The 66,780-nt window shown below is 49.8% G+C and overlaps 6 protein-coding genes across 11 annotated transcripts in view; 4 read left to right on the forward strand and 2 right to left on the reverse strand.

Moving 5' to 3' along the window:
* The first annotated feature begins 2,842 nt into the window (after window positions 1–2,842).
* Window positions 2,843–9,219, forward strand: LOC130610472 (adhesion G-protein coupled receptor G1-like). The gene is made up of 13 exons (XM_057430410.1): window positions 2,843–2,979; window positions 3,433–3,858; window positions 4,349–4,472; window positions 4,553–4,700; window positions 4,785–4,913; window positions 5,554–5,670; window positions 6,201–6,246; window positions 6,591–6,691; window positions 6,773–6,888; window positions 7,475–7,749; window positions 8,335–8,446; window positions 8,710–8,978; window positions 9,104–9,219. The coding sequence occupies exons 1-13, from the start codon at window positions 2,844–2,846 to the stop codon at window positions 9,166–9,168; spliced, it is 2,064 nt and encodes a 687-aa protein (XP_057286393.1). The 5' UTR covers window position 2,843; the 3' UTR covers window positions 9,169–9,219.
* Window positions 9,220–11,182: 1,963 nt separating this feature from the next.
* On the forward strand, window positions 11,183–16,782 carry ADGRG3 (adhesion G protein-coupled receptor G3). The gene is given in 14 exon segments (XM_057430473.1): window positions 11,183–11,228; window positions 11,653–11,682; window positions 11,760–11,919; window positions 11,999–12,116; window positions 12,653–12,793; window positions 12,872–12,994; window positions 13,078–13,117; window positions 13,202–13,302; window positions 13,787–13,899; window positions 14,043–14,069; window positions 14,071–14,324; window positions 14,765–14,858; window positions 15,297–15,583; window positions 16,010–16,782. Coding segments are annotated over 14 exon segments (1,650 nt in total). The 3' UTR covers window positions 16,126–16,782.
* Window positions 16,783–19,152: 2,370 nt separating this feature from the next.
* LOC130610506 (uromodulin-like) lies at window positions 19,153–23,775 on the reverse strand. The gene is made up of 7 exons (XM_057430474.1): window positions 23,643–23,775; window positions 22,950–23,108; window positions 22,017–22,222; window positions 21,356–21,516; window positions 20,577–20,819; window positions 19,779–19,938; window positions 19,153–19,381 (listed from the first exon to the last, which is right to left on the reverse strand). Exons 1-7 carry the CDS (start codon window positions 23,773–23,775, stop codon window positions 19,175–19,177), a joined length of 1,269 nt encoding a protein of 422 aa, XP_057286457.1. The 3' UTR covers window positions 19,153–19,174.
* Window positions 23,776–26,620: 2,845 nt separating this feature from the next.
* DRC7 (dynein regulatory complex subunit 7) lies at window positions 26,621–42,521 on the forward strand. Of its 5 annotated transcripts, XM_057430468.1 has the most exons (17): window positions 26,621–26,788; window positions 27,221–27,380; window positions 28,438–28,563; window positions 30,189–30,383; window positions 30,708–30,851; window positions 31,174–31,392; window positions 32,072–32,182; window positions 33,087–33,156; window positions 33,654–33,782; window positions 34,627–34,755; window positions 35,693–35,907; window positions 36,437–36,652; window positions 37,785–37,895; window positions 39,300–39,410; window positions 40,417–40,611; window positions 41,115–41,254; window positions 42,270–42,521. In XM_057430468.1, exons 1-17 carry the CDS (start codon window positions 26,658–26,660, stop codon window positions 42,358–42,360), a joined length of 2,493 nt encoding a protein of 830 aa, XP_057286451.1. In that variant the 5' UTR covers window positions 26,621–26,657; the 3' UTR covers window positions 42,361–42,521. The 5 variants fall into 5 exon arrangements, with proteins under 5 accessions (XP_057286451.1, XP_057286452.1, XP_057286453.1 ...); XM_057430469.1 differs by lacking the exon at window positions 33,654–33,782; XM_057430470.1 differs by lacking the exon at window positions 30,708–30,851.
* A 2,524-nt stretch (window positions 42,522–45,045) lies between these two features.
* Window positions 45,046–62,809, forward strand: KATNB1 (katanin regulatory subunit B1). Of its 2 annotated transcripts, XM_057430408.1 has the most exons (19): window positions 45,046–45,110; window positions 47,694–47,824; window positions 50,076–50,193; window positions 51,881–51,981; window positions 52,502–52,543; window positions 53,201–53,284; window positions 54,655–54,770; window positions 55,277–55,348; window positions 55,620–55,770; window positions 56,190–56,377; window positions 56,494–56,624; window positions 57,582–57,632; window positions 57,807–57,892; window positions 58,465–58,578; window positions 59,546–59,695; window positions 60,389–60,465; window positions 60,866–60,940; window positions 61,640–61,756; window positions 62,365–62,809. In XM_057430408.1, exons 1-19 carry the CDS (start codon window positions 45,071–45,073, stop codon window positions 62,495–62,497), a joined length of 1,977 nt encoding a protein of 658 aa, XP_057286391.1. In that variant the 5' UTR covers window positions 45,046–45,070; the 3' UTR covers window positions 62,498–62,809. The 2 variants fall into 2 exon arrangements, with proteins under 2 accessions (XP_057286391.1, XP_057286389.1); XM_057430406.1 differs by lacking the exons at window positions 60,389–60,465; window positions 60,866–60,940; window positions 61,640–61,756; window positions 62,365–62,809 and having other exon boundaries at window positions 56,491–56,624; window positions 59,546–59,743.
* A 3,253-nt stretch (window positions 62,810–66,062) lies between these two features.
* KIFC3 (kinesin family member C3) overlaps window positions 66,063–66,780 on the reverse strand; it is a 14,498-nt gene continuing 13,780 nt past the window's right edge. The window contains 1 exon segment of the mRNA XM_057430409.1: window positions 66,063–66,349. Within this exon segment, the coding sequence (XP_057286392.1) occupies window positions 66,324–66,349 (26 nt within the window). The 3' untranslated portion in view covers window positions 66,063–66,323.

Raw genomic sequence — 66,780 nt, forward strand, 5'->3', positions numbered from 1 at the left:
TTCTGTTTTGTGGGGGTTTTAGTTTTTTTTTTCCATTTACATGTAAGTTTGGAGGCCACCATGTTATTCCTTGACTTTTCTTTCCAAGACCGAAATGTTCTTTGAATGGCAAAGCAAGGGTACAGTGTGATACCTGAGGAGAGCCTCCCTCCCATCCAGTGGTGAGGAAGCCTGCTCCAGCCTGGCCACCTCTTTTTAAGTCATCTGGCTGGTTTGGGGGCTAAACTAGGAGTTTTTCTGTGCATTACTCTTCTTGGAGGAGCTCAGCCCCCCAGGGGCAGCAGGTAAAACCATCCTGCCCTGGGTGAAGGGGAGGTAGGGTTGGGTGCTAAAAGGTTTGGTCACTGTGATAGCACAGGGCTTTTGTAAATGGGTGACACTGGGGTGGCAATGCCAAGCATCCCCACTGTTACCCAGGGATGATGTCCCTCCAGTCCCACTGTGAGCTTGGCACTTTCTCCTCCCTCCAGTGCTGCACGCACCGATGGGAACTTTGTTTTCTCACTGAGAAACCATTTCTGGGGGACTTTCTCTTGCTATTGTTCAGATCAGGAAACAGCCATTGCCGTTGAGACAAGTGGGACCATACAGGGCTTGGAGGGGAAATACCAGCTCCCCCACCCACATCCCCACAGGGATTTCTTGTCCCGGTTGAGTAACAGGTAAAAGGGGATGATCCTCTCCTCCGAGCACCCCAAGTAACATCCTAAAGATGCCAGCACAGTGGGATAGGCTGAAGCTTTGTTGGGATGCAGCATTCCCCATCCTGAGGGAATGCTTTCTTGGTGTGCTGGCTCTGTGCTATCACTATACTGTTGGTGTTTGTATGCAACTTGGTTGCTTTTAAGCTGTCCGGGTGGTTCCCATCACAACCGGCGTTTTGTCACCCCAGATCCGTGCTTTTTGGATCCACATGCATGATTCTCAAGTGTGCAGCAAGGCACTGGGATGACAGCCCACATGCTGTCAAGTCCTGCCTGTGCCAAACCCTTCCAGCCCACACCAGGAAACCTCGTTAGCGCCACACTCAATTATGGCAGCAGGTTAATTAATAACCCGAAGCCCCATCTTCCAGTGATCAACTGCTGCAAGAAGCAGACAGGGAGGGGCACAAGTGGCTGTGCCCATGGTGCTGTGCTGCACCAGTGCAGGATGTGCCCTGGATCCCTGCTGACCAGGAATGCTCCCAGGAGAAACCCATGCTCGTGGGGAGATCTGCCAGCAAGGATGCCAAGTTCTCAATCTAGTGATATTCCCACAGCCTCCCCATCTGACAGCCCCTAGGTGACTGTGAAAGCTCAGGAGCCTCTTCAGGTGATGCTGGTGGGTACCCCATATCTGCTTGCAGGAAACAGAACAGAATTCAGCCACTTGCTGGATTTTGAAAAGGATGCTGTGGGAGTGGCACGGGATTCAGCAATCGCAAAATAGGTGCTGGCTTGTATTTGGGCATTGGCAAGTGTTTGGCTCTGCTGGCTGGTCCGGTAGCTCCCATCGATGCTGTCCTGCCCTGGGGAGGGGCTCCCAGGGATTGCTGGATCACCAAATGACTGAGTGGTTTGGGTTGAAAGGGACTTTAAAGCTCATCCAGTTCCAACCCCCTACCACAGGCAGGGACACCTTCCACTAGAGCAGTTAAAACAAAGCCAAACCAAAGACGCTGCAGCATCCTTCACTGTCAGTGGTGGGCTGAGCCACGGTGTTTGAGAGATGATGGTGACACTACCGGAGATCCGAGGACACCTTTAGTTTTGCAGCTCACCACGAAGCCTCCCTAGCTCTAAAAGTACCCAAAACCACATCTCCTTCAGAGCACTGCCTGTCTGAAGCACCTCTGGGATGTGAGTACACAAGGTCCTTGTGCAGCTGAGAAAGCACACGAGGATTTATCCTTCCTTGCAGAAGCAGCCCTGACACTTACCTCACCCACCTGCTGAAACAGGATCCCAGGCATCAACCTGCAGGCAGCTTTTCTTGGCAAGTTCAAGAACCATCCCTCAGGAACATAGAATGGTTTGAACTGGAAGGGACCTTAAAGCTCACCCACTTCCAACCCCCTGCCACAGGCAGGGACACATTCCACTAGACCAGCCTCCACCCATCACTGGGGCGATGCAGGGTGAGCAGGTGGCGAAGCTCAGTGTTCCCAGCAGCACCAGAGATGCAGTTTGTGGTGTGGGGAAGGTGTAAAGCATGATGGGAAGGGCTGTGGGTGTGAAGGCTATGGCTTTGTGGAGCACATGGGTGCAGCAGCACCCGAGGGTAGTTATCACTGGCTTGGGTGCAGCAGGTCACAGCAGCCCTGACTGCATATAAAGAAAAAGAAAACTCTGGGGGAGCAGAGCGTAAGGTGAAGGGGTGGGGAAGGGGCTGCAGAGAACATTGCCTGCCTGGTCATGAGGGGCAGAAGGGGTTTTGGCAGCCACAGTTGCTCCAGGATGAGCCTGGGAGAGTCTGTTTCTGCCAGGCTGCAGTGACAGAGCAGTTTGCATTGTGCATGGCTCCTCAGCTAATCTGCAGGAGCTGAGAGCACCCGAGACAATTTCAGGGCTGGTGAACTAGGAAACCACCGTTTCCTTCTGTTCCTATCTGTGGTAAGAAGACAAGGCCTGAACAGAGAGATCTGAGGTTGGGAGTGGAAGAGGCGACCCTCCTTCCCGCTCTGAGTCACTGGTGGTTGGTGCCAGTGCTGGGGCACCCCTCACTGCCCAGACCCCAGGGACTCGCTGACGGCTGCCCTGTCCTTCCAGCCCCGGTGCTCGTGGCTCCTCCTTGCAGCAGGGGCACCAGGGAGCTGTTTACCACCACCACAGCCTTTGCTTTCCATCCCCGGACCCCATGGTATGGGTGGTATCCAAATACTCACGTGGCCCCTTTCCTTTGTACCCTTCCAGGCCCTGCTTTTTCCTCAGAGGTCAAGCCAAAGCAGAGAGCTTCCCGGGATGAAGGTCCTTCTGCTCCTTCTCTTCCTGCTCCAAGGTAGACTGCCCCAACCACATCCTAATGAGACAGGTTTGGGCTGCTGGAAATAATTGGCAGCGCCCAAAACTTGCCTGGGGAGTACAGAGGGGTGCTTGCTGCTGTGATTTCCACAGAGGTGAAATGTCTCATGGGCTGATGTGCCTCTGATGGGGTTTCTTGGGCAGGATGAATTCTTTCCAGGGAAAGAAGATGATCCCTGTCCATTACTTCTGGGGATGGAGAGGTCCTCTCTCTGCTGAGGTGGCTAATAGCACCTGGGAGAGGGTGGCTCCGCAAGGCTGTGGCTCCTGCTGCCTCAGGAGCCCTGACAAACCCCCCCAGCATGGCCATGGGGACATCAGGGAGGTGGGCCAGTGTCACTGACATCATGCAGCCCATCCAGGACAGGATTTGGCTTACAGCGGCAGAAAGCCCGGCTGAACCACCGTCTCCAAACACTTGTGTATGCAGGGGCGGGAGCATGTGGCCATAAGGAGGAGGACTTCCGCTTCTGTGGTGACCGAAACCAGACCCAGAACAGCTCCATCATCTACGAGCATGGCCCTGCTGCCATTTCCATCGAGAACACAGCCCAGGCACTGATCATAAGAAGGCCTTTTTTGCCAAGCAGGAGAAACTCCTCGTACAATTACAGTTTGCCCCCCATGCTGGGCAGGTACCGCTTCTGCATCTGCTGGTTCAGGGCCAACAGCACCCTGCGGCTGGTGTACGGGAAGCAGAGCTTTCTCCTGGGCCGAGATCCAGTCAGCAGCAATGCCCGGGGGAAGCAGGGTCAGGAGACTGCAGGAGCCAGCACGTCCATCTTCAATGTGTCCTACATCTCGAAGGGCGGGAAGAACACCTCCCTTGGCAGTACCTCTGAGTACTTCTTCCCCGGTAAAGGCAGTTCAACATTATTTCAATGAAATGCAGGGTTCCTTTCATCCCCAGCCCATTCTTATGCCATCAACAGTTGGTGTCCCAGGATTTGGTATGGTGCTGATGTGAAGACACAGCTGAATGGTGATGGAAGGGGACGTAGGTTTGCTTCCAGCAGCCCAGAGGCAGGCCTGGATACCCACGCTCCTAGAAGATGGAGATTTTCAAGTGTATTGCCCCCTAAAATCATGGGTTTTGCAGAGGTTCCAAGGGTCCTGTCTGCACTGCTAGGCACCTAGCCAACGTGGGCCTGGTAGCCACAGTGGGAGCCACTGTGCAGCAGGAGAGGCCCTCTAGGTTGAGGTGTCCATCAGGTCCCTGGGCTTGGGGCTACCTTGAAGCCCTCTGCTTTCTGCTCCCACCAGTGCTGTGCCCAGTTGGTTGGGGGGCATGAGAAAGCCAGCTCTGACTGTGTATTTCATGGCATTCCCTTCTGTGTGTCCTCCAGCCTCACCAGAGGACATGCCCATCTGGGAGCAGGACGTGGAGAAGCAAGTTACTGCCTTGGACAGGCTCATTGCACAGCCTGCGGAGCCAGGCGCAGGAGCCGTGGAGCAGTGGGTGCTTCGTTGGTGAGTTCCTCACTCCTGCCGTTCCTGCTGCTGCTGATGTGGTGCCAGCTGCATCCCTCACTGTGCACCCTCCCTGACAGCAAACTCAGGGAGTTGGAGAAGATGCTGACCAAGGTGGAGCTTGAAGGGCAGAACCAGACCTTTGGAAAGGCCACAGTGCATGCAACTGTCCTGATTGTCCAGCCCGCTCAGGCTGCGCAGAACCTGGTTTTTGCTTCCCAAAGAGAGGTGGGTCCTTGGCAGCCAGCCCTGCTGGTCTCTGCTCACCAGTGTGCTCTCCTAGCCTCCATCCTCATGAGTCTCTCCTTGCAGGAGGACAGAGAGGTCCATGGGATCGTGGTGGACCTGCCGAGTAGCCTGTTCTTGATGGCAAAGGAGAGGGAGGAGGTGGTAGAGCACAGAGTGCTCCTGATGGACATCAGCAGCCAGACCATGTTCCAGGTGATGGCCATATGGGTAACATAGAATCATAGAATAGTTTGGATTGGAAAGGACCTTAAAGGTCATCCAGTTCCAACCCCCTGCCACAGACAGGGACACCTTCCACTAGACCAGGTTGCTCCAAGCCCCGTCCAGCCTGGCCTTGAACACTGCCAGGGATGGGGCAGCCACAGCTTCTCTGGGCAACCTGTGCCAGGGCCTCAGCACCCTTACAGGAAAGAACTTCTGCCTTATACATAACATAAATCTCACCTGTTCAAGTTTGAACCGATTGCCCCTTGTTATATTGCTACAGTCCCTGATGAAGAATCCCTCTCCTGCACCCTTGTAGGCCCCTTCTCATGCTGGAAGGCTGCTATGAGGTTTCCACGCAGCCTTCTCTTCTCCAGGCTGAACAGCCCCAGTTTTTCTCAGCCTGTCTTCATATGGTGGGGTGTCCCCACTGTGCCAGGGACTCCAGTGGTACAGGGCAGCAGAGATGCTGTCCAGACCAGGATGCTGGTGCTTCCTTGCAGAAGATGCTTCAAAGATGAGCTAGAAGCTTGACAGGGAAGAGGTGGAGACCTTCATGGGGATTCTCCCCCACTTCTAGCAGCTCTCCCTTCCCACCCTGCCATCGCCTCCTCTTCTTTTCCAACAGGATGAAAACAGCAGCCACGTCCTGGGTGACAAGGTGGTCGGCATCTCTCTGGTGGACACAGTGGTGGCCAACCTCTCTGTCCCAGTGGTCCTCACTTTCTTCCATGGCCAGCTGCCAGTAGGTGGGGAAATAGCCTCATCAAACCTGATCCCACCAGGAATGGAGGGGCAGGGAGGGCTCAGGCCCTACCTGCTTAGAGATTTGTCACAATCCAGCAGGTCCATGCCATTGCCCAGCCTGTACAGGGTCTGCTACATCTTCTGGGGCTGTATTATGATCATGGCTTCACCGTGTGCACTGGTGATGTTGCTGCCTGTGCCTGTCCAGGAGATGCTGCTTTGCAGATGTGTCGCCTCCAGCACAGTCGTCAGGGATGGGGGATGCTTTGAGTTAACAGTCCCACAGCTCATTCATGGTCCTGTTGGGCGCCTGCTCAACACTGAACCCCTTGCTTGAAAAAGGGGACCTAGGAGGAGGAATCTGCTCCACAAGCTGCCAAGAGAGTGGTCTCTGCCTGTCCCCACAGGACAGTTTGTCTCCTGAGACTGTCTCTCCTCCTGCCCCATGTTGTCCCCTGTCAAATGTGGTGGCCTGACAGCAAACCCACCACTGCATCCTGCTCAGGGCCTGTGCTTTTGTCATTGCAGAGGAACGTGACCCCACTGTGTGTCTTCTGGCGGGAGGACACCACTGGTGAGTGCTTCTGTGCTTGGTGTGAAGCCAGGCTCTGCCTTTGCTGCTTTTGCAGGGTACCACAGATCCACTGACACGAGTAGAAGTTCCTCTGCACTTCCCTTCCTCACTACAGCTTTATAAATCTTTTCCACGGGTTGATTTCAGGTTTTCCCTAGCCTGAGAGCTTTCTCTGTCCCTAGGGATGCCAGGGGTGCTATCTGAGTGTGTGTACTTGGCCTGGGACAAGCTGGAACCCCCACTTTGGTTCTCCTCCCTGCCATAGACACCTTGACCTGAGGATCCCCAAACCTGGAGCAGATGTTCCTGCTGCTCACCAGATGCTGTCCCTTTCTCTTAAACAGCCAACTCTGGAAGCTGGGACAGCTTCGGTTGTACAACAGAGACAGGGGGCAGCTGGACAGAGTGCAGATGTAACCACCTCACCTACTTTGCTGTGCTGATGGTGGGTAGCACCCTCCCATAGCTCTCCACATTGTTCCCACTGGCTGTTTTTCCTCACCATCTCATTCCTCCCTCTCCTCAGGTTTCCTCCCTGGAGATCACCTACATGCACAGGGATTATCTGAGTGTCATAACCTATGTCGGCTGCCTGATCTCAGCTTTGGCATCTGTTTGCACCATCTTATTCCTCTACTTCAGGTACAGTGTGACAGTTTGCCCCATGCTCCCTGTCTTTGTCCTGTCCATTGCCACTGCACCTGGGTGGATGCAAGCTTTCCAAATGCAGTGGGGGTGGCCTGTCTGGGAGCATGATGATGGAGACATGCCTGAAGAAAGCAGAGTTTTCCTGTCCAGAAACCACCCCTTGGTCAGATCTCCTTCAGGGCACTCAAAACCACTGGCTGTTTTCAATGACTTTTGGTTGTTGATGCGAATTCACAAGCAGAAGCCTGCAAAGATCTTTTGAGGGCTCAGTGGAGAAAATGAGTGTCTTCTCCTGTGTCATGTCACTGATCCTGCATGGATGATTCAGAGCTGAAATGATGTTGCTCCCTACCCCACTTGGCCCAGACCTGAAATGAGGGCTCAGCTGCAGGGCTCGATTTGCACATGTAATGATGGTCCCAGCTGTGGGGCCAGGCTCTCAGGCCCTGACACCACCAGAGGGTCTCTGTGCTTTTATGGTAGGGACGAGTTGCCCAATGGAGAGCTATGTTGTGGGGCACCAAGGGTGCAGGCCGCACCACAGGTGTGGTGGTGAGGTGTCCCCACCTTGACCCTCCAGGAGCAAGCAGCGAGACCAGATCACAAGCATGCACATCCACATGAACCTGCTGGGTGCCATCTTCCTCCTGGATGTCACCTTCCTCATCTCTGAGCAGTTGGCTTCCAGCAGCAGCGAGGCTGTCTGCAGAGCTGGTGGGCTCTTCCTGCACTTCTCCCTCCTGAGCTGCCTCACCTGGATGGGCATCGAGGGCTACAACCTCTACCGGCTTGTGATCGAAGTCTTCAGCACCTACCATGACCACTTCCTCCTCAAGATCTGCCTGGTGGGCTGGGGTGAGCATGGGGGAGGCAGAGAGGCCCCAAAGGCACAGGCCATGGGGTGGAGGGCACCTGGGTAGGTCTTCCCCACCGTAGATGGTTCCTGGATGGGGATGTAGACATGGCTGTGGGGAAGCAGAGGGGTCTGAGAGCAGAGGGGTCTCTGCTGGGAGACTCAATGGAGAAGGAGACTCCATGGCTGAGAGTAGAAGCTGGTGGTAGAGCAAAGGTCGTGACATAGCAATGGGGTGCTCTTTCTGAAAGGAATACCCAGGGCAGCCCAGAGATGGGCTTGATGCAGGAAGCACCCGCACGTCTCTGCTGCGCTTCAGGCAGGGGGATGTGGTAGAAAGATCTCATGATCTTTCCTGACCTAAAATTCCACAGCCCAGTTTGATCCTCTGGCTGGGGTTGACGCCGCGCAGTCAGTCCTGCATCAGGGCTTACAGTAGGTGTCGTTGTGTGCTCCGTTCTTAGTTCCTCTTGGTGGGGAGGATGTTGGTTTGTACTCTGTACAGGAAGAAAGGGGCAACGAGTCCTTCCAGGAACTCCAAGACCTGGGGACGAGGGCGGCCACTTCACTCTGTTCTTGCCACCCAGGACTCCCCTTTTTCTGTGTGATGCTGATCTTCCTGGCCAGTTGGAGAAACTATGGCCCCTTCTCCATTCCCATCTATGAATCCATTGTTGGCAAATCCACCAACGCAACCATGTGAGTCATCGGAACTGGGTTGCCTGGTCCTTGGTCTTAGAGGAAGTCAACTGGCTAGACCTCCACTGTGTCCTACAGGATCTCCTCAGCTGTCCTGTGGCTTTCCTGTTGCTCTGTGCAGGGTGGTGGTGGGATCCCCCCTCCCTGTTTCACTAAGCTGGGTTCTGGGCTTGCACCACACCTTCGTGTTCCTCCCAATCCCTCAAACTCATGTCCCCATGGGGTGATACAGCGTAACCCTCTGCCCACTCTCTTCCCTCCAGATGCTGGATTACGAGCCCCCTGATCCATAACGTTGTGAACCTGGGTTTCTTCAGCCTGGTATTTCTCTTTAACTCGGTCATGCTGGGGGCCATGGTCCGGGAGATCCTCCGGCAGAACAACAAAGGCCACAAGCTCAAGCATGTTCTTGCCCTCTTTGGGCTGAGCATCCTGCTGGGCATTCCCTGGGCACTGGTCTTCTTCTCCTTCACCTCTGGTGTCTTCAGCCTCATTTCGCTCTACCTCTTCACCATTATCAACTCCCTCCAAGGTGAGCTAGGGAAACACCTGTGAAGGGGTGTTGGTGGGGTGGTGACAGGTATGGGAGGAGTTGTCTCTGGCAGGCTGCTGCCTCACTCAAGAGGATTTGCCCACCCTTCCTCTCTCATCTCCCAGGCTTCCTTATCTTTCTCTGGTACTGGACCATGGTGCTGCAGGCAAGGAAGTCCTCTGATTTGTAGAGCAGCTCCGACAGCATCAAACTGCAGCCCAAGAGCAGGCAGAGCCAAGGACAGGAAGGACCAACGCCATTTGCTTTGCTACAGCATCCACCTCAGGGGCTGCTGGAGTCCAGGGTCCCCTCATCTCTGCCAGCCCCCTCACCAGCTTTCCCTTGGTATCCCTTGGCTTGGCATCCTTGGGGCAAGACAGAGGGATGCTTGCCCAGGCAGTGGGAGTTGTAGGAGGTGGAAGGGGCAGAGACAGGGTCCCTGGTGCCTCTGGATGTCCCTTCCCATGCCCTGAGGCCAGGGTTGGGCCTTTTCCCCAGTGGAAAAGGCCCCATCTTCAGCCCTTGCTGGTGGTTACCAAGAAGGTCCATTCCCGGTGAAGACAGAGTAGCTCTGCCCCCAGCCCCTTCCAGCAGCTGAAATGGTCTATTTTTGTTAATTTGCTGAATGCCTATTTTTTGGATGGTGCAGAAGTTCAGTGGGTGCACCCACGTACCAGACTTGTGCCCATTAAAGTTGTTCCTGCTTGGAGCATGGCTCGCTGGGGTCTCTCTGCTGGGCATGTTGGCAAATTGGTGGGCTCTCCAATGGGTCCATCTCTCAGCCAGGGTTGTTCCATCCTGGGCAGGACCAGATGTGCATCCCTAATGATTCTGCTGAGCTGGGCCAGTGGTGGAGCTCCTGGCAGAGCACTGGTAGCCCAAGGCCATAGGGATCAGGGTGACAGTGGGAGATGCCATGGCTCGGGAAGCTACTGTGGTCTCCAAAGACCCTTGTACTCAGCACTTGTGAGGCAGCACATCAAATCCTGTGTTCGGTTCTGGGCCCCTCACTACAAGAGAGACATTGAGGTGCTGGAGCAGGTCCAGAGAAGGCAAATGGAGCTGGTGAAGGGCCTGGAGCACAGGTGTGATGGGGAATGCCTGAGGGAACTGGGGGGGGGGGGGGGGGTGGGGGGTGGGTTAATCTGGAATCTGGAGAAGAGAAGGTTCAGGGATACCCTTATCGCTCTCTGCAACTGCCTGACAGGAGGATGGAGCCAGGATGTGGCTGGTCTCTGCTCCCAAGGAACAAGGAATAGGACAAAAGGAAACAGCCCCAAGCTGCACCAGGGGTGGTTTAGACTGTACGTTAGGGCCAATTTCTTCCCCAAATGATCAGGCATTGGAACAGGCTGCCCAGGGCCATGGTGGAGTCACTGTCCCTGGAAGTGTTCACAAACTGTGTAGATGGGGCCCTCAGTGACATGGTTTAGTGGTGGCCTTGGCAGTGCTGGGGAACGGTTGGACTTGATGATCTTAAAGGTCTTTTCCAACCTGGTTGATTCTGTGATTCTATGACCATCACTGCCCAGCGAAGAGGAAGGCTGTTGAAGGATGGGAATCCAAAGAGGGAGTTTTTTGCAGGACAGGAATCTCCTGAGTGCTTGCAGGGCAGAATGCAGCAATCCTGGCTGTGCTGTTTGCAAACCCAGCACTGTGTCTCTCATCCCACCAGTTCATCTTCTGGACAATGCTGCACTTGTGGCCTATCCCCCTCTGCAGGGATTCTGGCTGGGGTAGGGGGAACCTTCCCACAAAGGGGATATTTCATTCCCATCAGCTCACAGCAAAGCCCAGTGGCATGCCCCGTTTCCTAGAGTAACACAATCATAGAGTGGTTGGGTTGGAAGGGACCTTAAAGATCAGCTACAAAGGGCTGGGATAGGGATGCTCTAACATGTCACTCTGGTGGGGACTGTCAACCAAGGATTTGCAGGATGCGAGTGAAAGGGGAAAGACAAAAGCCCCACGTCAGATGGAAGTGGCCAAGGAGGAAAGTACGTGACTCTGACAGTTACTGTGAGCTGGGGCAGGAGGTCACAGGAAGGCGTGAGAGGGTCTCAGAAGGGAAATGAGGAGATGGCCGTTGCCTCAGGAGCAGTCACAAGCCTCAGGGGAGCCCAGGGAGGAGCAGAGCTGTTGGTACGTGAGGAGCAGAGCACTGTGGGATGGCTGGGAGCAGCCCGGACACCACACAATGCAGTATGAACCTGCTCCTGGGCACAGCCCTGCTGCTCCCGGTGCTGCCCGGTGAGTGACGGGTCAGAGGGATGTGGGCAAGTGCAGGCTTGGTGGTGAGTTTTCCCGTGGAAAGCACTGACTCAAAGACCACAGCAGGGTTTCACCATGATACGTGGCTGGGCCAGGAGGGAGCGTTTCTGCTGGGATGTGTGGAGAGCTGGCAGTCAGGTGGGTTTGCTTCTGGGGCTGTTTCAAAACCTGAGACCAGCAGCCCAGGGTCTCATCTTCAGCCACCAAGGGGCTGGATGTGGTGGCTTTGACTTCTCCAGCGCTGATGCTGTCCATGTTTTTGAAGCCCACGTAACTGAAGGGCTGCTCCTGTTGAGCCTGGCAGCTGCCAGATTCTGCTGCCTCCCCTCCTGTCGGGGCAGAGGGAGGGCTGACCTGAGATGTTGGGGTTTTCCCCCCATTTCCCTACATGCTTTTCCTCCAGACGCTGCCAGGGGACAGGAGATCTGTGCTGGTGAGTGCTCCCCCCATCCCTGCCCATGCCCCCAGTGCCACACTGCCCAGCGGTCACCTTGTTTCCCTCCTGGGCAGCCTTGAAGCAGGGTGATGGGCAACACCAGTGCTGCAACATGACGGTGGAGCAGGAGGAGCGAGGGGACAGGACACTCAGCCCTGACCTGCCCCAGCGCTGCCAGGAGCTGGGGCGCTCAGGCAACCCCACATGTGCCTGCCTGCGGGAGCGCTGGCTCAGGTGAGGGCAGGCTGGGCTGGGCAGGGCTTGGAGGCTCAGCCCCCCATGCCACAGGTCCCACACCCCTCCTGCCCTGCAGGCTGCTGCAGGTGGTGGGGCCAGTGCTGCACAGTCACCTGGCTGGGGTGAAGGTGTTGCTCCTGAACGTCAGCAGGGCTGTCACCCAGGACGTCCTCATCGCTTTTTCCCCCACGGAGGTGAGACGTGCCCCTCTCCCTTGCTCAGAGGGCCTGTACCTTCCGAGCATACCTCAGTCACTGCCCCGGGACTCGGTGCACCATGGTGTGCTCTTCCTCAACCTTGTTCTGCGGTTGCATCATGGACCAACATCAGCTTTAGATTCCCTTGGCAAGAAGTCATGTGAAATAGTGTTAGGGAGGTAAGAGCCTCCCTGAAGAGCTGGTGATCAAGGTGAGGGGGAGGTAGAAGGAAACGTGTAGGACCTTGTGCCTCGTGCCCACATGCCAGCTTTCCCACTATCTGGATGTCGCAGGGAACCACATCCGATGGGATGATGGTGGGCTGGAGCTCTCCTGGGACCTACTCCCAGCTCTGCCCCTTTCCTGCTGGGTGCTAGGGATGAAGTTCTCCCCTTCTGCCCTGGGGATCCTGCTGATGTTGCTGAGCAAAACCCATCCAGCCAGGGCTGAATTTATGCCTGGAGCAAAGCTGGTGGATCCTGAACAAAGAGGTGATGCTGCCAGCCAGCACCTACCACCCTTCTCTCCCACAGCACCCCAGGATCCTGAATGTGACGGGGAAGGGGAAGGCAGGAAAAATCTATCTCCCTCGGGGGATATTCTGGTCCCTGAGCAGCCAGACAGTGCATGTGGTGGTGACGGTCCTCAACATCCCACAGCTGGGCATGTTCCAGGTATGAGCCAGTGTTGCTGGCATCCATCTGGTTGCCGCTACCTGCTGGCTTGGCTCAGGCAGCGCTGCCCCCACACAGGAGGTCAACCAGACAGGGCAGGTCCTGGACGACACCATGGTGGGCATCACACTGGGAGAGATGAGCATTTCCGGTCTGCGGGACCCTGTGCAGCTCACCTTTGCCCATGGGCGGCTGCCCCATGTCAGTCAGCCGTGCCCTCCTTCTCTCCCTCCCCTGCTGCCTCTCACTGAGGTGTTGGCTGATACTGATCTCCCCCCTTGCAGGGAAGCACCCCACAATGTGTCTTCTGGGATCCCAGCAAAGGTCTGATCCTCGCTGGGGCCTCTTTGGGGCCGGGTGTGGGTGCTGTTCCTGGCACTTGGGGTCATCACCCTGTGCCTGTTTCAGGGCAGGCAGGAGGCTGGAGCAGTAGCAGATGTGACACACAGACCTGGGACAAGGGGACACACTGCTCCTGTGACCATCTCACCTTCTTCACCCTCCTCCTGGTGACAACCCTACTCCCCACAGCTCCTGTCTGTGCTATATGCCCCACCATGGTGGCCCCTTGGGTACCACCAGTAGCTGCACAGGGACAGTTACAGCTGCTCCTGGGAAAACTGAGGTCCCAAAATCAAGCCCAGCTCAGGAGGGCAGCAGCAACTCGGTGGAGCGGGTACCTGGAGAAAACAGCCCCCAGCCTAGTGCAGGCTCTGGAGCAGCAAGGCTTGGGGTCCTGTCTGCTGCTGGAGGTGCTCACAGTGATCCACCATGGTCACCTTCACTCATCCCTTACCCCACCCCAGGGAGGATGTCCTCTGAGCCACCACTGCCCCACTGCCCCCAGAGACCTTCTGGGGTAACAGACCAGGGGCTTGCCTGGAGTCTTTGCAGCAGCCACCAAAGTCAGCAGCCCTGTGGCTTTGGTAGCTGCAGTCAAGTTGTCTAGGTTGGTCCAGGGTCTGTCTAACCCAAAGTGCATGTGTTTGACAGAACCCAGCTCTGGATAGGTCCACAGCACAAGCCCTGATGGCTGTTGCCACTGCTGATTGCGGGGTAGCTGTGGCTTTCTCCATCTTCACCATTGCCTTCTGCATCTTCTTCAGGTAGGATGTGCCAGCATCGCCCTAGGGACTCATCAGGCTGGGAGGGGTGTAGGGCAGTTCTGGTGCTCCTGCATGAACCTGCTGTGACACAGGGCACTGCTCGGCTGTGACCCTGCCTTTCCTCCTCCCCCGGGGACACTCAGGTGCAAGTTCAGGTCCGAGGAGACCCTGCATCAAGCTGGGGCTGCATGTAAACCTGGTGGGCCCCCTGCTCCTCCTCAACCTGGCCTTCCTGCTCAACAGCGGGCTCTCTGCTGGAACCCTGCCAGGGCCCTGCAAGGTCGTGGGCAGGTTCACCCACTACTGCCTGCTCTGCTGCTTCACCGGGATGGCACTGGAGGGCTGTCACCTCTACCTTCTCTTTGTCAAGGTTCTTGGCTCCTACATCCATAACTACCTGGTGAAGCTGTGCCTGGTGGGCTGGGGTGAGCACCATCAGCCTCAGTGAGAGATGGGGGAGAGGCAGGCAACAGGTTACAAACAGAGGGGAAACTGGGTGATGGAAGAGTGAGCAGAGAATGAGCAAGCCCCTGTCCTGCCCACAGCTCTTTCAAATGCTGTGGTCACGGCTAAGAAGTGTCCTATACGGGCTTGGGGCATCCACACCTTCCACCCTGCTGCGGACCGTCCTCCACAGCACCATGGGAGGCACATTGAGCCTTGGTACTCAGCACTGTACTTCCTTCTCCGCATCACATCCCAGCAGCAACCATTGTGCCCCCAGCACTTACACAACCTCTGCGGGTCCCTAAGCTCCATCTTCCTGGAGGCCAGCACACCCGGGGCCATGCAGAGTCCCCAGGGGATGACCTTGCTTCCTTCTTGCCTTCCTGTCCTCCCCCAAGTGTCTCCCTTTTTCTTCCAGGCTTCCCCGCTCTTGTGGTGGGGGTGGCAGGAGCCATCAGCAACTATGGAGAATACAGCATCCAGACCATGGACCACCAGGTCATAGCCCGCCTGTACGTGCCCCAGCACCCACAGGGATTAGGGGGCCCTTTGGCAGGGGTAGCAGTAACCTGGTCCTGCTGGGAGGGTTGGGGTGGTCGGTTGCACCCATCCTGCTCGGCTTTACGCTGCACTTCTGCTTCCCAATTGTGATTGCAACACAGCAGCCAGAGCTGTGGTAACCACGACCTCTTGTGCTAAGCCTGCAGCCCCCAGGCCATGGAGAGACATCCAAGGGTCACATGGAGCTTCCCCAGGCTCCCTCCTCGCAGCTGAGCAACAGGAGGGCAGCAGATACACACCACTGTCCCCCCTGCTTCACTCCCGCCTTGGAAAACCCCACCAGCACAAGGTTGTCCCTGCATCCCCCAACATGTGCCCCTGGGGAGGCTCTCATGGGTGCTGCTGGGGCTAGCAGAACCACTGGAGGCACTGTGGTTGTCTCTTTTCAGGTGTTGGATCACTTCCAAACATCTTCTGGTTCACTACATCACCAACTGTGGCTACTTTGGTTTCATCTTCCTGTTCAACACAGCTGTTTTTGCGGTGGTGATCCAGAAGAGCTGCAGTCTGCAGGGCACAGGGGTAGTACAGGGAGACCGCAAGGCCTGGAAGGTGGTCCTGGTGGCAATGGGGCTCTTCTGCCTAATGGGAGCCACCTGGACCCTGGCGTTCCTCACCCATGGCACCTCCTCTGTGGCCATGCTCCACCTCTTCACCATCCTCAACTCCCTCCAAGGTCAGGGCTGGCTCCAAGCTGGGCATCCTGGGCTCGGGTGGGGAAGATGGAGGAGCAGGAACCAGCCTGGTAGCGGTTTGACTAGGGTTCCCAAGGCACCAACATCTTCCCAGCACTTCCCTTTGGCAGGGAAACAGCAGGTCCCAGCCAACAGCATGGAGCTGGTCATGGCTCCCAACCACATCCACTCCACTGTGGGTGGTTTTCCTCAAAGGAAGTAATTTGTTAGCAGAGGAAGAGGGACATTTTCCACCCAGGGCATGATCCAGCCAAATGGCTCACCATGAATCGTGGGGAGACCCTCCTGCTAGAGTAGGAGTGAGCTGGGGGAACACCCTGAAAGTGGCAGGGAAGAGCCAGCAGCATCCCAGCAGGATGCTTCCCACTATATCCTGCTGCTGAGTGTCTGACTTCCTTTCCCTGCAGGAATCTTCATATTCATCTGGCTGGTTGTTCTCTACTACCCAAAGGCAAAGGAGACCATTGGCTCCTTCTCCCACATCATCAGACCTGACAAAGCCACCACAGCCTCCCAGGACTAGCTGCTGGCTGCACCTACCTCCCTGCCTGCATGTGCCCCTGCTGAGAGCATGCCTCAATTGCAATAGGTGCAGCTTCCCACAGAGGATGAGGGCTCAGTTTACCATGCCTCAGTTTACCCTTCAGTGGGCATAATCCACTTTAGCAGTAGATGCACTTTGCTTCAGTCAGCCTGCCGTGGGCAAGGAGTTCTGGAGACATCCCTTCTGCCAAAGTCCCTCCATGCTGCAGCTGCACCAAGGTCTTGAAGTGCCCCTGATCTCCTTCTCCAGAGGCTCATGTGGGGGCAAGGGTGGAACCCATGAACCATCTGCCTTCAGCCAGGATGGGGCCATCCTACTCTGTTAGAGATGGCCTCTGGTGCTGGACCAGCTCAGTGGTGGGTTTTTCTGCTGTTGGAGGTGGGATGATTGATTGACTCCAGCCTAGACTCAGGAGGTTCAGATCTGGGAATCATCAGAAACAGAGAAATCCCATGAGGTTCTTTGTGATACATCCCCTCCAAACAGACTGAGGCTGAGCTCTTTGGGCAGGGATCTGTTGAATATCCCTCCTTTCCCAACCATTTCCAGGAAGTCACCATGCTTCAGCTGAATGTACACATGGCCACTCCTCTTCTTTACCTCTGTTTTAGTACTAAACCTTTGTCAGCTTTCTGAGCAGTTTGATTTTAGTCTTTGATGCTCACAATATTATTATTTGCTTTATACTAGGGATGATTTGGTGGGTAAAAGTCTTTCCTGGGTTCAGCAGTAGCAGTCATTTTTTCTCCTTCTTAGTAGCTGGTGCAGCGCTGTGTTTTTGACTTTCAGCCTGGGAACAACGCTGATAACACCGATGTTTTCAGTTGTTGCTCAGTAATGTTTACTCTGACCAAGAACTTTCTGAGTCTCATGCTCTGCCAGGTAGGAGGGGAAGCCGTGAGGAAGCAGAGACAGGACACCTGACCCAAACTAGCCAAAGGGGTATTGCATACCGCAGCACGTCATGCCCAGTATATAAACTGGGGGGAGTTACCAGGAAGGGCTAGATCACTGCTCAGGTCAGGCTGGGTATTGGTCAGTGGGTGGTGAGAGGTTGTATTCTCTTCCCTTGTTATTTCTCTTATCGTCACTACTATTGGTGGCAGCAGCAGTGGTTTGTGTTATGCCTTAGTTACTGCACTGCTCTTATCTCAACCCATGGGACTTACATTCTTTCGATCCTCCTCCCCATTCTTCTGGGAGTGGGGGCAAGAAGAAGTGGGGGGGGGGGGGAGGGAGCAAGCAACTCTATGGTTCTGAGTTACCAGCTGGGCTTAAACCACGACAAAGTCTTGCTGGGAATTTATCATGAATGAAAGGAGAAATCTGTCATGAATGAAGAATGAAATCTCCATGGATAGGTGTATATATATATATGTGCATGCACAGAGCAGCCCTTTCTCTGCTAATGCTACATCTGTGTCACACAGAACCATGCAAAGTCCAGCTTTGGTGGGCAAGCATCTAGTGTGGGCACCTCCAGCTCCCCATGGGTGACTCTCTGGGAAGGAGGAAGGAACCTTCCATCACAGAATCATATAGTCCCAGACTGGTTTGGGTTGGAAGGGACCTTAAAGCTCATCCAGTTCCAACCCCCTGCCATGGACAGGGACACCTTCCACTAGACCAAGTTGCTCCAAGCCCCGTCCAACCTGGACTTGAACACTGCCAGGGATGGGGCAGCCACAGCTTCTCTGGGCAACCTGTGCCAGCGCCTCACCACCCTCATATAGTGTTATAACAATGCAGACATACATATCAGTAAGTATTTAAAATGCTTAGAAAGTTAAAATTAAAGCCTTGAACTGTATTGCCCACTCCACACTCAGGGTAGATGGACTGAGAAACTCACACTTTGCAAAGAAGTTAATTATTAGTCATTGGTAATGTTACTGCTCATTAGGGATATAAACCTAAGAATTGCTCTGTGTGCTCATTATTTAAGCACCATAATACAACCATTATTGAGATACACACTGGGCAGGACTGACCTGTGACCAGACTCAGCACAGCTGATCAAAATTTCCTATGAACTCGACCATGCATGCATGGAAAAGCAAGTTTTGAATAAGTGAATAAGGATGCTTGAGAGCACGGGCCAGGAAGGAATAACAAGGTCCCAGGAATGCTATAGGAAACCAAGACACTCTGATGTGGCTCATTCTTGAAGCACTGTTTGCATCCAATCATCACATGCAGAAGCCTCTCTGTTGCTGTCACATTTATTTCATAGAATCATAGGAGAGTTAGGGTTGGAAAGGACCTCAAGATTGTCTAGCTCCAACCCCCCGGCCATGGGCAGGGACACTTCACACTAGACTATATCACCAAAGACTTCATCCAACCTGGCCTTGAACACTGCCAGTGATGGAGCTTCTGGGAACATCTGCCTTCTACACCAGCCAACGCCTCGTGCTGGTAGCTGCCACAATCACAAGGAGCAAAGTGAGAGTACACAGCACAAGGAGGGTCGTAGAGAGCCATGGGTTGTGTCCTGTCGAAGAAGAGAAAGGTTGGTTACACATATGGGGCCCCTGAGCCACTGCTGAGCCCTGACACAGCATCTTCTGGCTGGGGCTGAGCTGGGGAGATAAGAGCCACTGCAGCCAGGGGTATGTTGGGGTCCTGAGGGCACTAATAACAGGACTCAGTCATCCCAATTGGCCTCATGTGGAGACTCCACCCATACCCACTGCCTGGGGGCTCCATTTAGCTTGTCATTCATGAGGCTGGTCTGAGCTACACTGGGCTACATCTGAGCTACTAAGTGGGCTTGGTCCTCGATTGACCTCAGTGCCCAGAAGCCTGCCTTGCTGGGTTGATACAGAGATATAGTGTGAGAGCCCAGACTTCCTTGCCTGGCTCCTAGTTTCTTCCCACCCTGCTCAGCCCGACCTGTGCCTGGTATGGAGTTGCTCATCACAGCCAAGCTCTGCGTGCTAGTTTGGCTCCCGGAGCACACACTGCATGGCTGTGACACCTGAAAGACTCCATGCTCCTGTGCAGAGCAGCGACTTTAGCAGTGCTTTTAAATAACCAGGCATTGCCTAGAGAGTTGAAAGAGTCTGTGAGCTGCTCCTGGCCTCCCCAGAGGGACATACATACCCTTCGGGTCCTTTTGGTCATTCCTGGAGTGGTTGGTCATTTTTCCCAGTACGTGGATTGGTCCATAGGAGGCAATCTTACTGTAGTCATTGGCCAGTGCCCGCTTGCTCCTCCAGTGCCTAGGGCATTGCTATGGACAAAACCAAGGGAAGGGTGTTGGGTCCAAAGGGCAGGGGAGAAGCCTGCATTGGGGCAAGAGCACATCCTGGTGGTCTGCCCCTGCAGAAGTACCACTGGGGCTGCAGCCTGGGAGCAGTCAAGAGCCTGCTCCTGCCCAGGTCCTAGCATAAGCCTCTCTGTCTGCAAATACCCAAAAGACAGCAGGAAGAGGGAAAGGAGCTTTCTGTTGGGTTCAAGCCCTTGTACCTTTAGTTCAAAGTGCTGTGCTGAGCTCCTGCTGCTGGGAGGTGTTTATTGTGCTGAGGCATCCAAAACCAGAGCACAGCCCCTTCTCCAAGCAGCAGGATCAGGGAAGGCAGGTCCCTCTGCATGGCCAGGGAATGGTGCAGACCACTGGGAGAGCTCACCTTGGCACAGGGCTCTGGGCCGCTGGGGAGACAGAGCTGGACACGGCAGTGCAGGAACACCTTGGTGTAACTGACAATCTGGAACATCTGGAATCTGAACTTGGCAGTAGCGCTCTCTCCAAAGCTGTTCAGGTATATCACTGTCTCATCATAGGGACACCTGAGACACCGTGGCTGAGTCAGAAGGGGGAAACAAGGGGGAGCATCCCAACCTGGGACACCAAGCACATGGGGACTGGGGGCAGCTCCCAGGCATTGCTGAACAGAACTATTACTGTCTTGGTGCTGGTGGGGATGCCTTTTCTTGGCACTCTGAATTGTGCCCAGCTCCATGAGGAACTGTTACCAGCACAGGAGCATGTGGCAAGTATCTTGCCCTGTGCGGCCAAAGCTCTACACAGGTGCAGTGAGCCTGGCTGTCTTCCCACTTCCCAGATATCCATGTTACTGGCTTTAGTTTAACTGCAGCCAACACAAGCTATTCAGCAGAGACCTCTCTGTATATTGCAGCAAGGTCTCCCCTCTCCCCTTCCTGTTCTTTGCCTCACCTGCTGGCCAGAAGTGATGCTGGAGGGAAGGCAACAGAGCAGGGTCAGGAGACGAGGCTCAGTTTAGAGTGATTAGAGGGATCATCTATGGGGGTGTTCCTATTTAATGATGGTGTCCACCATAGGTTCCACCCATGCAAATGATGGTGTCATTGCTCCTTCATAGCAACTGGTCCTTAGCACCCAGCAAAGAGATGTGACTGTGCTCACGGTGCAAGGAGACCAGTTGCACTATAGGCCCTCCACTCACCCCTCCTCAATGAGCTTGTGCTGCGCTTCCTGGTAGGGATCTGTGCTTGCTGTGCCCCAGCAGCCCTCAACGCTCAGCAGGAAGCTGAGCTGGTGCTGCCCTTCTATCTCCAGCAGAACATACAGTGTGTCTTTGATCGGGACGGCCTCAGCTGGCAGGTGATAGGGCTGGAGGTAGGAGGCAGTCTTGTACAGTCCCATGCTGACATTAAAGTGTCCTTCTCTGACCTCAAACTGCGCTGGCCTGAGAAGAGAGAAGGAGACCTCACATACAGAATAAAGCAGGAGGACATAGCACAAGTCAGGCCAGCAGAAGAGGTGCATTGACTCGGGATGTGCCTCTGCCCTCAGGTGAGATCCAGGCCCAGAGCTGCCTCTGGGCTGGTATGTCCACACCGTGTGCGGACAGAGGCAAGGAGCTCCAGGAGTTCCCATTGACAAGCTGGCCAGTGAGGGCTATGAGAAAGGCAACTAAAGAGGTCCTGACCTGCACCTTTACAGGGCCCTGGGTAGGGCATCTCCCAGTTCCCACCCTTTATTTTTTGGATAGTTGCTTTCAAGCAGTGAAGGTAAGAGAAAGGTAGATTGTGCATGCCCCTGTGTCTCTGCCCCAGGCCCAAACCTCATGCTGAAAAAATGTTTCAGGAAGAGAAAGGGAGGCAGCCTGATCTCAGAGCTCTCTAGTGGCTTCCCAGGGCTTATGCAGATCATCTCATTGAAGGCATCTATTTTTCTGCAAGCTCTTTCATCTCAGCAGCAAGGTAAAGAGGGACCACTCACCTGTCAGCAGTAGTGGGACCTGCGGGCAGTCTCACCACTCGTTCATAGGCGTAGTCACAGGAGAAATTCAGCTCAAGCTGAAAATTCTCAGGGATCGCCACCCCATGTGTATCCCACCCTGACTCCATGACGTTGGAGTACGACACGTGGGAGCCGTTTTGCTGGAATGACACAGAACTCAAGTCTCCAGATGTCTAAGTCCATACATAGAGCCCTAAGGTCCACTTCAGGTGCTGCAACTCAGCTGCTCCAGGCCTGGATATCTGCTGGGGTTTTCCTCAGGCCCCATGTCCAGAGGCTGCTGGCAACCATCACCAGGGCAGGCAAGAATCAGCAGACTGACCACTGGTGAGGGCAATGCAAAGCTGGAGCACTGGTTCCTCTGAACACTCCCTGACCCATGAATCAAGTGAGGGACTAAGGGGCTACAGCCAGGATTGCAGAGCTCAAAGGATGCTACCAGAAACCTGTGGGCTGTTATCTAGGTGACAGCTAGAGCTTTCTGATGGCCCCAGTGAAGCCTTCTAAGGGGAATGAGAAATTTGCAGCATACGATACCAAAGGAGAAGCTTCTGGGGCTTCCCCTTTGCTGTGCACACTCTGCACGTCTGCTCCTTCCATGGCTTCAGAACTATGCAGAGGGGCTCTGCTGGATCCTTACCTGAATTACTGATCCACAGGCAGTGTGGTTTTCACCTGTGAGAGTGGCTGCAAAAAACAGCTCACCCCTTTCTTCCATTTCTGAGACTTTGCATGCCTGGTTCCTCAAGTGGACAAGCTGCTTAGGGATCTTCAGGAGGTTGAATGCCTCCTTCCTCACTATCATCTTCATTCGCCCTTCCTCACAGGTCAACTTCAGTACCACATCTAGGGGAAAAAGCCATTTGCAATAGCAATAGGGAAGAGGCCTGAAGGAGCCCTAGTTCAGCTATGGGGTGGCACAGTCCTACTGAGCTCAGCAGACCCTCATCCCAGCCTGGCTGGAGGCTGCTGGTGGGGCTCTTCACAGACACTGGGCAAAAGACAAACCTGTGGAAATACACAGACGTTAATGTGGGTCTGTTACTTTCTCCCAGTTGCTTGAGACCAGCAAAAGTCCATGGCCACTGCTACCCTGAACAGACACAGTCTTTAAAAGCTCAAGACATGAAAGACAGGTATTGTGGGTCTAGCTCCTTTTAAGGGCTGTCTACAGAATCACTGCAGCCTGCCAAGGGCACAAGGCAGAGAGAAAGATCCAATCTTGCAGATGGAGACAGCTTTTGGCCAGTGTCTGGAAGAGGCTTCACTGGAGCTGTGCTGGAGTATGTGTGCTTGTTCTGACACTGCAAACCAGCTGTGCTCTACAGCATGCCCTCCTGCATTCTCGGCAACCAAGGAATTAAGGAATGAAGACTTTGGGGAGGAAAGAAATGGCCTGCAACTGGGTTTTGTACCAATGTGTATTCAGGACACTCTGGTGGTGACAGGCAGAAGCTAGGACATGCTCCTGAAGCCTACACTGGAGAGCAATGGTAACACCAGTGCCTCATGCCCATCACCCTTCCCTCTAGTGCCCCTGGACAGACTGGTGAAGGCTCATAGCATTCCCTACCTTGGCAGAACGCCCCTGTGAAGCCCGGTCTGCAGTTGCAAATGGGTCTGTCCTTCATCAGTTGGCAGTGTGCCTGGTGCTGACATGGGTTTGGCAGACAGGCATTCGGGCTCCTCTTGTTACGCAGGGCAGCCACTCGCCAGGGGCTTGCCAGCAGCCCTGCAGCAAAGGAAAGGTGAGAAAGCTGAAACTTAGTAAGAACATCTCCCCTGTGAGAGACACGAGAGCAAACTCACTCACAGCATGAAGCCCTGCACAGCTCACTAGGGCTGAGGTCCTCGCCTAGAGCCAGGGCAGACTCATCTGAGGAAGAATCTGCCCCTTGGCTTGCCTGGTAGGATGTGAGTGAGGGCCTGAGAGAGCTCCTTAGCATGGCTGTAATCTGGCTCAGAGCTATGGAGCCAGCCACCAGCTAGCAAGGAGAGAGGTGGCATGTCACGGCCACTGTGCCCATCTCCACAGGTTATATACTGCATGTGGTGGGAATGGAGAACCTGAGATTTCTGCCTATTTTTCTGGCTCTTGCACCCCAGTTCCTGCCTCCCCTTGAATCCTGCTGTGTTATCTCCCTATAGCAGCCTTCAGCAAGTGCCCTGAATGAGGAACCTGGACACAGGTCAGGTGAGGGTTTGACCTCTCCTTTCCATAAGACCCATCTGTGACCCAGCAGGTACAGTGTACAGGAAGACTCACTCTTGTTGCCTTCAAAGTCAGCGAGGCAGAAGGCACAGACCAGCAGCAAGCATTTCACAGTCCTTTCCTGTGGATACAAACAGGCTGTGGGTAACTTGGTTTTAGTATGCCCGCTGGAGGTGTTTGCAGTCATCCAGAAAGAGCCCACCCTCACACATTGGGTATGATAATTTCTTTATTTCATCTCCTTCAGAAACTCTGTGTTCAATGGCACAAAGTCATTTCCTATCCCAAAGGGACAGATCAGCAATGCCTGCCCCTCCTAGATTAACACAAGGGTCAAATACTGTCCTAAATTTAGGGAGCTGTTCCAGAACAAGAGGGTGGTAGAAACCAAACCTTGGACCTGCAGGGACATGCCGGCAGTGATAAAGCCACATTTCAATAGGAATAGGCACATTGAGTAAAATTGTGTAGCTGAGGCATCAGCCCAGGCTTCCCAGAGAGGAAAGGAGTTTCCCCTCTTCCCACTACAGCTCTTCTGAAGAGCCAGGATTTGCAAAAGGATCCTCACTTTTCCAGTAACCCATATGCATAACAAGAAGACAATGGGATAAAACCAAAAAAAAAAAAAAAAACCAAAAAAAAAAACCCCAAAACTAAACAAACAAAAAACAAGGCTTTGAACACAACTAAAATTAATGCCACAAAGTCACAGATTAAGTCATCTCCCCTCATGGTACAGATAATGGATTTCTTTAGGGAAATTCATAGCACGATGTTGGGTGAGCCCTGGACACTGGAGTCTTATCAGAGACATGGGTAAGAGCCATCTGGGGCTGGTGGCTGGAGCAATGCAGTGCTAAAAACCCCACTCCAGTCTGGCAGCACATGGCTCACCCTCCACATGCTCCTGGAGCTCCGGGCAGGATAGTTTACTTCCCGCTCTGCTCCTTGCTCTCCACAGCAGTCCTGAGGGATCCCACCAGCATCAAGCTCTCACCTTGTTCTTACCCCACTTACCATGGCTAGGCTGCTCTACGCTCCTCCAAGACACCAGTGCTCCAGTTGCTGTCGTGCTCCCCACTCTGTGCCTTATATTGCCTTCCAGCAGCTAATCCTTGCCCCCCACACAAACACACTGTCCTATGATTGCACGAGAGCCAGCTTAGCATCCTTCATCATTGGACCTTACAAGGTCCATCCTCCAGCACCGACAGCCCTTCCTATTAGCAGATTGCTCTTGACCACTGACCCTATTCACTGCCCTTGTGGGATCCCAAATAGGGCAGTATCCACAAAATCCCCAGGAATGTGCCATTTTGTGCATCCAGCTGTTTTGTGGTACCTGCTTTTGACGCAGCAGTAACAGCAGATACCAGAGCAGAACATTGTGAAGGCCAGATAACTGTGTACTCAATACATGCAGTTTCGCAACCAGAATGTACAGTTGCTTTGGCTGGTTTCTTAATGACTTCTGACATTTAAGATCTGGTGAGAGATGAAGGGATGAGGGCTTAGTGGCTTAGTCCTACCATGCTTTGTGTGGGAAACAGTAACAGGCAGTTACAGTAACAGCAGTAATCACTCAAGGTGAAGATTCTTAAATATATATTGACTATGTATGTGCATTAATTGCTACAGTCATCACAACAAAGAGGCAAATGTGAACATCCAACCACCCAGGTTTTTTCCTAACCACAATGAAAACCAGAAAACAAGTGTTTAGCACTTTACCTTGCTTACAGCCTAATGAACAACCCATTAGAAAAAGAAGCAGAAAGAAAAGGCCTCCTGCCATCCCTGGCTGCCAGGTTTTGCGAGAGAATCTCTGCTTTCCATTATGTGTCGTACAAAGCAGTTGACAGAAGCTTGCACGAACTCACTTAGGGAAGTGAAAGCAGCACAGCCCAAAGGCTTAGGAAGCAACAGACGAATAGGATGGGGGGGGTGGGGGGGGTGTGTGTGTGTCTTTGCAGTTTTGTTATTATTAAAAAAAAAAAGAGAGTGGAACTGTGAGTTTCAGAGCAGCTTCTTGGTCTCGGGGGAGCTGTTTGAAGAGCTGTCCCAGCGAGCAGGGTTTGGCTGCTTCCCCCCGCTTTGCCCGAGTGTCAACTGGCAGAGGGGGCTGCAGCATACACGGAGCAGGAGCTCAGCCAGCGAGGCGCTCAGACCAGCGGTGGGGAGAGCCGGGGGTGCGTGCTGAGCACCTGCGGAGACCCCGCGGGCAGCCGGGGCCTGGGGAGGGCTGGTGGCCCCCCCGGGGTGGGGGGAGACCTGAGGAGGGGGCCGGGAGGAAGCCCCTCGGTGAAGGCTGGGGTAGGCTAGGGGGAAGGCGCCGGGGGAGGCCGCAGGCCCCGCCACGGCCCCGCGCTGCCTCTGTGCCGGCGTTGCCATAGTGCGGGTGCTGGGCAGCAGCGGCGCGGACAGGGAGCGGCAGCGGCAGACCGGGGCCGCAGAAGCAGTGCCGAGGCCGGGGAGCAGAGCTGGGCCCTCCGTGCCCCCAACTGCAAGGTCTGTGCTTCAGATATCTCTGTGAGCCCCACGGGTCAGCCTGACCACGGGGAGCGGGAGAAAAGCAGCCCCCACGTCCTCGAGAGGGTATCAGTAACAAACAGCCTTTGTCCTTGGAGGCTGCTGAGCACTGCTGAACGGCCCGCTTGCTTCAAGGTCTCTGCGCTGCCGGCTCGGCTCCGTGTATCCCCGAAGGCTGTGGCAGGGCCATCAGCTGGTGCCTGGAGGATTCCAGAGCCGTCTTCCAGCTGGCAGAAGCCCAAGCGGGTCAGAGGATGCAGCAAGGCATCACAAGAGTGCGTGCAGCACGACCATACAGCATGGTGTGCTGAGCCCGGCTCCCCTGGTTAGTATGACACCCAGCAGCATGCAGCCGCTTACTCCTCAAGCCTAGTCCGACCTCAGATTCAGTGCTCACTCCTCACTGTTACAACTCGGCTGTGCTCACATACTAAATCACTGTGGCCAGCATGATAATATTTCTGTGTTGCTGTGTATCTGGGTCCCACCCCTGAGTTCTCCGTGGTGCATGCGTTTCTGTAGTTCCCCAGAGGAGGCAGAATGGACGCCCTGGAGGAGACGGAGGAAGATGAACAAAGAGTGGAAGAAAAGCTGGGGGGTTTGGCAGTCAGTGATGACCTCCAGGATGTGGAGACAAAGGTGCCTGTGGAGCAAGACTGTCTCCCAAAGCAGTAAGTCCTGTGTCAGCTGGTTGCTGGCATAAGCATAGATGATTCCTTGGGGGTCCACAGGGGGAAGGCACATGTGTGGATGGCACATGTGGTCCCCTGGCACAGGGAGGGGAGTGAGCGAGTTTCATATGCCTGGTTTGTCTGTGCAAGAGTGGGCATGTGTAAGAAAAAGTAACTCACTTCATTGCACATGCATTCGCTGCTGTCATGGCACTATACAAAGATCCCTTCAGCCTCTGGGTGTATGTCAGCTTGCCATCACTCCAGAGAAGATTGGCTATGCCAAAATCATGACCGTGGGTATGATCCCCTTTGTTCCTAGGGAAGAGGGAGCCCTGCCATGTTTTGATAGCAGGTCATCTTGCCTGAATTGCTCCTGGCTTACCTCTGTCTTTTTGCCTCCTCCTGCCCTGGAATTGATTTTGGCTGTAGCTCCGTTGACATGTCCCAGTTACCGTCCTCATATAAGACCAATTCGCCCAAGGAAAAGCAGCTGCTGCACATCGCTGACAATTTCCTCCGGCAGTATATTCACCTCTGCCCTAACCGCAAGCCGCTCTTCCTCCACCCAGTCAACGAGTGTGGAGTGGAGGTATGGGGTGGTGTGGGGCTTGGGCACATGTGCTGAGCAAGGACAGCCCTTCCTTGGGAATGGGAACCCACTTGCTGTGCCCACAGCACACTGAACAGGCACCCAGCACCCTGGGAACACCCCAGCTATCCAAATCAAGTGTTGTAGCACGCACATGATGGTGGTACCCTGTGGGCTGCAGGCAGCTTGCAGCCCTGCAGCGCAATGCTTTGGAAACAAAAAAGACCATAGAAACATAAAGGAAAGTAAAAGAAACACATGAAATAGATAAGGTTCAGACTTAATCACAGATATGGAATCTGAATCCAGAGTTAGATCTTCCTCTGAACTTTGCAGAAGTTACAGGGAAGGAAGTGCACATGGAAGTTTGTCTGGTTTTGTTCAGGATTGGATCCAAGCTTCACAACTGCTGTCTAGTTCTGCACCTGATCTGCCCCCTGGCATCTGGAATTGCTACTATGGATCAGCTTTCCCCAGCATTTAGTATAAATTGAAAGAGTGTGGGTTTAGATTAGACATTAAGAAGTTCTTTCATGTGAGGGTGGTGAAGCCCTGGCACAGGTTTCCCAGAGAAACTGTGGCTGCCCCATCCCTGGCAGTTTTCAAGGCCAGGTTGAACAGGGCTAGAAGCAACCTGGTCTAGTGGAAGGTGTCCCTGCCTGTGGTAGGGGACTGGAATTGGATGAGCTTTAAGCATCCTTCCAACCCAAGCAATTCTATGATTCTACGATTAACATGCTAGGCAAAAAATGCTGAATGTTGTAAAAAGCTGGAAAGGGCAGTAGCTGTTTGTCTTGCTTGAAAACTAAGGGCAGAACTGGCTCACACCTGTAATGTGTCTGGGCTGAGCTTGAATTTTTAGGCAACAGACAAGCAGATGGCCTCTCAACCTGTGCAATTTCCATCTTAGAACTGGTGAGGAGGGTTTCTGATGCTGTTGATATGCCGTAGGGAGGTCCTGAATGTGAGCTGCCACATCCAGGGATGTTCTGAGGATGGCTTTGGACAAGAGACTCAGACATCTGTGGGTGACCAAAGTCCTCTTGTTGCCCTACAGAAGTTTGTGAGCACAACAGTGAGGCCAACCCTGCTGCCTTACACGGAGCTGTATGACTGGGATGGCTGTGCCAGCTTCGTCTCAGATTACCTCGTTATGGAGCCCCTTGAGTGCCCTATCACTCTGGTAAGAAAGGGGCTGCAGTCCCATCAGAAACAGCCCCATAATGGAGGTGCCAGAGGGGTCTGTTGGCAGATCCCCTGATCTTTCCAGGCCCTGCACACTGTGGACCTGTAATCCCAGTACACATGCAGTGTGGTACCTGCCCAGGAGCTAAGCACCATTTCTGCAAGATGGGGCCTGACCATGCTCCCAGTCATTTCATATGACCAGCTGTCTACTGTGGGTTGCAATGGTGATGAGATTCCCCTCAAAGACCAAAACACCTTGGAACAAAGGAGTGTATCCTAGGGGATGATGTTTGAACTCAGTGACCTGTTCTTAGGGGCGCTAGACACTTCTATTCCTGTTTTGGGGATATTTTGCAGTGGCTGAAGGGAGATTTCTCAACTGGCAAGAAGGAATGATACCAGAATTTGGGCAAGTTCTTGGCTGGTGTGAATTTAGCTTATGGGTCTTTTGCTTTAAAACATTGCAGACAGACCAGCTAGAGGTGGAAGTTAAGCCCTTCTCCAGAGTTGTGGTTAGCATTAAATTTTCAGCAGTTGGATGAGCTTGTCCTGCCTATCTCTCCCTATGGTTAAATTTGTCACCAGATTTAGGTCAGAATTTTCCCACACCACTTTGGAGAGGACTTCTGGGGTCTGTGGCTGTCATGTTAGAGGGGTATTTCCTCAAAGCCTTTGATCAGCCTGTCAGTGTCCCTTGTGTCTGAGCAGCCTGTCTGCATCCCGTTGGGCACCCTTTATACCTTGCAGGTCCCCTTACACTGTGCTGTGCTTAGGGTCATACAGGTGTTAAGGTGCTATTTGTGGTTCGATAGATGATTACTGATTTCCTTTAGAACCATGAGGTTCTAAATCAACCAGGCTGGAAAAGACCGTTAAGATCAAGTCCAACCACTCCCCAGCACTGCCAAGGCCACCGCTGAACCATGTCACTAAGGGCCTTGTCTACACAGTTTGTGAACTGTTCCAGGGATGGTGATTGCACCATCAGTACTGCAGCAGCACCAGGTAAGATTTTGAAGCTCTTTCTTGTCAGTTAAAGAAAACAACAGACTCTAAGATACTCTCTGTAAAGAAGTCATCCTTCATGTCTCCCTGATCCACCACTTGCATGGTAAATGGTCCTCGGAGCAGGCATAGTTGGGTCGGGTTTGACAATATCTATTTTGGACATAAATGTTAGTTCTGCACTACAGTGATGCCCACATCAATCACAGATGCAATCACAGAAACAAAAAATCAACTGAGGTTGATGCTATACCAATAATCCAGTAATTCGGAGGCACACAGTTTCATATCTTTGCTCTTGGGCCTGATGTACTGTTGGACAGTGTGATTTGGCTTTCTTGTGTACTGGTCATTCTACATCGGGTTTAGATTTCTTCTCTGTCCCCACCAAGAGGGAAACCCAACTTTCTCTATCCCAACCCCACTCATGTTTTGAATATAAGTTAAATAGTTTTCCCACAGTGGCTTATATATAGGAATTTTATGTAACAGATTCTCTATGGGTGCAGAACCCAGGGATATGGGCAATGCCCTCTTACCTCTCCTGCTTTCTGCCTGGTGTATGTTTCAGCTTCACAAGACAAGCACTGCAGGCATGTATCTCTCTCTTTCAAGCCCAGTTCACTTTATTCCCCGACCACCACCCTGAAACACCAGCGAGGGAACTGCTTTGACTTCAGCGTGCTGCTGTGCTCCATGCTGATTGGGGCCGGGTATGATGCCTACTGCGTGCAGGGCTATGCCACCCTTGAGACATGCACCCTGGATGAAACGCAGGAGCTGTGCCCACTGCTCAGGAAGCCACCAGAGGTGAGACCTGCAGGGAGGAGCCCAGCATGCATGCTTAGCCTTTTCATTTCCAGTGAGCTCCAGAGGTGAGCTAAGAGGAACAGCTTCAGGCCCACACTGGGTTTCAGTCTGTACCAAAGAGGGACCTCACCAAATGAATCTTTTGAGTGAGTTTCTACAGTTCCTTAAGAGAAGCCAACTTCTTTGGCTTCACTGAATTCCTGCTTACTAGGTCCAGTATTGCAAATGGCAAAGGGCTGGGAACTGAGAGGTACCTGTAAGCCTTGGCTTTTCTCCCTTCTGTTGATCTCTGCTGAGTTTCACAGCAATATCCTGCTTTTGTAGACACAGGTATCAAAAGAGGAGGTGAAGAAAAAGTATAGAATTAAGCCCCTACCAGACATGCAGAGCAAGTTTGAGCTTCAGCAGGAGGCCAAGAAGGCAGCAGCAATTGAAGCTTCTCAGAAGGACAAGGAAAGAGACAAGAAGGTAAGAAAAAAGGTCCACCTCACTGTAAACACCAGGGTCAAGAGATGAGATACAGAGAATGGCTGACCAAGGAAAAGAGCTCACTGGCCTCCTCTGTGAAGTATGACACAACCCTGAGCATGGAGATGAGCACTTGGCCTCTGGGAACCCAGCCTGTGCTGGCATAGCAGTGTGTACTGAGTATGTGCTACCTCACTCTTCAGAAGAGTGTTAAGTCCCTGGAGACCTTTAGAAGTGGTCAGAGGAGAGAATAAGATTGCCATTGGTTAGACTAAGTAGCAATAAAATGGCAGTAATTACTGTTCTGTCCTCTGTGATACAGGAAGCGGGAAAGCCAAAGTGTGAACCTTTGCATGGCTTGCGGGTGCACGCATGGGTTTTGGTTCTGTCTGGGAAGAGGGAGGTTCCTGAGACCTTCTTCATCAACCCCTTCACGGGAAACAGACACAACACCACAGATAAACGCTTCCTTGGGATTGAAAGCGTCTGGAACCACAGGAACTACTGGGTGAATATGCAGGACTGCAGGCATGGCTGCAAGGTAATGAGCCCTTTGGCGCCCCATGCCTGGGATGGACAGTTGAGCCAACCAGAGTCCTGGGGAAGTCCAAGATAAGTTGTGATCCCAGTTCCACTTAACCATTCCTTGTGTTGGCTCTGGTCATGTTGCTGTGATGACATAGGCTCTGAACTACTCCAGGACATTCCAGACCCCGAGCTAGCAAATATGGATCATACCTATTAAACCCCTAGAGTGCTAGAATGTCAGCTTTTAAGGCTGCATGGATGCTCATTCTCCCAAACAACAGCTTTTAAAGCAGAGGATGTTTTGAGCCACACCTCAGCTACTCCCCAGCTGACATAAAGTCTAGGAGCCAAGAGTCTGACTTACAGCAACTTGACTCTGGGACTATACGTGCCCCAGGGAAGGAGGCAGAAGCATCCTCAGCAACTTTGATTCATCTGTGGCAGAGGCATCATGAGGAAAGGGGTCTGCAGTCCTTTAGGCACAGGGGCAGTCTTTGGGGTCCCACTAGCCAGCCATGGGTCTGACACCCACCTCAGTGAGATGCAGGGTCTGTCCTTTATAACTCTCAGGATTATAAAGGTCTGTCCTTTATAACCTGACAGCCAGCCAGGTCCAGAGCACTGCAGGTGGGCAGAGGCAGCCTTCAGTTTAGTGCCCTTGTAGCTAAATGGGTTTGTTCTGTATGGCCTAGGATCTCATCTTTGACTTGGGTGACGCTGTCCACTGGGAAATAATGCTTTCAGAGAGCAACCCTCTTCAGCTGCTCCCTGAGGAGGAAGAAGAGTTATTTGACAGTGACACAGTGAGTAACTCAAATGGCTCTCGTGCAGTGGGGATGCTCTGTTGAACTGGTATGCTGGTAGGCCCACGTATGTCTGCCTGCCTGCTGCCCCCTCCAGGTTAAGTCACTATTACTCCAGCTGAGTTTTAATTGGCACTTTCAATTCCTTCTCAATCTTCAACAGTTCTAATGCTTTTTGAAGCAGGACTTCACGTGGTACTTCTGGTGTCCTCAGTGGCTCGGGATCTCTGTAGGCCTCCAGTGCATTGACCTTTGAGATGAAATCAGTAAAAGAAATAAAGTAAAAACAGACATTTTCCTGGACATTTTTGCCCTGCTGGTCAGCATCCAGCCCTCCAGGCTGCTAGGTGGAGCTGCCAACCAAGTGTAGAAACAATGTATGTACTCTAATATAAAAGAAGTCCTGGGTACTGGAAGCAAAAGATGGTATGTTGTCCTGTTGGGAGAACACAGCATGATAAAACAGGCACTGCACCAGCATGGCAGGACAGAAGAACACCAATAAAAGCATGTTCCCTCCTGTTATCTGCCCTTCTCAGACTGTGCCCACAAACAGGGAGCAAAGTGTCCTCCACAGTCTACATAACGTTGGTAATCAAGTTTGAATGCTGAGTGTCCTGTTCATCCCCTGTCCAGCAGGAACATTAGCCAGGAGAAGAAAATTCCATTAGTCTAATGTAGGGATGTGCTACTGAGAGTGTGGGGATGCAGTAAAGCTCTCCTTCCACATAAATGCAGTGTGCTGCTTTCCTCTGTCCTTGGGCTATGTGTGATCAACATAGCTCTTACAGCTGTGCCACAGTGTGCCCGAGCTGAGTCTGAGCTCTGGTCACTGCACCAAAAGGTCTCCTGGCACAGTAAGTGAAGGTGCCAGCAACGCAAATCTCTTTTTCTGTGTCATCAGGAGAGAGAGAAGAGAATGAGTTTTGACGTGCCACCATCGTGGGTAGCCCCAATTCGGATACCTCCCAGACGTATGTACTCTTTTGCATATTGCTTTGCCCCCAGGTACTCTTTTAGTGGATTTGGGGTATTTGTTTAGCTCAAGAGTTCTCCCTTCAGGATGGACAAGATACAACAGTGAAGTGCAGCAGATGGAGGCAGCAACAGCCATTAGGTTGAATGCTTGCCCTCGGTGCACTGTCTCATGCTGCGTGAGAACCCCCCCAAAACTCCCCTCGCACAGACACACTGTGTTTTCCTGCCAGATAAAGATCATCCCAGTTTTGCCTGCAATTGACTTTCTGTTCCAGTTATGCTCCTGCATTATCAAATACCTGCGTTGGGAGAGAAATGAGTTATTATACTATTACAGCTTTAAGGCAGGGTCTGAACAGCTTTGCTGGCAGCTGAATGTGATCAATAAATGCATGGCTTCCCTTAGACTGTGGCTTGCTCCCTCTTGAATTCTTTTTCCTTGGGCTGAATACAGGGGAGTAAATCTTTATGACACCTCTATCTCTCACTGCAGAGTTTGAGACCCGCTATTGCCAGGGGAAGAAGGTGACTCTGTACAACAAGGCAAAACTGAAGAAATGGGCACCATACCTGAATGGCAATGGGCTGGTGCAGCGCCTCACCATCTACGCAGGGCCAGACTGTAAGAGGGATGGGTCAACAACTGAGCAGGCACAACCGGGTTCTGTTGGTGGGAAGGGGTAGGATGTCCCCTTTCTGCCAGGGTCTCTCTTGTGCTTTCCCATCCTCCTTTCACATTTGGGTGGAACTGTCTACTGCATTGTTTCATCAGGCTGTCTGTCAAGGCCCAGAACTCTCCAGCATTGCTAGGGAATCCTGTGAGAGTTTTGAGTCTTTTTTACAGCCCGTTGGTGAGGCTGTGCAGTGCCACAGGTCAGCTGCTTGGATTTTCAGTCTTCAGAGAAATGGAAGTCTGGTTTGATGTGATCCGATAGCATCACTATTCCCACTGGTGCTGATGGAAGCCATAGAAATATCCAGACTGTGTGCTTTCTGTGGGCACAGAATGGCAAATACTCAGACTGTGGATATTTCTGTACTCAGAAGCATTATTCTTTGGTCCAAGAAACAGTGTAGATTCCTAACTGAACATCCAGTGTCCTGTCCTCAGTCCTCTTGGATAGTGTAATATCCCCATCTCATTTTCCTTAACTCCTGACACTATCATAAAGTATTTGGGATGGAATTTCTCTTGCCTAAATGTAGCCATGTGCCATGCCACCTTCTCCCCCTGAGCTGACTACTTCTTGTTGATGGAGAGGAATAATCTCTCCTAAGGTATAATTTATCTACTCAAATGTAGCTTAGGATTCATCTACAAAATGCCCTGTGCACAGGGCCAGTTCCAGTGACTGTACTGCATCAGAAGCACAGGGTGCTTGCACAGACACTGAGGGTGAATAACATGAATCTTAGAACCTCCAACAGGGTGTCGTGGGGTTGTGAAATGCTTTGTCTCCTGCCAGATACTGATGTAGTGGAGGTGAGAGAGTGGTTTGAAAACCGAGAAGACATCCTGGTTAGGAGAGAAGTGAATAAACAAACGCAGCTCACCACAGACTACTTCAGCAAAGGACATTCCTTCTGTCTTAAAGGTATTCAGGTTATCTGGCAGCCACTGCAGCTGGTAGGACTCCATGTGGATCCTTCCAGCAGTGGCAAAAGCCCAATGGTGGGGGTGCAGAAAACTTGTGGGATGAATTGCCTAGATAAATAATATGGTATCCAGTAGAGAGTAGAGAATTGGATTGTTGGCTTACAGTGCTGGAGAGTGCTTCCCCCCAGCATAACAGGAGAAAAATACATACCTATCATATATATGGTGATCCAATTTACTTTTACCAGTAGAGGTGATAGTAGTAGAAACTTTCTTCTTAGGATTACAGAATCACAGACTGGTTTGGGTTGGAAGGGACCTTAAAGCTTGTCCAGTTCCAACCCCCTCCATGGACATGGACACCTTCCACTAGAGCAGGCTGCTCCAAGCCCCGTCCAGCCTGGCCTTGAACACTGCCAGGGATGGGGCAGCCACAGCTTCTCTGGGCAACCTGTGCCAGGGCGTCAGCACGCCTCACAGGGAAGAAATTCTGCCTAAGGCCTTGGTTCAATCTCCCCTCTGCCAAGTTAAAGCCGTTCCCCCTTGTCCTGTCCTAACAGGTCCTTGTCAAAAGCCAATTTCCAAAAAGTCCCTCTTTTGGTCTGTCAGTGTTGTGCAGCTGGGGGAGAGAAAATCCTGCATCAGATCTGTTGCTCAAGCAGCATTTCACCCAGAGGCTGTGCCCATTCCTGATTTGGAAAAAGCAGGGTCCAGGCTCCACTCACTGCTGCATTACTGTGTAAGGAAGGCAGTGACCCTGCAAAGTCATCCTGCCGTCCTTAGGCCATGACATGTTGGTACACAACAGTGAGATTACATTCCCTTCTTACACTCTTGGGTGCATTTGATTTATTGGCTGCTGAAGAAAATGAGACTTCCTCTGGATACACTCATGTTCACCGTATCATAGCTGCTAATGTCTCTTACATCCTCAGCTCACACCTATACGTTGCTGGAGCCCAAGACTGGACATACAATGGAGTTTTACAATGAGGCGCGAGTTGATGGCCTCCAGAAGCGTGTTGAAACTGCTAGTGAGATGACAGAGTACTTCATGGGGCGGGATGACTTTCTTTACCTCCGGCATGTTGACTTTGGCAAACAAGGAGACGAAACACAGAGAATTGACATGAACTCCAAACCTATCAGGGTACGGTCAAGGCAGGAACAGAAGAATATCTGTTATAGTGATATTTATACTGTGCAGAACATACTGTCTAGGGCTCTAGGTTCATTTTCAGTGGACACAGCCAACGCAAAGCTCCAGATGAGATATAGAGCCTTGCTCAGCTGTTGTGTCTCATGGTTGTTTGCCTGACAGAGAGCTACAATGTGACCAGTTGTCACCAACTGCATTGAGCAGCTAGAATGAAACTGGGAGGTGTGTCAGAGGAAAGGAAAAAAAGTTTGACTGTGATTTTGGAATGAGATTTTCACAGGACTTAAAACTACTAAAACGATCTCATGTTCTGACCCCAAACTAATAACATTTTAGGTTAAGCAGCTTTGCACTATTTTCCTCAGGCACAGGAAAGAAGAGTAGGACTATGGGCTAAGAGATGCCATTGTAATCCAGGCAGAAAAGCCCAATTTTTCCCTTGGGTTTTTACCCAACTCTGCAAATCTTCCCAGGTTTTTTGTCTGATCTGCTTTTGTCTCTCTTTTTTCACCCCCTTTAGCAAATCAAGGAGTGTTTTCACAGAAACCCAGAAAAGCCTGCTGACGAAGATGTCGCAGAATGTATCTTCCTGATCACAGAGGAGTACATCCATCTGACATACCACCTCAAAGATAAATACATTACTGCCTCAAAGAAGCTTTTCCACAAACTGCCAGAGAGGGCTAGTAAAGAACATGAAGTCTTCATGACCCCAGACACATGCATCACGTACCAGGTATGAAGGAAAACTACTTATATTGAAGTTTTTCTAGAGCACAAGACACAAAGGGAAGGTGAAATGTCAGTGGAAGAACTCCAAGCATGCCTTATTCCTCTGCTCCGTGTGCACACCTCCCTCACAGACAGCCTCCGTGCTGACAGCACAAATGCCCCTGGAGATGCACTGTCCTGCTAGAATGTAGGACATAATGTAGCATGAAAGGCTTGCTGTGGCCATGCCTGAGGTCATCTTCCTAGACCTGGTCATCAGGCAGCACAGGCACTGCGATCTTTCAGGGTGCTGGTTCGGCAGCTGTTGGGCTCAGTCCTGTGGATTCATGGCACAGAAGTCAAAACTTCCTCTGCTGTTCTCTCTTGAAGAAGAGGTACAGCAGAGAAGCAGAGGGAGGCATCCCAGACATCCCATCCATTTCTACCATGGACTTCTTGGTTCATTTTGTTGCTTATATCTTGCAAAGTTTACCCTGCAGATGCAGAACAAGATGCTAAAGCTTAATGTGTTGCTGATAGACATGTAGATAGATGATTGATAGATAGATAGATAGATAGATAGATAGAGAGATAGATAGATAGATAGATAGATAGATAGATAGATAGATAGATAGATAGATAGATAGATAGATAGCCTTCAATAAAAGATGTTCTAAAATAAGTGGAGCGCTGTCATCAAGCCAAATTCTCTCATTTGGGGGGGGTCACTCCACTGACATCACTGATGTGAGTCTGTAACCATAAATTCTGCAGTGATGCTGTACAATTATACTTAGGAAAATCAAAGAGAGATTAAAAATACAGGATTTTTTAATGTTAAGCAAGTTTTCTTAAAGTTGCTGTTTTCCACTGGGGAGGATACACAGGGCACAAGTGCCATCCTTTCATCTCTAATCCTGCAAAACTGGTTCCAACCGTATAAAAGTGCAATATGTGCCATCTGCCTCACATTACTGATGGATTCAAAATCAAAATGAAGTCTAATAAAGTGTTTTCTATGGGTTAGATATTTCAGTGATGGAAGTCAGTGTCACTGTCTTGACTGTGGCAGAGTTGTGCCAATTTATGATGGCAGAATATCTGGTCCCATGCACCCAGAGAGTGCTACTGGCCTTCACTAGTTCATCTGCTTCCAGGCAGGGTCCTTTGAGAAAGGCAAGAGTTTGTTCCATCTCTACAACTTGTTGAAGGATCTGACAGCAAAAGAGAAGCGGGTGAAAGAACAAGTCCGGCAATCTGAAGCAGAGGTAACAGGGGAGGTGCCCACACTGGGTCAGAGTTGGTCAGACATGGGAATTATAGAATAGTTTGGGTTGGAAAGGACCTTAAAATCATCCAGTTCCAACCCCCTGCCACAGGCAGGGACACCTTCCACTAGACCATGTTGCTCAAAGCCCTGTCCAACCTGGGCTTGAACACTGCCAGGGATGGAGCAGCCACAGCTTCTCTGGGCAACCTGTGCCAGGGCCTCACCACCCTCACAGGGAAGAACTTCTTCCTTGGATCTAACCTGAACTTGCCATGTTTACATTTGAACCTACTGTCCCTTGTCCTATCACTACAGTCCCTGATGAAGAGTGCCTCTTCAGCATCCAAATAATTTGAGCTGACTGGTTGCCAAAGTATTCTCAACATAAGCTGTGGTAAAAATAAAACTGGTGCCACAGAGCTGGTCTCCATGCTGAATTCTTGAGCTTGCAGTCCAGCCATTGTTCAGTAAAGATGTAGCTGTAATGTATTTATGAAGAGTCACACACTTTCCAACTCCTGCTCTTACTCTTCATTCTCTGAAAGACAGTTTCAGGGAGCAAAGGACCGTGTATGAATTGTGGCATCTGGAAACATACCTGCCTTTTGCCTGAGAATGAGACCAAAACCAAAGGATATTGTATATGATATATCTGGTTGCTAGGCATTTCCAGGAAGTTCTAATCAAAACACTGAAGTAACTTTTTGTGAGAGCAGCTGTAGGGAAATACTTCATAAAATACATTGCTTGTACTGCTAATCACACTGTGACCCTGTAACAAATCCATGTTCTTTGTACTTGTACTTCATGTAGTACTTCTAGTACTTCATGCTAAATACAACCATTCTAGCAGATGGAGGAAAAGCTGCTGGATATTTTTAAATATTTTGCTTAGGAAGAGGAACCCCTGAAGGAGCTGGAGAAGTACTCAATTCTATTAGCCCAGAATACCAGTAGTAATTAAGAATAAGATTGCAGAAGTCTTTTTTTTTTTTCTCCAGAAATTTGAAGTTTGTTCCCTGTGACCTCATGAACACCTTGCCAAATTTCTCTCTCTTGATGTATCAATAGACAAAATATTCATATTGCTTATGCTGCATATCCTGTTGAGACTAAGACAAAGCTATCAGTGCAATTTCAGAAGTAGTTGCAAGACCATGACTTCAGAAGAGCTTAACACATAATAATTGTGTTCAAGAATTTAATACAAAGCAGCAACCTAAATATAAACCGCTATTAGCTTGACCTATGAGCAGAATATGGAGGTACTTGGATAGATCTCCTGTATTTAATCCTATACTGTATTTCTTGTACACAGCATCTGCTTGGCTAGCAGGTCAAGCATGTAAAAGTGCTATTGTTTTGTAAGAAAGCTGAAGGTTCTTTCTTTGATTTTTGGAAGGTGTTAACTATTCTGAAGATCCGTCAGACTGAAGAAGCCGATATTAAATTATCAGTTTCAATTTATAATAGAGACAGGAACGAAGAGAGAAGACGACATCATGAAGCCATGGTAGGTCAACTTCATTAATCCCAGTATTTCTTACATGTACAAAGTAAATCTAGAGAAAGCTTTTTCTGTCTGAGAATTGCCTCTGAGGAGCTGTTAGTACCATTAAAATACTTGGGATGATCCCCTAGCAAGTTAGCACAACTTCAGCTGAGTTCCCATTAAAACAACATAATCATGCTTTGAACTTCTGCAAAAATTTGCATCACCAAGACAGATTGTTGTTTTACTTTGTTTAATTGATAAAATAATGAACAAGTATTAGCTGAGAATAGGGATTCTAGTGGGGAATATGAGAATGGATTCCAAGGTGCATCTTTCTAGCCAGGCTCATTTTGTTAGGCAAACACACACTTTTTTGTGTGACAAGAATCAGTTGCTTTCTTGGGTTTCATTCTTACTTGCACAGCCAGTTTTGTTCCAGGATCTCTGTTGAGGAATTAAGAACTTAGAAATGTTCTGGAAAAATACAGAAATAATAATTTCTTTCAGCTTTTCCAAGATCTCCAGGATGCTTCTTGTGAATGTTTTTTAGACTGAACAGAGAGGTTATAAAAGGTGGTGCTAAATTTTACATGCCAAACTTCTGCTCAAAACAGGGGCAAAGATGCAAGAACCAGCTACTCACCAGCCTATAAACTTGTGTCACTCAAAACACCCTGTCCTAACGTCTTCCTGTCCTAATACAAAGAGATTTCATTGATCCCTTCTTGCACCTCAGTGGATTACACATTTTTTATAAGAGACATCTTTAAAATCAAGGAAATGAGGAGAAATGTTAAAAAGAATGATTGAAAAGAAACTACAGAATAAAAACCACACTAGGAAAGGGTTGATATGCAAAGCTAATGCAAAGCAGTAATTTTGATCAAACTAAGAAAAAGAAATATTATTTCCTTCCAGGGGTGGCCAAAGGGGAGGTGTTTTGGCCTTTGCTTTTGTTTTATCATGGAGTGTTTGGAGAAGTAGGTAAATGGGACCATGACTCTTTCTGTCCTTTCCCCTCTAGGAGAGCACTGTGAAGGATGAGCTCCTTGGACAGAAGAAACAGGATCTGGATTACCTAGCACCTTTCCTTATTCAAAATGGCTGCAGAGATAAGCTGAACCAGAAGCAGGCCCTGTGTGTCAGAGATGACTGCCTGACTGATTTTAAGCATCATCTCACTTACAAAATCAACCTCATCCAGGCTCGCCTTGAAAAGGTATTCCTAGTCTTGTTCCAGGATGTGCATGCTTTTGGAGTCTCTTCTGCACTGGCAGGAGGGTAACGTGCATCTGATTGTGACAGCAGGCAAGAAACAAACCTCCTTTGATTAAAGAGCCATAAACATGCCTGGGTTTATTTTTTTACTTTTTTTTTTTTTTTGGTGGTGTTGCTGTTGTTAGCATCTGAGATCAAAGAACAAAATAGCCCCAGGGTGAAAGTCCCTATCTCAGAGCTGATTTAGGTGCCCAGTGCTTTTTCACTACAGGGAGGCAACACATTGAGGTTTTGCTGCCTCCTGCTGTTCCACGTTTTGATGTCTCTCATTGTCTTGTTCGGTGAGACCTCATCTCAAACTTACTGCCGTCCGTGAAAGTAAACCAGCTCCAGTCTGTGGTTTCCTTCCTCTCAGCTCCCTGAACTTTGAGTTGCACTTCTGTGCGTCTTTGCTCCTTGCTCTTTTCCATTACCCTGACTCCTGGTTGCTTGCTCCCCCAACAGGCGGTGGAGGAGCTGCAAAAGAGGCACCTGTGGTTTCAAGAAAACAAGAACCAGCTCAACACAAAGGAGAAGAATGACTACCTCTCTAGTTGCTCTGAATCCATGTTCCATATCAACGTTCTAGAGCAGAGGCTCAACAGGTAACTGGACTGCCTAAGTAGTGCCCAGGGGAGGTCTACAAGTGAGCCCCCCAGGAACTGAGGCTATTTTAGAATCATAGAATCATAGAATAGTTATGTTGGAAAGGATTTTAAGATCATCAAGTTCCAACCCCCTGCCATGAGCAAGGACACCTCACACTAAACCATGTCACCCAAGGCTCTGTCCAACCTGGCCTTGAACACCACCAGGGATGGAGCATTCACAACTTCCCTGGGGAACCCATTCCAGTGCCTCACCACCCTAACAGTAAAGAACTTCTTCCTTATATCCAATCTAAACTTCCCCTGTTTAAGTTTTAACCTTGTCCTATCACTACAGTCCCTAATGAAGAGTCCATCCCCACCATCCTTGTAGGCCCCCTTCAGACACTGGAAAGCTGCTATGAGGTCTCCACACAGCCTTCTCTTCTCCAGGCTGAACAGCCCCAACTTTCTCAGCATGTCTTCATACAGAGATGCTCAAGTCCCCTGATCATCCTTGTGGCCCTCCCCTGGACTTGTTCCAGCAGTTCCATGTCCTTTTTATGTTGAGGACACCAGAACTGCACACAATATGCCAAGTGAGGTCTCTCAAGAGCAGAGTAGAGGGGCAGGATCACCTCCTTCGACCTGCTGGTCACACTCCTTTTGATGCAGCCCAGGATACGGTTGGCTTTCAGGGCTGCGAGCGCACACTGAAGCCGGCTCATGTTAAGTTTGTCATCAACCAACACCCCCGAGTCCTTCTCCACAGGGCTGCTCTGAATCTCTTCTCTGCCCAACCTGTAGCTGTGCCTGGGATTGCTCTGACCCAGTGTGGGACCTTGCACTTGTCATGGTTAAACTTCATAAGGCTGGCATCAGCCCACCTCACAAGTGTGTCAAAGGTCCTTCTGGATGGCATTCCTTCCGTCCAGCGTAGCAACTGAACCACACAGCTTGGTGTCATTGGCAAACAATACCCTACTCAATGTCCTGCTGCAGTTTTTCTCTGATATCCCCCTTCTTTTTCTAGGGAAAAGCAGATGGCGCCACAGAAATACCTTGCTCTAGAAGATAAGTTGTGCATGGATCCTCGCATAGCAGAGCATCTTGGTTACATCTGATTTCCTTATTCCTCCACACACCAGACACTGGGAATCAGTGCAGAAGCCTGAGAGGACCAGCCTGGAAAAACAGTGTGGAAAAGTTTTCCTACCTGGTCGCAGTAAATCTTTTGTTATTATCAGATTGTTGGAGATTTTAATAAACTTGTTGCATTCCCCTATCTTTTTATTTTCCCTCTTTTGTTTTAAGGCCCATCTACAGTTGCATCGTTTGTCTGTAATTCCATTATGCTTGAGACCCCAGATCCGAGTGAGACCTCACCTTTAAGGTCTGCTTCAGAAGCGGCTACAAATTATGCATGCTGTATTGCAGGACTCCTCCAAACCTACTACCTAGCTGCCCACAACAGGAGGAGGACTATTTGGGAATACTGATTCTTTTCCAACAAAATAACATTTTTGCAAATTTCTAATTTTATAATTTGGTTTTGTAAGTAGCACAAGCAAAGATCTTGAACTTGTAAGATCACAACAAATGTAACAAGTCTTGGACCTTATTGAGAGGTCAAACTTTGGATTTTAACATCTTTGTTTTTCTCTTTGAATGTCTCCACTCACAAATATTGGCAGACAGGGTAAAAAGTCACGAGTAAATCCAAAAGCATTCCCAATTGAATAAATTTTAGATAATCAAGTATTTTGGTTAATTCCCCAAGATCTACAAATGGAAGTCACTATGTGTGACATTTGTTGGTATGTGAGTCCCTGAACCTCGTAGGAGACAATCCCTAATGTACTCTGTAGTATATTGAGCACTATAGACACCCATGAGGGTTCCATCTACAGGTCCAGTCCCCCTAAGGGTCATCTTCAGTGAAGATTATACTGATTGCAGCTGGGGAAGGCAGGAGCTCACTGCTGTTATACCTCAGAGAAAGGGACATCACACCTGAAATAAGGCACATACTAGAGCAGACTGAACTTCTTGGATTATGTTAGCTGTCCATTTTAATGCAATAGATATACAAGAGAGCTTTTACAGAGAAACATCCACCCCAACTGCCTGTTTTATTGCAAGAGTAATTTCTCTCCTGTGTTGTTTGTTACGTTTTTAAGAGATGAACACAGTGTTAAGACCAGAAGCCAATACAGCTCATTATGCCTATGCAGCTAATGGGCTGCAGTGTTTGGCACCCATCACAGCAAATGCCCAGGTCTGCTCAGGCCTCCCAGCTCCCAGTTTTGGAGCTGTGAGATGTTTCATGACAGCATGTTGTCCAAGCCATCTGACAGCAGCAGCAGCCTATTTTACAGCACCACCATTTCTGACATCTCTGCACCCCTCCATGAGTGCTTGGCTTGGCAACCTAGTGCTTGGCAACCTAGAGCAGATACAAACAGGCCAGGGAAGGAGATTGCTCACAAACAGTTCCCTCTTGCAGATAAAGAGGTATTCAGATAAGAAGGGTTCAGATAAGAATGCCCTACTGAAAAGGATCATCAGGGATTTCAGGAAAGCCAAAAAAATGTCCAAATCAGAAGAACTGTGAACTGGTGAAGGACTAAGGGACCTCAGAGAACTGGGGAAAAGGGAAACCCTAAGGTCTCTAAACAAAAAGGAAAGGGAGAAGGGAGAGGAAGAAAGGGAGGGCAGGGGGAGTAAAAAGAAGGGGGTGAAAGATAAAAAGGGGGGCAGAAAAGGGGGGAGGAAAGCAAAGAGAAGGGGGGGAGAGGGAAAGGGATGGGTGAGAAGATGGAAAGAAAAAGGAGCAAGCAAGCCTGTGGTTATGAACTCATCAGTGTTAGCTTAACACCAGAATAAATTCATTTAGAATCCTTTTACAGCCACCAGAGACATAGCTGCTGCCAAAAATGTTAATGCATACTATCAAGGACTCACATCAAAATAATTTTATTTAGTAACTGGCTTGAGAGACAAGGGAAGCATGGAAGTGGCAAGACTGCACCCCTGCCAGGCTGAAAGCACCCAGCACGACTGCCTCAGGGGGAAAACCCACCCGAGGCTCCGGTGGGCCTGACTCGACGTGCAGCAAGAATCAGAGGAGCTGGTGCCAACATTACCCAGCAAACAACCCCAGAGAAAAGAGACTCGGGAGCTCAGCTCCCGCCAGGGCCCTGCCTGTGACATCCGGCGAGGGGAACCGCCTCCTAGGGACACACTGGCCACAGCCATAAGGCACAACCACCGGCGACCCCTGAGGTAGAGGGCCTGGGAAGGACCTCTGGGGAGCCCCTTCCGAAGCCCCGGGCTAAGGGACCGCTGCAACTCCCCCGACGGCCGAGGCGCGGCAGCACTCACCCAGCTCCCCTTAGGGGAACCTCAAAATGGCGGTCCTACAGAACCAGTGCACCGCCCTGCCTCATTGGCAGTGCTTAAAAGGCTCCGCCAAGAAACTGTGCTGCGATTGGTCATCCGCTTTGCTGTCGCTATAGCAATCACCCTTTCCTCAGCTCGTATTGGTTTCCACAGCTGCGTGTGGAAACTTGGCAACGGCGCGGCGAGGCCTTGGCTCGCGCCCCGCCCCTGCCCTCTCTGCCGCCGCGGCGCGGCCTTCCCGCCGCTGGGTCCAGCGCGCTGGGGCCTCCCCAACCCCTGCCGGCGCCTTTGTTTGGCCTCCAGACGGCCGGGGCAGCACGGGCGCATGGCCCGGCCGCGGTAGGACGCGGCGGCAGAGAGGCGACCCGGGTGGGCGGGGGACCCTCGCCGGTCGGAGGAGGGCCCATCGGACCGGCCTCGCCGAGCAGAGCCATGGCCGAGGCCGTCGCCACTAAGACGGCGTGGAAGCTGCGTGAGTGTGCCCGGGTGCCCGCCCGAGGGAGGGCGGGGAGGCTGCCCCAGCTGGAAGGGGGGTGGAGGAAGCGGCTTGTGATAGGAACCGGCTAATCCCTGCCTCGGGTGTGGGTGCCCCGGCCTCTTCCCAGCGCGCTGACTGGAACCTTTTAACTTCCAGAAATCCCTTTTGAAAGCACAGCCGCACAGTGGAACAGCTTAGGACCTCGTCATTTCTGTTTGCAAAGGCTGACAGCCTGTGTTTTCCTGATGAGGTGCTGTTCTGGGTAGCCCCACATGAGTAGCACAGTACAAGAACAACTAAGGGAGGCGTGGAGTCCACCTCAGAGCCCAAGTCACAGCGGGGAGTTGCCTCGGTGGCTCGTTGGCCTGGTTGGGGCTGCCCTTCACTGCTGCTCACTTGTGACAGCACAGCAGGTGACTGAGCTCTTTGCTGCGGGAGGGGTGAGGTGAGCTCTGCAGGGCCAGTATGTCTCATCTCTTACATGTACTTTGTAAGAGACCATAATAGTCCGCTGGTTTACATCTCTTATTTTCCTCAGAAGGAGCAGTAAGTGGTTGCTGGCTATGCATTTCTAGCTGCTTCGCTAGTCACTGATGGGTTATTCCATGGGGGCTGTTGCGGAATGCTTGGAAGCAACGGGAAGAGTTCAAAAGTGTGTGCTTTAAATAAGTGACTTTGAGTCTTGAAGTTGCCTAGCAGAAATACAGTACCCTTGGCTGGTAATACATTAAGGGAGCTGAGGTAATTGACTTCTTCAATTTCCTACTTTTTAGAGCAGAAAGCCAGTTTGCCATGTTATCTTTCCAGCCCTGAAACTCCTGCAGTTACCGAAAAAGCAGAAAGCTGATCGATCTCCATTCTCCTTAAGTGGGCTGAAGTTCTTGATCTTCATTTTTTGCTAGGCTCTGCCCCATTTTAGCATCCTCTTTAGAGCAAGAAGCATTCTGAACGTTAGGAATGTTTTGGTGATGCTAATTAGGAACTTTGTATGACTGAGCTGGTGGGTGGTATCTGGTGATGAATACTTCATTAACAAAAACCTCTGTGGGTTTAAGGAAACAGGCATTTTGCTGGGAGTGGATGAAGCTGTCTGGTCACAGCTGGAATCATCAGGCTGTAACATGGCTTTTATGAACAGAGGGTTGAATGCTTCAACAATGACTCTTACATGTAAAATATATTATTAAAAATGAGATCAAGAGGAGGAAAGCAGCAGAGGTGCTGACAGTGCTCTCAGCAGCAACACCGAGCAGCTGTCCTTTCAATTTTAACTAATGGGTTGCTCTATTAATACTAATTGTACTGTTTGTTCCTTCAAGTCTTTGTATACATCCATACTTTAGCACTGTCATATGGAAGATAGGTCTTTCAACACAATACAAGCATATTTTGTCCTTCTCATGTAATTTATGATCCAGTTACCTTTGTCATTTGAAAGGTGTTTCTCCAGCTAAAGTGACAATTGTGCGGTTTTGCTTTCAAAAAAGCACTCTGAGAGCTTGAGATCAAAGTACCTGTAATTATTATTGCAGCCATCTAATATTCTTTTGGATTAGTGTTGCATGTAGAGTAATCAAATTGCTCCTCCCAGCAAAAACAGTCCAAACAAAAGCTGAATTGATTGTCTTTTCACAAACAAGTTTTGTGACTATTAGGCATGCAAATCCTGTGAACTTTCAGAGAACTGTAAGCGGCAGAAATTGGTAAAGACATCTGCCAAAAGCTCTTCCAGAAATTTGAGTGAGTTTAGAAAACCACTGTGAAAATCAGATGTCTAAGCAAAAATGCTAGTTTGTCTTCTCCTTTGCTCCTAACTTGTTTGGAATGAGGCCTCCTTAGAGCTGTGTCATTGTGAAGCCCTCTCAGTGCCAAAACTTCCTCTCAGCCTCCAGTTTTTGAACCGCCTTTTAGTATCAGTCCCATTTGTTCTTTCGTGCCCCTTGGGATATGTATTCATCCTTCCTTTGTCACAGTTTCACATGCTGCATTGCTAAGTTTCACCTGTGATATGCAGTGGGACAGTAGCAAAGCCTCCGCCAAAGCTGGGAAAAGGGAGCTCCACCTACCCCTGCTGCTGAGTCTGGCTTTTTTTTGTGTAAGGTAACAAACTACACTGCTGCTAATCTGCCAGTTCCTCTCAGGTTGGACAGTGCTGCTGCTTTCTAGACCAGGATTAGAAGGCTGTTCTCAAGATGACTCTGGCTGCTGCATATTCTTGCAGCTTCTCAGACACCTCTGCTTACCTAGACCCACTTGGGATACTGAAGGTAAAGCAGCTTCTGTGAGCAGCTTGCCACAGTTGAGCTTCAAGGCTGCCAAGCTGCTGCTAGTGAGAGAAGATGCTTTTTGTAAGCCAAGTGAGCACTGGAGTTGTGAAGCTTGGTCAGCAGATGACTTGCCCACAACAGGCAGAACCAGGGAGGGCTGTTTCAAGCAAGATAATAGTGTGACTTCTTATCTGAACAGTGAGCTGCTGCAGCTTGTCCAGTGGAAACTGGAAAATTTTCCTGAAAGAAGAGTATTTTTTTTTTGGAGGGATGGGATGAAAATTGTAATAACTGTTTGCTTTTTGTCCAGATGAGATCACAGCTCACAGCAGCAATGTGTCCTCACTAGTCCTGGGCAAAACCTCAGGCCGGCTGCTGGCAACTGGAGGAGATGACTGTCGGGTCAACATATGGTCAGTTAACAAGCCCAATTGCATCATGGTAAGAACAGGCCTGTCTTCAGCTTGTGGGGGATGGGAATATTAATTCTGAGGTACAGAGGGTGGGGAATGAGGGGGAAGATTGTTGGATTGTGGCTTCTGGGACTTGTGAAGAGAGTTTACCATGCAAAGACTGGATTCTAGCTAAAGATAGGGACAGAATTCAGTAACTGATGAGACCAGTGCTCCAGAGAGGGCTGGGATGCCTGGCTTCTTCAGCTGGGCCAGTGCTTGCCCAGATAATGAATACTGTGCCTTTTGTTACAGGCTACAGGTAATAAAATGCAGAGTTTTATATGAGATCAGCTAGTTTGAAAGTGCCAGCTGCAGGGCCCAGTTTTATACCCTGGAATTTGCCCTCACAGCAGGAAACATCCCCAGCAGGATGTGTTCCCACCTGTCTGCAGTCACTAATTGTCAGCACAGAATTGTCTGTAGGCTGGGGAATAGTGCTGGGCACAGCATGTTAGAAAGAGCAGGATTACCCCGGTTGTGATCACTAAAGCAACCAGAAATCAGTTTAACAGGTGTCTATCCTGCATGGCATTTGCTTTGAGTGGGTGTTGTCTTTAGCCAGTGTCCCTTATCACTTATTTAATTAACACCACAATGGTGTTGCATTATGGATTTTATTTCTTTAGCCAGCGTAAACTTTGTTATGAAGCAACTGGGGAAATAGGATCAAAGAGGCTAAAAGGTGAATGTGTCTACTTTATTTTCCCATTCATTTACTATGTAAAGGGATTGAAATGGGTGCAAAAGGATTTGCTCGCCTTTGGCAGTGCTGTGCTGCTTGCAAAGCTGTAGTAAAGCTGTAGTAAAGCTGTGTCTTCCCAGCCCTTGGTGGTGGCATGGCAGTAGTTTGAAACTAGAGTATTGCCTTCCCTGAGAAGGTTGAAGGACTTGAGTGTCTGTACCCATTCTGTGGGAGCAGAGAGCTGTGCCTCTCCTGCACTTCTTGGGAGCCACAGATGTTGGAAGCTGGTGTGTCTGAGAGCAGGGGCTGGCTGGAGCTGCTGAGCGTTTGTGCCATTCTTGTATATCAAAAGAATCTTGATTTTTGGGGGTTGTGCTTTATATTTTGTCCTCTGAATTTTATTTTTAGTCTTTATATTATGATTCCATATGTTTACATATTGGGAAAGAGGATGAAGGGGAACTTTTCAAGTAGCACTGCAATTTGATTCCAGTTTGAGCTGTCTTACTAAGCAGTGACATTTGCAGCAGTAGAGTACGTAGAGGATTGCATATGAAATCCTAAAAAAGCCCCATCAGAACAGGAAGCTTCCAGCTGGTGCTCCCAGTATGTTCCCTCTGTATATGTGTGAGAGCTGGCTAGCTTAGCTATTTAAAAAGATCTGTTTGAGGATGGAATAAAGCATAAAATATTGCTTAATTGACAAGTAAAAAGAGTAGTTGTATTTGTTTTCTAAAGCTCATTTTAAATATTCTTGTGTTCTAATTAAATACTGGCCTTTTTAAAATACCTAATTTGGAAGCTTTTTAGATGTCAAGTTATACTTCAGTAGTAGCACCACGTTATCAATGTGACACCCCTTCTGGCAGCAATACTGGAGCTCCTTGTTTATGGGAAGGTTTTGAAGCAACCCTGCTTGTGCTCTTGCTTTAATTTTGTAACTGGCTCATGACACTTTGTGACCCAGTTAGAATGAACACCTTGCTGTTGTTTTTGCCCAGCATAATTGTTATAATGTGTGTGTCAACGTTGTGTGGGCATGCACACTTGATGTTTAAATACCCTTGTCTCTGTTGAAGCATCCTTTCAAAATTAGTCAGTGTACACCAGAAAGTGAGATGATGTGGAAGATACATGCATGGTTCTATATGCAGTGATGGTCATAGAGAATTACAGAATCACAGTCTGATTTGTGTTGGAAGGGACCTTAAAGCTCATGCAGTTCCAACCCCGTGCCATGGTCAGAGAACACCTTCCACTAGATCAGGTAGCTCCAAGCCCTGTCCAACCTGGCCTTGAACACTGCCAGGGATGGGGCAGCCACAGCTTCTCTGGGCAACCTGTGACAGGGTCTTCTTCCTGAGGTGTCATCTGAATCTGTCCTCTGTCAGTTTAAAGTTGGTCTTTAGGGTGTTCTATCATAGTGGTAGCTGATGTGAAAAAAGGAGTAGGTGTAGCCAGGTGGTTCTAACTCACGGATAAAGACATGAACAATGCCATTATGGACAGGGCTGTGTCAGTAGCTGTTGATGGTGACTTGTGGTTTTCTTTGCAGAGCTTGACAGGCCATACATCGCCCATTGAGAGCCTACAGGTCAATACGAGTGAGAATCTCATTGTTGCAGGGTCCCAGTCAGGGTCCATTCGAGTTTGGGACCTGGAAGCTGCCAAAAGTATGTTTCCATGAGTTCTGTTGATGCATGCTTTTTTAACATCCTTATGCTTAATACATATGGTAACCCAAAAGGTTCCTAACTTATGAAGGAACAAGAGCCTGGCATTGCTTTCATCTTAATTTCCATCCTTCTTACAGAGCTTTTATGCACTTCCTACTGAGGCTGTGGAGCTGTGTATGCACACTCAAGCAGAAATTTGTACATGTGTTGTGGAGACTGATCCAAGGAGCTAGTTTCTAGCACTGACTCAAGTGTGTTGAGATTTATATCCCAGATGAGTTTCCATGCATGTGTAGAGTAACTAGCATATAGAATTTGTATTTAGACTCTCAGCTTAAAATTGATTTTGGATCCTTTTAAGGTTGACAGATTGGAAGTTTTAAGTATATTAAGTTCTGACAAGTACAGGAATCCCTCACTTACTGACCCCTTGTTCTCATTCTTAGGTTCTAACTTTTCTTTTTTTTTTTCCTCAGCTGATTCTTCTCCTCTTCAATTCTTGCATGAAAGATGTAATTTTTAATAAATCATAAAAGCCATGAGCTCGTCGAGCTCTGATCCTTTAAAGGCCAACTGTTGAGTCATGCTTTATTTATTGCATTTTTCTCAAATCCTAGAACAAGTTTGCAAACGAATCATGCATCTCTTGAATGCATTCTAGCAGGAATCCGTAAAATGACTCACTATTTCGTATAGGTTGGTATTTGTTCATAGAAAGAGTATGTAATGAAGATAGACTTTCACTGGCTGCGCTAAGAAGGCAGACAGCAGGTGGCATAAATAATAAAAAACTGCTTTTGCAATTCAAACAGATAAAGTCAGTTCAGTAATAAACTAGTTTGGCTCTACAAGTGCAGAGTAGCTGAGGTGGCTGAATTTATTAGGACACCTATGAGCCAGTGTCTGTGCAAATGACCACTCTGGCTCAGTTCATTTCTGCTAGGGGAGTCATCAAACTGTTCCAGATGGCAGATGGTGGAGAGAGGTTGTCCTTGTTATTATCTGTGCAATTTTTCTTCCTCGAGTCTCTGCTTTCAGAGATATGGTATTCCAGTTCTACTGGTCCTTTCTGACTGCCAGAATTAGAAGGGGTGTTACTTGGTTGATAACTTGCTGAAACCCTGTGATCATTCCTCTCTTGCTTCTCAACTGTTCTTTCCCAGTCTTTGGAATGCTTTTTGCAAGGAGCAATTGAAGAAGTCCAAGGAGAGTATTGGAACCTGAGAGACGGAAGTCAGGCTTGTGCCTGGATGGGAGTGCAGAGTCCTGGAAAGGGTCTTTCCGAACAATGCAGATAACCAAATGTCCCTTTCACTTCCTGACTAAAACTGTTGCCCCCTCCCTTACCCTGTTCTGCTCTCAGTGTAACAGGAGGAAAGATAAGCTGCCTAGAAGCTGCCTCAGAGCGTGGCTTTTCAGTTTTATTTTCAGCGTGGAGGCCTCTGGAGTTTTATTCATAATTTCTACACCTAAGGACAGGACTTTCATTAGGGTTATTGAACATCAGCCCTCTATTGCTGTTTCTTTGCATTGCAAGTGCAAGGTTGGAAATGTTTCCGTAAAATAGTGTATACCATATGTAACATGTCTAATGTATGGCTAAACTTCTGCATGGTGTCTGGGGGAAATGATCTACTAAATATTTGCTCCCTATTCCTTCTTGCTCTGCTGCTTCTTTTCCCAGTTCTTCGATCCTTACTTGGTCACAAAGCAAATATCTGCAGCCTTGATTTCCATCCTTATGGAGGCATTGTGGCATCTGGCTCTTTGGACACAAACATTAAGGTAAAACCCATACTCTCCTAGAGGTTGCCCTCTTTCCTTGGAGTATGTCTGTTTTGAAAAGTGCCAGAATGTGCTTTGGGCCAAGCTGTTGGTAGGTGCTGCACATCATCATTTCCATGTCTGTGGGCAGGTGAATTTGTGCTTGTGAAATCTATACGTGTGTGTTTGCAAAGGCAGTGTGACTCCTGTGCTGTCAAATGTGGCTCATGGTGCCAGCCAAGTGCTGGGTGTCACCAAGCACAGATGTCTTGATTGCTGTGGATTGCACCTGCTTCATCATGCTCATCTTAGACTGTAGGAATCAAGCTTCTGTAGTAAGAAATACCTTATAGAAGTGATTCTCACTTGGGGAATTGGGTTAGGAAATACCCCTAAAGCAAACAGGGGTTCAACAGCCCCTTCAGTGTTTTCATTCTGTAGTATCATATCAGCTTGGTTACAGGGAGAGCTTGTTACCAGACTCTTGGGCTCCCTACGTACTGGTCTAAATATATCTTTTGTTTGCTTTTCTTCCCTGTAGCTCTGGGATATGAGAAAAAAAAACTGTGTCTTCAGGTACAAGGTAAAATGCTTCATTAGTTTTCAGGCAAAGAGTGGGGAAAGATTTATACTGAGAACTTGTGAACAAACTTTAAAGTGATTATGTGCAGTTAATTCTCTAGTTTTCCAGTATGAAAATGAGATCTGCACAATTTGTGAAGTGGCCTGGCAAACCTCTGCAGGCCATTGTGAGCTGCATGGGAGCATGAAATGGACATCATAGGAGTTGAAGTACTCTAGTCTTGTTTGCTTTAATGCGGGATGGAGAGCATCCATGAGTGTTATTTATACTGTGACTGGTATTACCATGCAAGTCCACCCTGCACCAGGATGGTTCTATTCTTGGGGCTTTTTTCATCCCAAAGGACTTGCTGTATATTTTTTAATTTAGGAAACAATTTAGTGGAACAACATTTCTATGTGATCACCCATAAATCTGTGTAATTTTAAATTGTTTCTGAATAAGTCAGATCTGTATTTACCATACTTAAAGTGTTGCCAGAAATGTCCACACTCATTTAGTGTGGGTGACTGTTCAGTGGCGTGTGAGCTGTGGACTCTCTGAAACAGTCAGTTGATTTTATTGTACAGTATAGAATTAAAAGCCGAAAGCCAGAATTCCTTCAAAAGGAAGGTGGGGGGGGGAAGATTAAAATACTATTTGTTATTCTCATTTTAGGGTCACACAGAAGCAGTTCGATGTCTCCGGTTTAGTCCTGATGGGAAGTGGTTAGCCTCTGCTGCTGATGATCACACTGTGAAGGTAATTTATTGTGACACCTGCTTATGTGCTTGTGGTGCATAGGAATGCTGGGATCATCTTTTACCAGGCATTACCAGCACTCACTCATAAACACTTTTAGTTAATTAAGCAGCTGACTGAGCCCTGTGGCTTTGCAAGAACCAGTCTGTTTATGAGGATCATGTCCAGTGGCCCACAACATCCAGAAGAGAGCCGTATGTGTTGCAGTGCACTTATCCAACAGACATCTTGGCACTATGCGCATGAAAATTCAAGTTTTGGTGGTGGTGCAAGTTGTGAGACATGAACATTGGCCTCAGTTTTGTCAATAGTTGTTACAGAATGAGTTGCCCACAGCACATTACTTCACCATACCAGTTTCTGCTCTGCTTAATGAATTCACTAGGAGTGTGTTACCATACATAGATTTGGGTTGGAAGAGACCTTGAAGTTCATCCAGTTCCAACCCCCTGCCACGGGCAGGGACACCTTCCACTAGACCCAGTTGCTCCAAGCCCTGTCCAACCTGGCCTTGAGCACTGCCAGGGATGGGGCAGCCACAGCTTCTCTGGGCAGCCTGTGCCAGGGCCTCAGTACCCTCACAGGAAAGAACTTCTTCCATATATCCAACTTAAATCTCACCCTTTTTCAGTTTAAACCAATCACCCCTTGTCCTATCACTACAGTCCCTGATGAAGAGTCCCCTCTCCTTCATCTTTGTGTAGCCCCCTTCAGGTACTGGAAGGCTGCTCTGAGGTCTCCCTGCAGCCTCGCTCGACTGAACAGGCCGAATTTTCTCAGCTTGTCTTCATGTCACATACATTGCACATGATTATCTGCCTGAAAATTGCTGTTGGGACTGAGCAGAAAAGTATCAAGTGAAACAGTGACTTCAGTTGTTTCAGTTGTAGTATGGAGGACTGTGGGCAAAGGACTGGTTTTTGTTTTCAGCTTCACATGAAATAACCTGATCAGTCGTTTCACTCTGGATTTTTCAGTGGTGGCTAATGCTAAGGGATTCAGAGCTTTGGGCTTTCTGTCTGCTTTTGAGATATAATCTGTGAGGACAGGAGAATCTGCTGTATTTTATGCCAGTCTCTAAATATAAATCAGAAACTTCTAGAGGACAAATGAAAAATTTAGAAGAAAATGCCAGGAAAAAAAGAAAAAAAAAAAAACAACCAAACACAAAAACAGACAAACAAACAAAACAAACAAACAAGACAAAAAGCAGATTCTAATGACTGGGATTGTACTCCTTCCCTGAGCATTGAGTCTGTTCCTGGAGGGGAAGAAGCATTAGAAGGTTACCAGTACAAGGAAACCTGAAGTGTATTGGAATTCTCTAACATGAAGTCCTTTCAAGAGTCTCTTTTCTTTCTTTCTTCCAGCTTTGGGATCTGGTGGCTGGGAAGCTAGTGTTTGAATTTACAGAACATACTGGCCCAGTAAACGTTGTTGAATTCCATCCCAATGAATACCTTTTGGCATCTCGTAGCTCTGACAGGTATGTAAGGAGAGGGAGAAGGAAGGGAATAGTGTATGTCTATTCCCTTTCCTGCTGCCCTTCCTTTTAGCAATGTGGAAAATAGGAATCTCACACAACTTAAACGTACCATTGCAAGAGCCTGACATCTAGCCAGCAGCACATCACATCTGTGATGTGAAACACATGGAGGTATTGTCTTCTCGTGCAAAATTGGTGGCCCTCTCTACCGCACCAGAAAACAGTGCTATAGCCTCAAGCCTCTCACTAGTCCAGCTGACATACTGAACAGCCTGTTCAGTTAGCAGGCTGTCCTCTTAGATCTGGATGAACAGTAAATACCTATTCATGTCTAGAGCCTCTAAGCATCTGTGGCTGTATTATGGATCTTAGCTCGACTGGCCTTCTGGGCAGGGTCATTATACGTGCATGACAGCAAAAGCCATTCTAGCAGTTTGTGCAATTCCAGATCCTACTGCAGATCTCTAGAGGGATGAGTGATGATTTTTATTCTGTTCTGTGTACAGGACTGTTCGGTTCTGGGACTTAGAGAAGTTTCAAGTGGTGAGCTGTATTGAAGAGGAGGCTACTCCTGTCAGGTATATTAAATTCCTACTGCAGTGTCCAAAGCAGAGACTGAAGTGTGGGTAAACGGAGGATTTCCTGAAAGAGACTTTACTGGGGAGAAGTTTGGGCAGCTGGAGATGTTGCCCAGGCCCACCAGATTGCACATCTGAATACCAGATTGATAAGCTTATTGTTAGACACATAGCTGGAGGTGTTCAATGAAGACAGGGATACAGCCCTAGGGTCACTGTGAAAACGCTGGAAGATTGTATATGCCTAATTTTCCATCTGCCTTCCTCCCAGGTGTGTGCTTTTCAACCCAGATGGCTGCTGCTTGTATAGTGGCTTCCAGGATTCCCTGCGTGTGTACGGCTGGGAACCAGAGCGCTGTTTTGATGTGGTCTTTGTGAACTGGGGAAAAGTAGCTGATTTATCTGTTCGCAACAACCAGCTGGTAAGCCACTGCTCCTGAAGAGGGGGCAGGCAGCTGCAAAAGACAAAACCTCCTGCCTCCTTTCAGGCCTTAAAGGTTCTATCAGACTGTAAGCAGCCAGGGCTTGCCACGTGCCTAGCACTTAGACAAAGATTGTGTGCTTTTGCTTTGAGCAACGTCGTGCTCCACTTTGTCTCTCTTTGGCTTCCGGAGGAAAGAACTGGAGCTTGGTTTGACCAGTATTTAGAAACTATGCTTGTCAAAAGTCTTACTACAGCCTTTTGTAAAACACTGGCAGCTTCAAATTGAAAAAGCCAAAGCAGCTAACTGGGAAATTCTCAAACAGTTGTGCAGGGTCACTGCGTCATGCCTGCTCTGAAAAAGGCTCAGGGTGTGCACCCTGTTCCCTTGTGAGTTACCTTGGTCTTTTGTCTCTACAGATAGGTGTTTCCTTTGCACAAAGCACAGTCTCTTCCTTTGTTGTGGATCTCAGCAGAGTCACAAAGTCGGATTCTATTCCTCATGGGCTAATCAAGGATGATGAGCCTCTTGTGCCACCTACCCCTACAGGGTCCTCCTTTCGCCGCATCTATGACAGGCCCTCAACTAGCTGCAGCAAGCCACAAAGGTAGGGAATCTACTAGCTTGTTGTATTTCAAGATTTTAAGGAAATGCAAGCTTGGTGCTTTCTCTCTGGCAGAGTCCATATGACTTGCTCTGACAGCATCTCTTTTTCCACAGTAGAGTGAAGCATAACTCAGAGAGTGAGAGGCGCAGTCCCAGCAGTGAAGACGACCGGGATGAAAAGGAATCAAAAGCTGAGATCCAGAACCCAGAGGATTACAATGAGATCTTCCAGCCCAAGAATGCTATATGTCAGTACCAAGGTTTATTATGCTATTGAATAGTGATTGTATTAGCACTGTGGGTGCTAAACTGGTTCTGTAGAAGTGAGCTTTGGGATACTATTATAGAGGCTTTATCTGTGACTGGGAGAATTTAGGAAATGGCTTTTTTGGACGCTGAACCACAGATGATGTCGGCGAACTGCTAGGAGGTGGCACCTTTACTGGGTACAGTGATGTCTGGTCAAAGCCTGTCTCAGAATCCAGAGCTCCATTGTAAGCATAGATTCACATCCTGCTTTAGGTTGGAAGGGGCCTTAAAGCTCATCCAGTTCCAACCCCTGCCACAGGCAGGAACACCTTCCACTAGACCAGGTTGCTCCAAGCCCTGTCTAGCCTGGCCTTGAACACTGCCAGGGATGGGGCAGCCACAACAGCAAAGCATGCTGCTGCCTTGTTTTGATTAGGGAGGACTACTGTCTTACAGGATCTTTATTAGCTTAGAATTGTGCTATGAATAAAATCAGCAGCCTCCGTTAAAGAAGGAAAGACAAAATGTTCTGTTAAAGCAGAAGTGGTTGTTTAGGAAGCATAGTGCAAGGCCTGTGCCATTTTTATGTGAATGTGAAAAATTAGGTACTCCTTTTAAGGAATTAATAATCATTATTTGAATTTATTTATGTAAATCAGTTTAGCTAGTGGTGGTGGTTTTTTGTTTCATGCAATTTGTTGTGACAGTGCCTTTCTTATGCTTCACACCTCTTCTGCAGCGATGAACTAGTTTCTTATCTCCCATCCATGAAGGCTGAAAGCCTTTGGCTAAACTCAACAATAGTGTCACAGTGTGAAGGAGATAACTGCTTGTCATATTGCTGATTACTCAAATATGTGGAGTTTTGGAGGCCTCTCAGCTCCAAGGTTGACTTATTGCTTATCTGTAGCCTTGGATGCTTCTTTGTTTGTTTATTCTGTTCCCCATCTCTGTAGGTCGCACTCCTCCTCGGAACAGTGAGCCCTTTCCAGCCCCTCCTGAGGATGGTGAGTATGAAAACGACCCCTTGGGGAGAATGGGGTTAATGACCCTTAAAGGTGGGAGAGCTCCACATCTGCAGAAAAGACTACTCGTAATCTAGCTGTACAGAAGCTTTTCTACCAACTTCTCTTGAAAGGAACAATCAGTTTCTGCTTTCTCACTTCTTTCCCTCTTGGTAGAGCCCATAGCTGCAAAGGAAGCAGTGAAGCCCACCCGAGCTCCGGATGTCCAGACATTGTTGCCAAAGCAAGAACTTGTATGTACTGTTTGGTCTGTTAATAGCTGTTCATACCCCCACTGTGAAAAGATACACAAGTGCTAGAGACTTTACAGTTTCTAAGGAAGCAGATTCCTCTACTGGAGAGCAGTAAAAGTGCAGCTTCAGGCTTTGTCCTGCCCTAAGTCTTGCCTGATCAGTAGAATCAAAGGCCAAGCCTCCAACAGGCAATGACTCTATTGCTTCTGTTCACTTCCTGCACTTGCAGTGGTGTTTCTGCTTGTATCTCAAAAGTGGGGCACTCTGAAGAGGACCGAGTGCAGGATATATTATCCTGGCTTCTCTCTCAGCCTTCAGGCTGGCTACAGCCTCTTACCCTGATTTTAGATACCAGTGGCAACTTGGCACTTCTGCTGGGACATCTCTCTGTTCTTTGCAAATCTTAATTACATCTTAGTAGGTACCTGAGAAATACTTCATTGCCTCTTTAAACTGTGCTAGTAAATTGGAGACTGCTTCTGCCTTAGGACCCTGCTGTGGGAAGAAAACAGGTCAGGAAAAAAAGGACATCAGGCTAGGGCCAGAATGCTTCTGATGGAGCTGTTATCCTAATTCTGCAGCCAGTTCAGAGGCCACCAATTGCCTCTTCAGCTGCTTTGACCAGAGCAGAGCCGTTGGTGATTCCTGCAGCCAGAAATGAGCCCATTGGCCTGAAAGCCTCTGACTTTCTACCAGTAAGTATATCTGGACAAAAGAAAAGTTTCTGGCTGGTGTCTGTTTTGGGTGGCATCAGAAAGGGGGTTCTCTGACATGCAGGTGTACTGGGTGCTTTCTGCAGCCTGCAGTCCTCAGTACTGAATAAGACCATGTTACTTCCTGTTCATCCGCTGCCCACTTGGTGCCTTTCCCGCCTCACAGCTCCTCTAACATGCAGTTCCTGTGGAATCAGCAACTCCAGATTGCTGGACACAGTCCCCATTGTGATTGACAGCAGGCTGATGTGAACACAGCAGCATTGATCCACACTCAAAGATTGCGTTATTAAAGCGGAGAACTAGGGATAGGGCTCAGACACTGAACAATTCCATGTGCTAGACAGTGATTCATTTAGAAAATTGGTGTCTGCCATTACACATACATAATTATTTCATAGCAATGTTTTCCTCTTGGAGGCCTCTTGGCCTCTCCTGGGGAGGATATTTCCTGTCCCAGAAATGGAGAAGGACTGGAGGATCCTTATGAATTCAAACTCGAATTGTGAGCAAAGGAAGTGGTGGTTCCAGCAGGGCTTAGCAGGAATCAAACTGAGAGGCTAATAAATGGTGTGAGATTTATAATTGTAATAACATTCAGCTGAATGTTTCACATGAAAAATAGGGCGTGTGTGAAAATATTTCTTCATCAAAATATGTTGGTTTTGGAAACCTCCTTTTAATTAACTTTTTTTAAAATTTTGAGAGTTTCTCCAAAGCTTCAAACATATTTGTGACTGATGTAGTAGAAAAGGCAGAAGAGAAGTAACTTAGATCAGAACAAATTGAGCATTTCAATTTCAAAATGGTTTTAAAACCGTCTTGAAGGAAGTCAGTATTTGCTGGGACTCTCTACACCAAAACCAGCTCTCACCTACGCCAAGGAAAGCTCCTACTTTTCTGTGCCACCTTGCTCTATTATTGCTGCTCCATTGGTGTGTACTTTCAGGCTGTGAAAAACCAAAGCCAGACAGAGCCTGTAGATGAGGAAGCCATTTCCCAGATCAGGAAAGGCCACGAGACCATGTGTGTGGTGCTCGCCAGTCGCCGCAAGAATCTGGACACTGTGCAGGCTGTGTGGAGCTCCAGTGATATCAAGGCAAGGATGTAGAGATACCTATGGCCTGTAAGGCTTGTTCAGCCGGGAGAAGAGGTTTTTGGGGAGACCTTAGAGCAGCTCCAGTGCCTAAAGGGGCTACAAGAAACCGGGAGAGGGGCTTTGGACAAGGGCCTGTAGGGACAGAACAAGTGGGAATGGCTTTAACTTGACAGAGTTCCCAAGATTTCTCCTTGGGAAGTTCTTCCCTGTGAAGGTACTGAGGCCCTGGCACAGGTTGCCCAGAGGAGCTGTGGCTGCCCCATCCTTGGCAGTGTTCAAGGCCAGGGTAGATGGGGCTTGGCACAACCTGCTCTAGTGGAAGGTGTCCCTTCCAGTCGAAGGTGTTGGAACTGGATGAGCTTTAAAGGCTTTTCCAACCCAAGCTAGTCTGTGTTTCTCTGTGATGGGAGCAGCTGAACAGCTCTTCTGCTTGCAGGTAAACAGTTCTGCCTCTTGCACAAAATGCAGGGTCTCGCAGCTTTTGTCCCCAGGCAGAGTGCTGCTGTGTCCCACCTGCACTTGAATGGCCACAAAGAAACATGGAAAACTTTCTCACAAGAGGGTTGTCTTCTCTTCCCTAGTGAGCTCCACATTTCCTCTGCCTTGTTTTTGAAAAGCTGTACTTGATACTAATTGCACTAGCCTAGCCAGTTTGAGCTTTGCACTTGGTGACTTCTTCCCCTTCTCTCCCAGAACTCTGTTGACTCTGCAGTGGCGATCAACGATCTGTCTGTTGTCGTGGACCTCATGAATATTGTCAACCAAAAACCGTGAGTCCTGGGTAGGGGCAGCCCCTGGGATACCCCAGAGGCGTCTGGCTTAGTGTCAGGAGTGCTTCTTTGTACCTGCCTTGTATCCAGTGGACAATGACAGCATGAAATGCATGTGCTTGTAGTCAGATCTGCAAGTCTGCAGCACCAGAGACTGCTGGAGATGCATGGGGCCCTTGCAGTAGGCAAATGGTGCCTCACTTAGAGCTTCATGAAGTGACTGTTGAATCAAAATAAGTCAAAACCTTCCATTTCCCATCACAAGGGGGAGTCAGTGAACTTGCTCAGTAAACTAGAATGCTGCTGCCTGTTTTTTTTTTTGCCAGAAAGCATTATTTGTGTCAACTCAGTTTTGTAAAGCTTCATAATCCTGTCTCAGCTTGTGTTTTTTTCTTTTCAGGTCTCTTTGGAAGCTGGATTTGTGTGCTATAGTCCTGCCACAGGTAGAAAAACTACTCCAAAGTAAATATGAAAGGTGAGGCCCCAAAAACATGGTGTATTGGAGGAGAAGGTGGAGATACTCCTAGAATTGCTCCTTTATGTGTTTTGTAGCTGAAATAACATCCTGAAGACTCACAGCAGATACAGTATAATGCCAATACAACAGCTGGAAAAGGGCAATGGAGTTGCCAAGTGTATGGGGGAAGAGTTATGGAAAGTCTGCATGGGCAGGAAGAGCAGGATATTGAGATTCGGTGCAGGTGTATTGGATTGAAAGCAGCTCTGGCAGCCAGGAGGGGTCACATCAGTGTAGAACAAATGTGCTCTGCACACAGATGGGAATGAGGTTGTCGATGTGGAGCAAGAGGAGTGAAATCCTGCATGGGGGTCACTTGGATTGCTTTGAACTTCGTTAGGTGGCAAAAAATATGCAGCCTCGCTTAAGATGGAGTGTCTGCCATTCCAGGTCCCCTCAGCAGGACACCTCTGCTCTGGAGCAGAAAGGTTTTGCTTAGCAGAGAATATGCCAGGACTTTTTAAAGGACTCACTTTGTCAGTCTTGACTGGAACCAAAATGTATGGGTATTTGGCTGGTGCTCTCCTTACCAGGTTCCAGGTGGTGGGTGGGGGTTTGGTTGAGTGGATTGTCCCCATTGACTGGATGTGAGTGACAGCTGTGTGCTGGGAGGACGGGAATGAAACTCAAGTGGGACCCGATTCTCCATTTTTCTAGTTACGTGCAGACTGGCTGCACCTCCCTGAAACTCATTCTCCAGAGATTCCTGCCACTGATCACAGACATCCTCGCTGCACCACCTTCTGTTGGAGTGGACATCACCAGGGAGGAAAGGTGAGGCACTTACCTCCTGCACTTGCTCCCTTTTTTGCCCCAGCCTTTCTCTTCAGTGAGCTTTGCTCCTTGTCATCAAGGCTTTGATACTAGACTGGGCATGCCTGCCCTTTTGTCCGTCAACACCAAACACTCCCGCCATGAGAAAAGACCAAGGACTGCTTTTCTGTCTGTCACTGTGTATTGAGTCATGCCTGAGCAAAGCGTGAGTATTTCAAGAGTAAAACCACCTTGTGGCTTCACCCTCTACCTCACAAGACACATGAGTTGTCAGCTGGGCGCTGGATTTCTAGTTCATTCACAGGATAGCTCTGCTCTGAGAAGCTGCCCTCTGAAAACAACACCTCCTTCCTCCCTGGACTTTACTGCCAAAGGGGAAAGGAGGAGTAAAAGAGTCTTTATGTGGATGCCATTCTTTGTTGTCATGAGGATGTGGGCTGAATACATAGTGTTTCTGCAGAGCCATGCTCACATTTTAGCCTCTTCCAGGCTATTTGCAGGGCTTGTGTTTTCTCACCTGCTTATATTGCGTCTTTGGTGCTGCAGGAACAAGCACTTCTCTTCAGCATCTGAGGATTCATGCTGTGTCTGCTTTCTCCCTTTTGCAGGCTTCATAAATGCAAGCTGTGCTACAGGCAGCTGAAAAACATCAGCAGCATCATCAAGAACAAGTCCGGGCTCAGCGGCCGCCATGGTAGTACCTTTCGGGAACTGCACCTCCTCATGGCTGTCCTGGAGTGACAGCCGCCACCTTCCCATGTGCAAATGAAGGTGGCCAAGCTCTCCTTGGTCTGGCTGGATTTCACCACTCTCCATGTGTCCATCTTTGCCCTCACAGTGCAGTAGGGAAGTGGGATCTCACTGGCTGGTTGCCTGCCTAGCCTGGGTGCATTTATGGGCTGGATGGAGGACCTGAGTGGAGTGCATCTGTGCTGCATGAGGGGACCTGCCTGGTGGAGGGCCTCACAAAGCCCTGTAGGGAGACAGCTTCATTTCATCTTTTCATCTCGGCATCAAGCTGTCAGCTCCTCCATCTATGTGATGGCCTTTTGCTGACGGCCATCCAAGCCCACTGTCACATCTTCACCCATGTGTGCTGTTGGCTTACTGGCTCTATGGGTTGGGGCTGGCTGGCCCCTCTCTCTCTGTGCACTGTGCTGCCCACAACAGCATGATGGGGGTTGGAGTGTCCTTTCTCTACAGAAGGACTTCACCTACCCTGTGGGACTGGGTGTTTGGGCTTCCTTCATCAAACATGAGCCAGGACACCAAGACTCCATGCCTGGGGTAGCTTCAAGGACTTACATTGAGAGGGGGCTTCCTCTTGGCTTCTCAGAAAGCCCTGCTGGCACCCTGGACTGCACAAGCTTAATATCATCAGAATTGCTGGTAACTGAGGTCTATCTGGAGGAGTTAAAATATGTGACTTAAAACAGGATTTCTCATATTTTTACATTTGGGGATAAGGATTTAGGAGGGCTGAGAAACAGAAGCATGTGTCTTTCTATGTCCACTGGACCGCTATTTTTCCCTGAATAAATGTCTGTCAGAACCTTTCTGTCCCTCTTTCTTTCCAGTGCAGAAAGAGGTTCCTGTTGGTGCTTCCCCTGCTCCTCCCAGCCTGTCTCCTATTTTGTTATACACTGGAGCTTGTTCTCTGGGAAACTGTAACTTATAATGGAGTTTATTAAAAGATTTTTAACTTTTTTTTTGTAAGAAGTTGTGTTAAATGCCTGAATCTCTTGAAGCCCTGTTCACCTTGTCATGCCTCCTGGCTGGGAGTGTCCAGGGAAAGTAGGGCTCTGTTCCCTGTGTGTCTCAGGGGGAAGCTGGCCCTTCTCACCGTTCCTGCTGGGAGGCTGGGGTGAGTAAGTGGATGTGGTGAGCAAGCTGGAGAGGCGGCACTGGCTGGGTTTCGCTTGCTGAAAGCCCTGGGGAGGTTTCACTCTGCTGGGTATTTCCAGCCCAGAGAATGTCATTGTTTGTGACTTGTCCTTCTCCCTGGTCTCATGCAGAAGTCTTTTCCCCACCTGAGCTCCAGCAGGTCTCAGTGCAGCAGCAGGAGTTTGTCTGTATGGTTTTCTGTGAAGTCCTGAGCTAGGTGCTGGTGTTTGGGGGTGTAGGATACTGTTTTGGGTTCAGATAGTGGGGCCAGCAGGAATCAAAAAGTCTCAAACTGGTTTGGGTTGGAAGGGACCTTAAAGCTCATCCAGTTCCAGCTGCCTGCCACAGGCAGGGACACCTTCCACTAGACCATGTTGCTCAAAGCCCTGTCCAACCTGGCCTTGAACACTGCCAGGGATGGGGCAGCCACAACTTCTCTGGGCAACCTGTGCCAGGGCCTCACACCCCTCACAGAGAAGAACTTCTGCCTAAGATCTCATCTCGGTGTCCCCTCTGTCAGGTTAAAGCCATTCCCCCTTGTCCTGTCCCTACAGGCCCTTGTCCAAAGCCCCTCTCCAGGTTTCTTGTATCCCCTTTAGGCACTGGAGCTGCTCTAAGGCCTCCCCTTAAGGAGCCTTCTCTTCTCCAGCTGAACCAGCCCAGCTCTCTCAGCCTGGCTCCAGAGCAGAGCTGCTCCAGCCCTCGCAACATCTCCATGGCCTCCTCTGAACTCACTCCAACAGCTCCACATCTTTCTTGTGTTCTTGACCCAGAGCTGGACTCAGGACTGCAGGGAGTCTCTCCAGAGCACATCAGAGAGGCAGAATCTCTTTCCTAACCTGCTGCTCACACTCTGGGGATGCAGCCCAGCACACGGGGATCTGGGCTGAAGCGCACACTGAAGCTGGGTCATGTGGAGCTTCTCATCACCCAACACCCCAAGTCCTCCTCAGGGCTGCTCCATCCTGTCCCCCGCAGCCTGTGTTTGTGATGAGGATTGCCCCAACCCATGTGTAGGACCTTGGCCTTCTTGAATTTCATGAGGTTCGTATGGTCGAGCAAAAAAAATAATCTAAAGCCAATCCCAATCTTGCTGATACTTCACCCAAATGTGGTCAAGATTTGGGAGTGAGGGGGAGCATCTTGCTCTCCTCTGTGACTCTGAAGGTGGGTCATGCAGCAAGAGGCTGTCAATGTGTGGTTGCAGGACAGTAGGACTGGTGCTGAAGATGCTGTGTACTTTGTGTGTGTCCTGCATGCACTGCTGCTGCCTCACCCAGGGCCTTTCTGGTGATGATCCCATGCCTGGACCCAACTGGGGTGTGATAAGGACCCATGCCAGCCCGCAGCAGTCCCCACAGTGGGGAGAAGCATGAGGTAGAGCAGGACACTGCAGTGCTGGGGCTTACTTTGTTTGACAACTCCATCTCCTGGTAATGAAGGGAGGTGGGTAGCTGCAGCCTGGGGTCTGGTGCCAGGCTTTCCCAGGCACAGCTCCAGGAGGAAGCCCCTCATGGGCTTTCCCAGCTGTGAGGGAGATGCTGTGCCATGGGAGAGAGCACTCACCAATACTGCTGCAGAAACAACAGCACAGGAGGACTGGATTTAATAGTTTATTTGAAATAAGTTTTGTTACAAAACAGGATTTTTTTATTGTTATTAAAATACATAGAAACATCTAATCTTAAAAAAGGCTACATTTATTTTTCCCTTTTTTGCTTTTTTTCTAATAGAATATGCTGTGGAAGAGCAAGAGGAGGGGAGCCAGTAGGAAGGAGGCATCAGTGCAGCCGGTTGGGTATATGCAGCAGGAGAAAGCATACCCAAGAGTGGGTGCTCAGAGGTCTGAGGGTCAATGCCACCTCCTCCCATACCCCTGCCAGCCACCATCCCCATATGTAAATCAGTTTTTGGGCTGGAGGGGGTTTTTGTTTGTTTTCCACTTGTTTTCCATTCCAAGACCATGTAAACAGAGTATAAATATTTCAAACACTTTCATCTTGACCATGCTGTGATCGCTCTTGACAAGACAACTGGTAAAGAACTTTACAATAGCTTTGAGACTGCTAAACCCACCCTGGTGCCGTGTACTACTGTGCCAGGGCGGCACTGGCACCGTGGGTAACGGCAGCTCGGCTCATGCATGGCACTGGGGTGCCTCCATGCAACAACAGGGCTTGAGAAACCTACACAGGGAAAGGTGCTGCTAGGATTTGTTTTCTGGCTTAAAATAGAGGAAGCTCTGCTCTATAAGACATGAGGCCGCTGCCCAGTGCAGCCCCAGCCTGCGCCCCCAGAGACATTTCCAGGAGCTTGCCTGGCTCTGAGCACCCCCTCCAGCCAGATACCTCTGGAAAAAAAGCTGGAGAGATAGAGGGGGCACCCAGGAGCTCCCACTCAGGCTAAAATCATCCTTCCAGCAACAACGAAAGGTCACAGAGCCAAAGGTCTGAGGGGGCAGATCCCTGCCCAGAACCGGTGTCCTCACCCTGCGATGAGGGTCTGGCTGCTGGGAGACCCTGGCCCGGTGCTGCTCATGTAAGAGGTGCCATTACCCTCTGGTTGTGAGTCCTGCTGGGCGAGGGGACGGCACCCAAGCCTCCGTGTCTCCCAGCAACCAGCTCTCAGTAGCACCATGTGGAGCCTGGTCCTGCAGCAGGTTTGGTGCCAAGGTTGGCACTCGTCACAGTGGCACAGGCCTCAGCTTCCCTGCAGGAAGAGACGTGTGGGTCACAGGGGGCACAGCCATCACTGCCCTGACCCCATCGGCAGCATTCTAGCAGATGCTGCATTGCACTGGTCCCACAAGCACCCCATGAGCACCCCTGCAAGCGGCAGAGCCCGGTGCCCCTGCCCTGCACAAGGCCAAGCAGAGCCCTCCACCGGCTCCCGGCCGCAGGCACTCACCTGGCAGCTGCGGCTGCCCCTAATTCAGGCTGTAATTGAAGGGAGAAAGGTTCAGCCCATTTGCACCCCAGGCTGCAGCTTCACAGTGGCGCACTCTTGGGGAAGTGCTAACCAAGCTTCCCATGGCTAATTAGCCAACAGTTAACAAGCTGATCACAAATCAGCTATCTCCCCCCCACTGGCTTTGTCTGCCTGTGCCTGGCTGGGAGGAGGCTGGGGGCAGGTGCCTGTGA

This window comes from Pezoporus wallicus, unplaced genomic scaffold (genome assembly GCF_028554395.1).
Source record: "Pezoporus wallicus isolate ANWC-B61680 ecotype Strahan unplaced genomic scaffold, APGP_CSIRO_Pwel_v1 contig_3573, whole genome shotgun sequence".
Classification (NCBI taxonomy): domain Eukaryota; kingdom Metazoa; phylum Chordata; class Aves; order Psittaciformes; family Psittacidae; genus Pezoporus; species Pezoporus wallicus.

What these genes read in the sequence shown, in the direction of transcription:
- LOC130610472 (XM_057430410.1), top strand. Translation starts at nt 2,844, where the DNA reads ATGGGTGGTATCCAAATACTCACGTGGCCCCTTTCCTTTGTACCCTTC. An exon ending in TTTTTGCTTCCCAAAGAGAG is followed by an intron (nt 4,701 to 4,784) that starts GTGGGTCCTTGG and finishes CTCTCCTTGCAG; the next exon opens with GAGGACAGAGAGGTCCATGG. An exon ending in AAATCCACCAACGCAACCAT is followed by an intron (nt 8,447 to 8,709) that starts GTGAGTCATCGG and finishes TCTTCCCTCCAG; the next exon opens with ATGCTGGATTACGAGCCCCC.
- LOC130610506 (XM_057430474.1), bottom strand. Translation starts at nt 23,775, where the DNA reads ATGACTGCAAACACCTCCAGCGGGCATACTAAAACCAAGTTACCCACA. An exon ending in CCTGTGGATCAGTAATTCAG is followed by an intron (nt 21,517 to 22,016) that starts GTAAGGATCCAG and finishes GTGTCATTCCAG; the next exon opens with CAAAACGGCTCCCACGTGTC. An exon ending in CACAAGCTCATTGAGGAGGG is followed by an intron (nt 19,939 to 20,576) that starts GTGAGTGGAGGG and finishes ACGGTGTCTCAG; the next exon opens with GTGTCCCTATGATGAGACAG.
- DRC7 (XM_057430468.1), top strand. Translation starts at nt 26,658, where the DNA reads ATGGACGCCCTGGAGGAGACGGAGGAAGATGAACAAAGAGTGGAAGAA. An exon ending in CAAGACTGTCTCCCAAAGCA is followed by an intron (nt 26,789 to 27,220) that starts GTAAGTCCTGTG and finishes TTTTGGCTGTAG; the next exon opens with CTCCGTTGACATGTCCCAGT. An exon ending in ACAAGGAAAGAGACAAGAAG is followed by an intron (nt 30,852 to 31,173) that starts GTAAGAAAAAAG and finishes TCTGTGATACAG; the next exon opens with GAAGCGGGAAAGCCAAAGTG.
- KATNB1 (XM_057430408.1), top strand. Translation starts at nt 45,071, where the DNA reads ATGGCCGAGGCCGTCGCCACTAAGACGGCGTGGAAGCTGC. An exon ending in TAAGACGGCGTGGAAGCTGC is followed by an intron (nt 45,111 to 47,693) that starts GTGAGTGTGCCC and finishes CTTTTTGTCCAG; the next exon opens with ATGAGATCACAGCTCACAGC. An exon ending in GGAGCTCCAGTGATATCAAG is followed by an intron (nt 59,696 to 60,388) that starts GCAAGGATGTAG and finishes CTTCTCTCCCAG; the next exon opens with AACTCTGTTGACTCTGCAGT.